The sequence below is a fragment of the Haliotis rubra genome, unplaced genomic scaffold (genome assembly GCF_003918875.1).
Source record: "Haliotis rubra isolate DU_JTF1 unplaced genomic scaffold, ASM391887v1 Scf2172, whole genome shotgun sequence".
In the NCBI taxonomy this organism is placed as follows: domain Eukaryota; kingdom Metazoa; phylum Mollusca; class Gastropoda; order Lepetellida; family Haliotidae; genus Haliotis; species Haliotis rubra.
The window spans coordinates 1-59,198 of NW_025766195.1; the positions used below are offsets into that span (position 1 = coordinate 1).

General features: G+C 39.6%; 3 protein-coding genes and 3 long non-coding RNA genes across 6 annotated transcripts; 1 reads left to right on the forward strand and 5 right to left on the reverse strand.

Moving 5' to 3' along the window:
- Nucleotides 1-5,929: 5,929 nt before the first annotated feature.
- Nucleotides 5,930-10,129, forward strand: LOC124277056 (C3 and PZP-like alpha-2-macroglobulin domain-containing protein 8; the record flags this gene model as incomplete). The annotated part of the gene is made up of 3 exons (XM_046712710.1): nucleotides 5,930-6,027; nucleotides 9,113-9,448; nucleotides 9,879-10,129. Coding segments are annotated over 3 exons (545 nt in total), but the record flags the coding sequence as incomplete, so codon positions are not given.
- LOC124277060 (transcriptional regulator DEF1-like) lies at nucleotides 10,042-22,798 on the reverse strand. Its single transcript, XM_046712711.1, has 7 exons — nucleotides 22,673-22,798; nucleotides 21,890-22,042; nucleotides 18,439-18,543; nucleotides 15,529-15,842; nucleotides 15,082-15,433; nucleotides 11,342-11,394; nucleotides 10,042-10,240 (listed from the first exon to the last, which is right to left on the reverse strand). The coding sequence occupies exons 1-7, from the start codon at nucleotides 22,796-22,798 to the stop codon at nucleotides 10,042-10,044; spliced, it is 1,302 nt and encodes a 433-aa protein (XP_046568667.1).
- A 4,724-nt stretch (nucleotides 22,799-27,522) lies between these two features.
- Nucleotides 27,523-28,457, reverse strand: LOC124277058. The gene is made up of 3 exons (XR_006898734.1): nucleotides 28,349-28,457; nucleotides 27,912-27,996; nucleotides 27,523-27,607 (listed from the first exon to the last, which is right to left on the reverse strand). It is a non-coding gene; the product is annotated as an uncharacterized LOC124277058 (long non-coding RNA).
- A 252-nt stretch (nucleotides 28,458-28,709) lies between these two features.
- On the reverse strand, nucleotides 28,710-29,931 carry LOC124277057. Its single transcript, XR_006898733.1, has 4 exons — nucleotides 29,877-29,931; nucleotides 29,743-29,769; nucleotides 29,109-29,156; nucleotides 28,710-28,758 (listed from the first exon to the last, which is right to left on the reverse strand). It is a non-coding gene; the product is annotated as an uncharacterized LOC124277057 (long non-coding RNA).
- Nucleotides 29,932-30,159: 228 nt separating this feature from the next.
- On the reverse strand, nucleotides 30,160-30,743 carry LOC124277059. Its single transcript, XR_006898735.1, has 3 exons — nucleotides 30,670-30,743; nucleotides 30,525-30,572; nucleotides 30,160-30,189 (listed from the first exon to the last, which is right to left on the reverse strand). It is a non-coding gene; the product is annotated as an uncharacterized LOC124277059 (long non-coding RNA).
- A 268-nt stretch (nucleotides 30,744-31,011) lies between these two features.
- LOC124277061 lies at nucleotides 31,012-33,095 on the reverse strand. Its single transcript, XM_046712712.1, has 3 exons — nucleotides 33,015-33,095; nucleotides 31,452-31,568; nucleotides 31,012-31,266 (listed from the first exon to the last, which is right to left on the reverse strand). Exons 1-3 carry the CDS (start codon nucleotides 33,093-33,095, stop codon nucleotides 31,012-31,014), a joined length of 453 nt encoding a protein of 150 aa, XP_046568668.1.
- Between the last annotated feature and the right edge of the window lie 26,103 nt (nucleotides 33,096-59,198).

The following is a 59,198-nucleotide window of genomic DNA, read 5'->3' on the forward strand; positions in this document are numbered from 1 at the left end:
ATACCGGCTATCAGAAGGTCCCTCTACACACAAATCCAGGAATAAGTTATGAGCATCACCACATTTTCAGAAATAATGTCTTGTTTCTCAATATAGGGTTGGTTGTTTTTCATTGAACCCGGATACGCTGAACACTGTCATGTAGAGCGCCATTGGCAATACATATATCCCGGTATATATTCTCAAGGAATATTGATGTTTAACAGTAATAGTAACCTTTCAAAATCAAGAGTTAACACTCCTAATGTGAAGGTGGGATTTGTACACGTGCCTGCCTCGAACGTTGTTGTTTTTAGTTGTGTTGTTGTTTTGTTGTTGTTTTTTGTTTGCTATTATGTTTAGGACACATGAAAAATAGTGGACTACATGCTCATAATCATGTGAGTAGGAAGAAGAAGCATTATCAGAAATTGAAACGATTATATTTATCACTTTTAGTCACTGCATCCCCATGAAATACTGTTCAAAACGCGTAAACAAAACCCGCCTTTTTAAAGTATTATTTGTATGAGATATTCTGACACATATTCGATTAGACACCCAAGCAGTCATACCAGATGTCTGAATAACCTATGGAGGTGCACTCCACGTGTCGATTCAGCGTAGACGATGATTTTACACGTAGATATAGTATGACCAGAAATTATTGAGAATTTTAGGAATATGTTTAATTGGATTTCTAGTATAAACAACCTTGACCAGCTATCAAGTGCTTGGTTTCATTCAAGAGAGACAACTCCGTTAATCCTTTTTCATTAGTTTGTGGAGAGTTATCCCCTTTGTTTACTTGCTAGCAGACGACATTTTCAGTGATCCTCAGTATGGATGATTTAGAGAAGAGGAAGTTGATTTTAGAGTATTATAACAAGGACATCAGATCAGCTAAAGTGATTTCAAGTAGAACAGGCATCCCTTTGTCCACTGTTTATCGTGTTTTGAAAAATATTGCATATGGATATGGCATTGAGCACCAGGGAGGCGCAGGTAGGTGCAAAACAATGACTGTCGGTGACAGGAGGCGGCTTGGTTAGAAAACGTAAGGCTGGATATGATTGATAGAGGAACTGTGGCTGTCTGTAAGGAGACAATTAGAGCTGAGCTGCATGCAATGGGTTGGCAGAAAAGTGGAGGAATTCCATCACCGATCATAAAACCTGAGACGAATAGTGAACTGGTGGATAGACATTGTAACTGGGACAATGTGATTTTCTCAGATGAAAGTTCTGTGTGGCTGTTTCCTATAACACTGAAATTCTGGACCAAACAAACTGAAAAACCTTTGTATCAGCGCCCAAAGTACAGTCCGAAATTTAACGTGTGGGGTGGCATATCTGTGTTAGGGGCAACGCCCTCTGGTGTACTGGAAGGAAATATGAACAGTGGAGTTGTACACAGATATTCTCGAGGGACATTTAATTCCATCTGCTCACGTGTTCTATGGACATTTTTGATTTTCCAGCAGGACAACGACCCAAAACATCGTTCAAAGCATTCTACAGGCCTGGTTTCTGGACCCAAAATATGACATTATTAGATTGGCCAAGCTATAGCCCTCACCTCAATCCAATAGAAATGTTTGGGGACTTATGAAGGAAAGTGTCAATAAGAGAAAAACCCTGACAAATATTGCTGAAATGCAAGAAGAGGCGGTCAGATATTGGGACAAAGTATGGACCACGACTTTCTAACTTCTTTGATCAGTAGTATGCCCCGCCGCATTGAAGCCTGCATTGCTGCCCATGGTGACTTGACAAAATACTAACTGTTCACCTGTCTTAGAATGTGGAGTTATGTTCTGCTAATATTTACATTTTATACACGTGGTAATGAGTACCAAAAATAATTACAATCTTAAATTTTCAATCATTTCTGGTTGTACTGTATAAGGGTTAAATTACTACATACGAGAGTAGGCATGGTGACAGGTTTAGGGTTACTATATACGAGAGGAGGCATACACGTAGAGGGTTACTTTATTCGAGTAGGCATACACGTAGAGGGTTACTTCCATACGAGTAGGCATACGCGTAGAGCGTCACTTCATACAAGTAGGCATACACGTAGAAGGTTACTTTATTCGAGTAGGCATACACGTAGAGGCTTACTACATACGAGTAGGTATACACGTAGAGGGTTACTTTATTCGGATATGCATACACGTAGAGGGTTACCTTATTCGATGTAGGCATACACGTAGAGCGTTACTTTATTCGAGTGGGCATACTATTAGACATTAGGGTTACTACATAGGATTAGGCATAAGACTAGGAGATAGCTTACTATATACGAGTAGACTTACATTTAAACATAGGGTTACTATATTCGAGTAGGCATTCAAGCAGATATTAGGCTAATGATATAGGAGGAGACATGCAAGTAGAAATTAGTTACTATCTACGAGTAGGCATAAAACGGACATTGGGTTCACTATATAATAGTTTCAGTCCCGGTTCAAAGGGTGACAGTTAGACGAATTATAAGGTATGGCTCAGAGACCTGCTAAAGACATATGTGTTCCGGCAACAATTGAAATTATTCATTTGGGTGTCAAAACAAAAACATTTCAGTCCCTGTACATAGATGTCCAGCAGCCCAGTCCAAATAATGGATCGTGTACACGAGAGAATGACGTCATCCACGTTTCATGTGGTTTCAAATTTCAGTAAACAATGTCAGTTCCTGAACTTGGTTAAAAGTGTCAACACTGATAACAATATATCACGTGGAAATTCAGACTGACGTTAACAACCACTCTTATGGGATATAGAAAGTGTTTTCCATGAAATGCTAAAGGGTTTCGTGTTCCTGTGGGTTATAGCGTTCATTCGTCACATCTCAGATCCGGGATGTCACTGTATATAAGACGCAGTGATGTAACAAGCAAGACAGTCAGCTGTCTCCGGCTTCACTGCGATCTAAAGGAACGACTGACAGGAATGTTCACAGAATCTTGTGTTAAAGAAAAAGTATTACGTTTTAATGAAAATGAATTTCCTGATAACGCCATTTATTAAGGACTCATACTTGGACAACAGATGTATTTGAAGGTAACAAATTTTACCGAGCAGTTATTCACTTGTTTACATGCGCTTTCAACACAGCTGAACGATATGGAGAGTCATAATTGTGCTCCAGTTGTAGGACTGATCACTCTCTACAAACGTAGTATTCATATAATTATTATTAACTGATAGGGTTAACTTGTCAAAGAAATGTATGTGGCCCGGTTAAGATTGCACTTACGAACATCGTTGTACGGATTTTTTTAAACGTGAATCCTGTCCTTATCTTTGTACATTGTAAATGAGCAAATTGCAATTTTTGTGATTTTTGTAGCCACATAACCTGCTCACATGACTTGTTCAGGGATGTGCAGCTGCTTTATAGCGAGTTTATATTGGTGGTCCCTGTGAGTTCGAAAATACGTCATAACTTCAGTTTCTTTGTAATTAATGGTATTATGGTAGCATTTGCAAGTCAGCTTACGTTACCGGGGCCTGGGGAGAGAGTAGACGACGGAGGATATCAGATAACAGAACTTACTTGTGTGGCGAAATTTGATATGGCGAAACCTGAGACACAACATGAAACATTATTGTACCTCATAGAACAAGTTTTATGGATAACAACTTCTTTATTTCGTGAGTGCGACGTTTCGATACAGATTCTTGTACCGTTGTCAAGCAGGAGTGATACATCCACTACAACTCCAACCACCCCCCTAAAGTCAAGACCGGCGTCATCTCTACATTGACCAGAAGAGCCAAAAACATCTGCTCTACAAACCTACAGGAAGAAATTGAACACCTGAGGAAAGTCTTTGTAGAACGCAACCACTACCCACCTGAAATAGTCAACAGAACCATCGAAGCAACGCTTTCACCTCCTGCCAAAAGATCTAAACCAGAATCAGCCCCCATCAAGATATCCATTCCCTACATTGGTAAAACCATCACACCAAATAAGCTGACTCCTGAAACAACAGGCAGGCATAGACACAACCTCCTCCATGCCAACGGAAGAAAACAACCCACCGTCAACAACAACAACCCGAAATGTGTTATTTACAAAATAAACTGTGATTGTGGACAATGCTACATAGGTGAAACATCCCGACCCATCAACACCCGAGTCAAAGAACATCGCACCTCTGTTGCTAATTCCGACACCAAATCAGCTATCTCTGACCACATCAAAGCTAACCCCAATCATCAAATTGAGTGGTCCGACATCACCATTCTCGCCAACAACCAAACGAACTTCACTAAACGCAAGCTCACAGAAGCCATTCACATCAAACGCCACAAGCCCACCATCAACCGTGATCAAGGATACTTCATTCCATCAGCTTATGATCCACTCCTCCACCAAGTCCAATCTATTGTATAAACATAGCACCTATTGTATAAACATCTCATTGTAACTACATCCTCTGGCTTCCAGTCACTATCCTTTGTGTACTCACTGGCTTCATCAGCTTACTGCTTAGCCAATCATGGCATTTTATGTTGTTTTCTTTGTCCATTATGTTCTTTCATTGTTCTATACAGTATATATGCAGCTCCTACACTTCATGTATCACTCCTGCTTGACAACGGTACAAGAATCTGTATCGAAACGTCGCACTCACGAAATGAAGAAGTTGTTATCCATAAAAACTTGTTCTATATTGTACGTCTCAACTTCTAAAATGCCACTCAAACTAGTTATTATTGTACCCTCATTGTTCTGAAGGCATTTTGGTTTTATCACTTGAACTGCTCGCTCAAACGCACTCAGTGCATACTAGGCGTATCACCCGAACACACCTGGTGAAGTGCACGGGAAAAACCAATAGGTTTTGCATATACGTGTATAAGACGGTGGTCAGCGATACACGGCCCATTCGCTCCTTTCTGCCATTCGGTTCCAGTTCGTGTCAGTTCGTGTTTAGACATTTAGACTACGAATGACTTAGATGTTAGATGTGTAGGTTCAGTTGGCTATTCTGGCGTTAGATTGTTGAACTTGCATTAGTATGTTTAAAGGTTAGGCAATTATCGGTAGTTAGCGGGTCATTTCATTTCAAAGTTCATTTAGAATCACTTAAGAGAATCACGTTTAGTTCTTTGTAAATTCCATAGTTTTCTCACTTATAATAGTTATCACGTTTAGTTCCTTGTTTTAGGCCAAAAGGTAAGTTCAAAATTTTAGTTGATTAGGATTCAGTTAATTTGCATAGCTCTGCCCAATCGTTTTATTTTCCACTGCGCAACACTCATCAGGTCACATATGTGTTACAATGTATAATGCATATGGAAATATTTAGATGGAGTATTCTTTCCAACGATTCTTAAAAAAAAACATTTATAACATTACAGAATAGAGCGAGTTTTCTAAGAATACCTATCTTATTCTTATTGAATAATGTATACATTTTATGAAAAATTTGGTCTGGTAGAAAATATGGCTTTAAATATGAAATTTTAACTCTTGCATTTTTAAGTGAGAACAAAAGAAATAAATAATGACATTCATCGTCATAATACGTTTTGACGTAGTTTGTAAAAATTAGTATAAAAGCACTGGTAAAACAATGCACTGTGCCGCCTGACTGTTGCTGGGTTATAGAGTGTCTAATCTCCCCTCGGAACAGGACAAAGTCAAAGGGACTGTATGAGACATTGTACTTTATTGCACTCGTTGTTATGCGACATGAGTATTGTGATGCATCAGGATATGTCAGCGCTTGTAGGTTCCACTCAACCTTCCCAGTGTTATGGAACTGCTCATGGATATTTCATTAACTCGTGACATGCAACACAGTTTATCCAGTGAAAAGCTTAACATATGAGATAGACATGTATCCCATACAGCTGCAATTCCTTTAACTAAAATATTAAAGGATTTTACGTTTCTGATCGATTTTTCTGCACTGCATGTGGTTCAGCCTACGTGGAACTTGAGACGACCACAACCTACAACTACCAGTCCCTTCACCAACAGGGTGTGGAGTTAACGCCTGGAGTCACGTCGTTCAAGTTCAAGGTAAGTCAGGAACTGACGTCATGCTTGCTTATAAGTATTATTTTGGATTCCTGTATAAGAGGAAAGTAGTTCATTCATTGTGACTATGTGAAGACAATATATTGGGGGGAAAAAATTATACTTCCCATCAAAAGTTTAGACTCACTGAAAACACTCACTATATGTTACGCATATATGTATGGTAACATCGAAGATTGATTTCTCCACTAACTTGGGGTAACCAACTGCAAACCTTGTGCAGATGAATTGTACGAGGATCATGCATCAAATTGATGAAAAGCATGTGCAAATATCGTGCATGTGAACAGTTGCGTCTTGGCATAAAGTTTTGTTAAGAATTCGGCAATTTTCACTGATTTTTATCATTTATTGAACTCATGGCAACAATCTTTATTTCAACGGTACAAATTTGTTTTATAATACATCAGTTCATGTGTAAACAGTAACGGTGTGGAATATTTTGGAAGATCTAGCTTAGAACAGTTGCCTGAAATAAGTGGCTATTTCTACACCAGTGAGTCTAAACTTTTCAGGGGAAGTATAGAATCAAAATGGTATTAATTCCGGTTCTCGTAATGATTAGTGTCAAAGTCAGTCCTTGAAAGCCAGAAGATGAAATGTCATGATGGAAACATGCTCTAATGTCTACCAGGTGAGTTTGTCCTATTGCTTGTCATGTTTGTTCAGTCAGGTTACAAAATGTCACACAGGAGGCACAGATGAACGTCAATGTTGCTGATATCGTCAAAGGCGGGATGGGTCATAACGTCACGACCAACCACAACCAAGGTTGTCAACTCATACAGTACTCTTTGATCTCTAAATTAGTTTATGTGTCAAGAGTGTTTGTATCATATTCATGTGGTCACTGAGATGTTTCTTGATTAGGTCTGTATGATTAAACATATCGATAAGGTGATATGTGACAAGACATGTAGTCTTTATTTGGAAATACATTCTTCAATAATTAGTATTTAAGTTCAAATACAATAATATGGTATTATGAATATATTTCTTTTCAGTTAATGAAAGTTATCTAAGTTTGCTGTTCAATTTTGAAGGTAGCATTTCCTTGTGTCTACTGTTGAAATAAGCTGCCATTTATACTTTACTTATTGAATAATTATCAACAAAAGCACAAATGCTTTAATCATAATCATGAGCAATCTTTGTTACTTGGATCATACAATGAACAGTCTATTGTAACACAACCATGTGTTAATCATGCCTGGTTAATGATGGTATATGACCCACGTATCAACTAAAGGATCTACAGCCTGCATATACCTATGAGCATGTGTTCATGAGTCACCATGAGAGGTGGGTGTGTCCTGCCTCACCGGCGACAGAATGTTCATCTGTTCGAAAACTGAGAAGAGTTGACCATTGTGAAATTGAAGTCATAGCTTTTGTCATACAATCATACAGTCATAACATGTCTGACGCATCAGGAAACCAATAGACATCGAATGTGATGATCAACTCAATGGGTTTTCAATAGGTACCCAGATACCTATACTTTTTCTCGGAAAAGAAACCTAAAACGTTCCTATTATCTATAAATAATCAACCAATAGTAAGGTAAAGGCATGTCATGGCGTCACTTGTATTCTCCGGGAATATGACCATAAATAGATCCATGTCACTATGTAATGGTACTTAACGAAGGGTAAGCGATAGAAAGGTCCATAACACGAACGGTAATAGGCATCAAGGTAGGTTTGTTTCGCTATCTTATGACCTACTACAACTTATAATTTGTAATGTCCATAAGATTGTTAAAGCATTGTAAATAATTTGTAAAGAAACCTTCATTGCCGATTAGAGATGTCATATCATAAATGTAAATATGCGTTTTGAAAATAATAACGAATCGGGGTCTGTGTTGCACTCATGTTATTTTATGAATAGGCTAGATGTAAGTGTATTGCGGTTTGGCGTTCTTATTATTTAAAGCAAAGAGAGCAATATTCTTAATAGAACACAGTATTTACAATCTTTCTATACCCGAATAAATGTGCATTTTATGAATGGGATAGATGCAAGTGTATTACAGTTGGGCGTTCTTGTTGTTTAAAGCTAAAACGCAAAGAACAAAATAGAACAAGTCGTTTTGCATATTGTCAAAAGTTATATTTGAAGACGTAAACTGCAAAGAAAATATATTAAAAAAATGTTTAAATTAAAACCGAAACACATTCAGAAAGAAGGTGACACCATATATCACAAATCGAAGAACTACAATAAGCAGGGAGTATGGAGAAATCTGAAGGAAGTACATTAGGTGGGATATATTTAAAATCCATTGTCAGAAGGTTAATTGTTCGCTGTTGTAAAACTAACGATTGTAAATGAAAAGCAGCGAGAGAATGGTAAGGGACAGAAACCTTTCCTCGAAATGATCTGAACATTAGCTTAATCATGAGCTAATGCTCATTTTGGTCACAGGTGTGTTATTGAAATGCCCTCCATATGTATACCAGAAAACTTCACATGGCTGTTTCAACCTTGATCAAACAATTTCTCAGAAACACTTGGTTAAAACACCATGCTTGATTGCACATCAAACTGTGTGAAATATTAACATCAGTACTCTGAAGCTGTTGAAGTTATTCCCTGTGCCATTCAGCTCTGTGGGGAGACTTGTGCCACTCTGTATCTGCATAGATCTAATTAAGAAGCACATGAGGCGGCCTCACTTAGCACCTGGCATTTTACAACTTCATAACACACTTGCTTTCATTTCTGAAAATATGATTGAGTCTTTGCAGATAGATATGGAAGTATCTATGCTCGCCACTTTATGAACATTTGCCCAATGGGAATTCGAAGTTGTAAGCTGGAATCGTTTTCTCCGAGATCCGCCCTTGAGTGTTATTTACGGGCGATGGGGTTCTTCACCACATGGGTACAATGTGTGAAGCCCATTTCTGGTGTCCCCACCCCACCCCACCCCCGATATTGCTGGAATATAGCTAGAAGTGGCGTAAAACCATACTGACTCAATGTTATTTACAGGTGAGAAAATGATGATTACAAATATTGTGCATAGTAATGGTGTTGAAGGTCAGTAGTATTCTCCAAGGTCCGTGCGTCAAACGATGCTCACGTGGCCCTGCTCCAGGAAGATGGAGTAACCAATCGGAACATATACGAGATTGTGATTGGCGGATGGAGAAACACCCAATCAGTGATCAGAACAGGCATGCAGCACGCCAACAGGGTGACAGCTCGCCACCGACCTCTGAGTGCAACTCAGTTCCGTGATTTCTGGATTTCTTGGGATAGCGGTGTGATCTCTGTTGGAACTGGGACGGCTGTTGGAGCTGGGAGGTTCATGTCGTGGAGAGACCCCTCCCCTCACCCGTCAGGTACATCGCTGTATCTACTGGATGGGGGTCAATGGGTGTGTGGAGGTTTGGTAAGTAGTTTGGCGTGACCGTCATAAAGTAAACTAGCAGTCTCTGGGTGAGTGAGTTATGCGTGAAAGCTAACAGTAGTTCTTCACAAGTGGTAGACGCTGATTGTAGGCGCTAACACAATTTTACAAATAGCTAGTATTAACTCCAAGAAGACAAGTGAACTACTCGTAAACTACAAGCAATTTATGTGTGAAGCCCATATCCGGTGTCCCCCCGACGTGATTTTGCTGGAATATTGCTATAAAAGCAGCGTGAACGTAAACTCACTCACTCAAGTACAACTTGTTGTTGAATAAGGGTAGAATTTGTGTTTGACTAAAATCATTTAAAAGTTCCATTACACAACACAGCACTACAAATGTCCTGACCCTATTTTCCCTGCTGCATGGTGCTGCCATTAGGTTTTATGTTGCTATGTTCATGTTACAGAGCCCAACGTTCCACCAGCTTGTCTGGAAACGGGTAACGACTACCACTACCATTCCCTCGAGAATCTCGGTTTTCACCTCAACGGACAAACCTCCTTCACCTTCTGGGTAAAGACCACTAATGACGCTCACATCGCGTTGCTTAGCAACAGAGACAACTACGATCACAGCATGTTCGAAATCGTCATAGGAGGCTGGCGAAACACCCAGTCCGTCATCAGAAACAGGAAGCAAGGACCAAATCTTGCTTCTGTGGACACACGCCACTTTCTGGAAGCAAGGCACCAGCCATTCTGGATAAGCTTCAGCGGTGGTAGTAGGATCGCCGTAGGTTCTGGCAGAGAGGTCGGGAGACGTACCTTCCTGTCGTGGACAAACCAATCAGTAACACAGATCAGATATGTGAGCGTCGCCACTGGATGGGGGTCCACAGGAAAATGGCTTTTCTGTAAGTAAATCTCATGACGTTACTGACAAATTGTTTGTTGTTTCACCTCAGGTTTTAATACAAGCCGTGTGGTCGTCTGGTATTCCACTATTAACTTCTTTGAGTAGCATTTCAAAATATCTGTGATAAACAACGAATGAGAGTTCTATGGATAAACAACTTCTTTATTATAAATATGAGTGACGTTTCTGTGTAGCTACTAACACCGTTAAACATCCAAATGGTGTGAGATCAAGATATATCACCAAGGTGATATTGCTACAATGAAATGACATCCAATTGCTTGATTACGGTTTTAGTAGCTACACTGAAATGTCACTCACAATAAGAAGAAAACAGCTGTATATCCACAGAACTCTCCCTATTGTATTTATTCCATTATTGTTGCTTGCATTCAGTAGTAACGTATGCGTGTGGCTTACACTACAAAGCAAATACCTTTGGTTACCGCTATCTGTCAGTTGCATCTCTCACTCATTGTACAGCTGGAATAGCCACAAGTGACCACATGGTTTTGATATTTCTGTCGGTGTCACCTTTACGTATTTATACAGATAATGAAACTAGAAACATAGAGTTTATAGAAACATGGTGCAAGTTCTAACATATTTCATTCCTGGCAGTATTGTTTTCAATCATCCAAATAGTGTGAGATCAAGATATATATCCAAGGAGGTATTGCTACAATGGAATGACAGATTGCTTGTTGACCATTGTGACGTTATCGGTTACTATGAGATCACAATCAATCCATCTGGAACTCGTCAGCTGTACGTTTTACACTCAAGTCATTGCACATTACCTGTTTGGAAAAGGATGACGTTTGTCATAAAATATCATTACGAGTTTATAGGATTTTAAACCCCTGGGGTTGACCTTCTCGATAATAGTTTAATATTTTGATGTTGTAACCTTTCCTCGTGTCGATTGCATGATGAAAATATACTCTGGTTACTTGGTCTGCAAGGGTCGCTCATGGCAACATTGTGTTTGTTTCAGAGCCAGCCAGTGGATACAAGAAGACAATATGACTTTTCACTATTGTCAGCACCTGAGCACCTGGCCCCACCTGTAGGCATATGCATAAACATGCACTCCAATTCATAGACACATAATACAGTCTTCACAACATGGTGGATAATGATGTTTCTGCTAATTCTGTTTTAAACAGATTTATTCTTTGTCTGAAATAGAAATCCAATAATTCCTAACATTCATCACAATTATTGTATTCCATGTAGTTACATTATCCTCGTTCGTGTTGTTATTACAGTATATAAGTGTATAAGTTGTTTTGTACTGAAATAAACTGACTGCAATGTAGAAAAGCTTGTGTTTTACCAAATAACATTGGTGTGAGGTATACTTTATACCGTAGTCAACATGGCTGCTTTTGTCGGATTATGACCTTGACATTTTTATATCTACCACGGAGTCATGTTAGTTAAACTACATTATCTTACCTCACACATAAATGTTGTTTTTGTTATTTTCATTGTACCCCGCTTACAAGCGAGTAACATTTGCCATGTTACCTTCTGGGAATGTCGAACTGTGGAATTCATTTGGTACTTCGTGTTAGTAATTTTTTATCTCGAATAATTAAGTCACGTGTAATGTACGGAAATTACCGATGTTTTGCGAATGCAAATCGACAGAAAGGAGATAACTTTAAATTTGATTATCTTGTCGTCTTACGGCCATATTAGCTAATTGCTTAACTCTTGTATTCCTTATAATGGTCCGATACCCGTGCTTCAAACAGTTCAAAATTAGCATTGAGGTGTTCGGTAAGATAAATACGTTGTTCACTGGTCCCTCGGGCCCGTGGGGTGATGTAAACTCTATGTTTGTTTATGTTCCTCTCATAGATGGTACATCAACCCATGTCCCCCTCGTGACCAGTGAACAACTTATCCGCCACGCTCTGTGAAATTCATCGACAAGTAAGTTTTCATCTGCGTTTAATTAGATAGAAACAAATTCAAGTTATAAATATGCGCTGAAAGAGCGGAATATTCATTTAACATCTTAGTCCTTCCAAACATGTGGTTCCATGACTTTTGTTAACATGCTTACCGATTTTTGTTCAAGGACGAACAAAGCTTACTGACCTTTTCACATACTCACTACACCGATGTAGAATCAACTCAGCGTTTGTAAAGCACATTTCCATACAGAAACATTCATGAAATCTTCAAATATGAGACACATGCAGATTTTGCACACATAAATTTTCATCGGTAACCGAATGCTTTTCACATATCATCCAATTATGTACTTATGAATTTTGAGAACTAGATGTTTTGTATTTGTAAACACAGATAACTCAACATAAACTGGAGGGAGACCCAGTGAGCTCAGAGATTCAGAGACTGAAGTCAGCATTGGGACAACACTTGTGGGATCATTTACAATTATATATCGCATTCTACAATCATGAGATTCTACTCTACAAACCATTCCCCACTATTTTTCTTGCAAGCAAATTTTGAAATTCAATCCTCGCAAAATGCTTAGATGCTTTACATATGCTTCAGATAACTTTTAATATTGCGAGAATTGAGTTTCAAAACATGTTTGTTAGAGAATACTGTAAAGGAATAGCGGTGTACATAATGGTTGGTGTCGGTAGGCACGTTTCAGTAGTCCGTACGTTTTACTACCGAACGTTTTTGATGAAAACGGAAGTGTTCGGATTAACGCGGCCTGACTGTAGTTTGTACTGGAGGTACTGCCAGGCCCACAATCGGGTTCTCGACTTTAGCCCTTTCTCGCAAGTCGTCCTGGCGCACATTTTAACCTTGCCAATTTCAAATCTGGAGGACATATCTCTAACATTCATTCCCACGATTGCCATGAATGTGCCTTCTTATTGATCTTGAGCATGTAACCTCGATGCACTAATATTCTTCCTCCACGGTGGGGCGGGATGAAATTAAGATCAATCTGTGCGTGAGCCATGATTGCGAATACATTGTTTAGTAAATGTGTCAGTCCTTGTTCACTACCAAAATGTTTACTACTTTCCAGAGTACATTCACTAAATGGTGAACATGTTTATTTAAACTAAAGTGGTGAACTCAAACACAATGTATCCTGTAAGTGGTGAGGTAAATTCACTGAAATGGTGAGACGACCCCATACTGTCAAAACAATACTAAGTGGCGTTAAATATTCCGTGGACACCGGCAAGTCGGCCTGGCACACCTCTGCGTGTCTATTTTGGTCTCGCAGGAAGCCCCAGTGAGAGTAAACCATCTGCATGGTATCTTCCCATTATGACTACTCCCAGTTTGACTACTCATGCACATACACATATAATGGAGCACCCCTACACTTAATCATGTACTGTACCTGTATAGCTGATTACTCCCAGTTTGGCTACTTTTGAAATAAACCTATAAGGGGAGCTCCCAGGACCCACCTATAGTGATTAGAGGCCAAGTGAATCAGGGGATCTTGTGATTATTCATTGTTTGTTTTGATATTTGGAGATAACTCCTCTACTTGGATTGAAACTTATAGTAGAGGTTGTTTGTTTTGAAAATTGGACATAATCACTTCAACTTCCATTCAAAATATTAACTGTAGAACCCTAATGGGTAGAACGCAAAGTTATTCTCAATCATTTTTATATGTCATGGAATTTATTGCCCGATGGAGCTGTTAACGCTATTTCCCTGAATCAACTAAAACCATGATAAACCCAACAGAATCTCTCAATTACTTTGATTTAAACTTAATAATTTAATAATTCTAAGATTTAAATCACAATTAAATACCGCTCGACTGAAACAAGTTGTTCACTGCCTACCGGCTCGGGTAACACTGCTACAAAGAGCCTACCGGCTCGGGTAACACTGCCACAAATAGGCGTACTTCAGACCGTATTACTTCGCCTACCGGCTCGGGTGACACTGCCACAAATAGGCGTACATCAGACCGTATTACCTCGCCTACCGGCTCGGGTGACACTGCCACAAAGAGGCGTACATCAGACCGTATTACCTCGCCTACCGGCTCGGGTGACACTGCTACAAATAGGCGTACATCAGACCGTATAACCTCGCCTACCGGCTCGGGGACACTGCTACAAAGAGGCGTACTTCAGACCGTATAACCTCGCCTGCCGGCTCGGGTGACACTGCTACATACCTTCATGTATGTGTAAGCACTTGGAGATCAGGTCTATGGTGACTTTGTTGGACTCAAGAAAGTCAATGCCTAAGATGAGAGAGTGGTATAGGTTATGGAAGACATGAAAGGTTTGAGGGAGATAGATGTGACCTATGCTGATGTCAAGAGAGATAGAACCTAGCACAGAGTGTTTTTCACCTCCTACACCAATGATTTCAGTGAGGTGAGATGGACCTAAATGAAAGGGTTTGATACCTATCTTGCGTAAGTAACCCATGCTGACACAGCTAACTGAGGCACCTGTGTCAACAAGAGCTAATGTTCTGACTTGTTTCACCTTGACATGAACAGTGTTCTTTGTCAAGGGTGCCACAAGAGATACAAAATCTGACTCTTGCCTGACCCCAGAATGTTGAGAATTAGGCGTGCATAGTTTCTTTTGTGATTACCTACCTTGAGCATAATATGCACGAATGCAAACTTTAGTATGGTGACCAGTTATACCGCAGTAGCTGCATATTGTGTTTCTATGAGGGCAATTGTGAGGGACCGCTGTGGTGGTGGTTGGGACTGCTGCTGTGGTGGCTGGTACTGCTGCTGTGGTGGTGGCTGGTACCTGCTGCCGTGGAGGTGGTGCTGCTGGTGGTGGCTGGTACCGCTGCTGTGGTGGCTGTGCTGCTGGTGGTGGTTGGTACCGCTGCTGTGTGGTGGCTGGTACTCCTGCTGTGGTGGCTGGGTACTGCTGCTGTGGTGGTGGCTGGTACCGCTGCTGTGGTGGTGGCTGGTACTGCCGCTGTGGTGGTACAAGCTGTTGTGCTGCAGGTGGTGGCTGGTACCGCTGCCGTGGTGGCTGGTACTGCTGCTGTGGTGGTGGCTGGTTACCGCTGCTGCCAGGTGGCTGGTACCACTGCTGCCGGTGGTGGCTGGTACTGCCTGCCGTGTGGTGGTACTGCTGCTGCTGGTGGTGGCTGGTACTGCTGCTGTGGTGGTTGGTACTGCTGCTGTGGTGGTGGCTGGTACTGCTGCTGTGGTTTGGTACTGCTGCTGTGGTGGTGGCTGGTACTGCTGCTGTGGTGGCTGGTACTGCCAGGCTGCTGTGGCACCAAGGTGGTGGCTGGTACTGCTGCTGTGGTGGTGGTTGGTGCACCGCTGCTGTGGTGGTACTGCTGCTGTGGTGGTGGCTGGTACTGCTGCCGTGGTAGTTGTGCTGCTGGTGGTGGCTGGTACCGCTGTTGTGGTGGTGTGTGCTGCTGCTGGTGGTGGCTGGCACCGCTGCTGTGGTGGCTGGCACTGCCGCTGTGGTGGTGGCTGGTACTGCTGCTGTGGTGGTTTGTGCTTCTGGCGGTGGTTGGTACCGCTGCTGTGGTAGTTGTGCTGCTGGTGGTGGTTGGTACTGCTGCTGTGGTAGGATGGTGCTGCTGGTGGTGGTTGGTACTGCTGCTGTGGTGGTGGTGTTGCTGGTGGTGGCTGTGCTGCTGCTGCTGTGGTGGTTGTGCTGCTGGTGGTGGTTGGTACTGCTGCTGTGGTGGTGGTGCTGCTGCTGTAGTGGTGTGGTGTTGCTGTGTGGTGGTGGTGGTTGCTGCTGTGGTGTGGTGGTGTTGCTGGTGGTGGTTGAGGACTGCTACTGCTGAATGGTGGTTGTGCTGCTGCTGTGGTGGTGGTGTTGCTGGTGGTGGTTGAGACTGCTTACTGTAGTGAAGTTGTGCTGCTGGTGGTGGTGAGGACTGCTACTGCTGCTGCTGCTGGTGGGTGGTGCTGGTGGTGGTTAGGTACTGCTGTAGTGGTGGTGGTGCTGCTGGTGGTGGTTGCCGTGTACTGCTGCTGTGGTGGTGCCGTGCTGCTGGTGGTGGTTGGGGACCGCTGCTGTGGTGGTGGTGCTGCTGGTGGTGGTTGAGACTGCTGGTGTGGTGGTGGTGCTGCTGGTGGTGGTTGACCGCTTACTGGTGGTGTGGTGCTTGGTGGCTGCTGCTGTGGTGGTGGTTGGTACTGCTGCTGGTGGTGGCTTGGTTGCTGCTGCTGCTGGTGGTGGTGGTGTTGCTGGTGGTGGTGGTTGTGCTGCTGCTGTGGTGGTTGTGTTGCTGGTGGTGGTTGAGACTGCTACTGTAGTGGTTGTGCTGCTGCTGTGGTGGTGGTATTTGCTGGTGGTGGTTGGTTTGACTGCTGCTGTAGTGGTTGTGCTGCTGTGGGTGTCATGGTACTGCTGGTGGTGGTGGTGCTGCTGCTGGTGGTGGTTGGTACTGCTGCTGGTGTGGTGGTGGTGCTGCTGGTGGTGGTTGGTACTGCTGCTGTGGTGGTGGGTGCTGCTGGTGGTGGTTGAGGACTGCTGCTGTGGTGGTGGTGCTGCTGGTGGTGGTTGAGACTGCTGCTGTGGTGGTGGTGCTGCTGGTGGTGGTTGAATGCACTGCTGCTGTGGTGGTTGGTACTGCTGCTGTGGTGGTGGTGGTGGTTACTGCTGCTGTGGTGGTTTGTGCTGCTGGTGGTGGTTGGTACTGCTGCTGTGGTAGTTGTGCTGCTGGTGGTGGTTGGTGCTGCCAGTGCTGTGGAGGGTGTGGTGCTGCTGGTGGTGGTTGGTACTGCTGCTCGGTGGTGGTGAATTGCTGCTGTGGTGGTTAGTACTGCTGCTGTGGTAGTTGTGCTGCTGAGTGGTGGTTGTACATGGTTTGGGTGCTGCTGCTGTGGTAGTTGTGCTGCTGGTGGTGGTGGTTAGTACTGCTGCTGTGGTAGTTGTGCTGCTGGTGGTGGTTGGTACTGCATGCTGTGGTGGTGGGTGTTGCTGGTGGTGGTTTGTGCTGCTGCTGTGGTGGTTTGTGCTGATTGCTGGTGGTGGTTGGTACTGCTGCTGTGGTGGTGGTGCTGCTGCTGTGGTGGTGGTGTTGCTGGTGGTGGTTGTTGCTGCTGCTGTGGTGGTTGTGTTGTGTTGCTGGTGGTGGTTGAGACTGCTACTGTAGTGGATTGTTGTGCTGCTGCTGTGGTGGTGTGGTGTTGCTGGTGGTGGTTGAGACTGCTACTGTAGTGGTTGTGCTGCTGTGGTGGTGGGTACTGCTGCTGTGGTGGTGGTGGTGCTGCTGGTGGTGGTTGGTACTGCTGCTGTGGTGGTGGTGCTGCTGGTGGTGGTTGAAGTACTGCTGCTGTGGTGGTGGGTGCTGCTGGTGGTGGTTGAGACTGCTGCTGTGGTGGTGGTGCTGCTGGTGGTGGTTCGAGGACTGCTGCTGTGGTGGTGGTGCTGCTGGTGGTGGTTGGTACTGCTGCTGTGGAGATGGTGCTGCTGGTGGTGGTTGAGGACTGCTGCTGTGGTGGTGGTGGTGCTGCTGGTGGTGGGTGGTTGGTACCTGCTGCTGTGGTGGTGGTGCTGCTGGTGGTGGTGGTTGGTACTGCTGCTGTGGTGTGGTGGTGCTGCTGGTGGTGGTTGGTACTGCTGCTGTGGAGGTGGTGCTGCTGGTGGTGGTGGTTGGTACTGCTGCTGTGGTGGTGGTGCTGCTGGTGGTGGTTGGTACTGCTGCTGTGGTAGTTGTATTGTGCTGCTGGTGGTGGTTAATTACTGCTGCTGTGGAGGTGGTGCTGCTGGTGGTGGTTGGTACTGCTGCTGTGGTGGTGGGTGGTGCTGCTGGTGGTGGTGGTTGAGACTGCTGCTGTGGAGGTGAATTGCTGGCTGGTGGTGGTTGGTACTGCTGCTGTGGTAGTTGTGCTGCTGTGGTGGTGGTACTGCTGCTGTGGTAGTTGTGCTGCTGGTGGTGGTTTGGTACTACTGCTGTGGAGGTTGTGCTGCTGGTGGTGGTTGGGTACCTGCTGCTGTGGTGGTGGTGCTGCTGGTGGTGGTTGGTACTGCTGCTGTGGTAGTTGTGCTGCTGGTGGTGGTTGAGACTGCTGCTGTGGTGGTTGTGCTGCTGGTGGTGGTTGGTACTGCTGCTGTGGAATTGGTTGTGCTGCTGCTGGTGGTGGTTGAGACTGCTGCTGTGGTGGTGTGATTGCCTACTGAGGTGGTGGTTGGGACTGCTGCTGTAGTAGTTGTGCTGCTGGTGGTGGTTGGTACCTGCTGCTGTGGAGGTGCTGCTGCTGGTGGTGGTTTAAAGGACTGCTGCTGTGGGAGGTGTAAGGTGCTGCTGGTGGTGGTTGAGACTGCTACTGTAGTGGTTGTGCTGCTGCTGTGGAGGTGGTGCTGCTGGTGGTGGTTGAGACTGCTACTGTAGTGGTTGTGCTGCTGTGGTGGTGGTACTGCTGCTGTGGAGGTGGTGCTGCTGGTGGTGGTTGAGACTGCTGCTGTGTGGTGGTGGTGCTGCTGGTGGTGGTTGGAGACTGCTGCTGTGGAGGTGGTGCTGCTGAGTGGTGGTTGGTACTGCTGCTGTGGTGGTGCTGCTGCTGCTGGTGGTCGTTGGTACTGCTGCTGTGGTGGTGGTGGTGCTGGTGGTGGTGGTTGGTACTGCTGCTGTGGAGGTGGTGCTGCTGGTGGTGGTTGGTACTGCTGCGGTGGTGGTGGTGCTGCTGGTGGTGGTTGGTACTGCTGCTGTGGTGGTGGTGCTGCTGGTGGTGGTTGCTGAGACTGCTGCTGTGGTGGTGGTGCTGCTGGTGGTGGTTGAGACTGCTGCTGCTATTGGTGGTGGTGCTGCTGGTGGTGGTGGTTGGTACTGCTGCTGTGGTGGTTGGTACTGCTGCTGTGGTGGTGGTTGGTACTGCTGCTGTGGTGGTGGTGCTGCTGCTGTGGTGGTGGTGTTGCTGGTGGTGGTTGTGCTGCTGCTGTGGTGGTTGTGTGTTGCTGGTGGTGGTTGAGACTGCTACTGTAGTGGATTTGTGCTGCTGCTGTGGTGGTGGTGTTGCTGGTGGTGGTTGAGACTGCTACTGTAGTGGTTGTGCTGCTGTGGTGGTGGTACTGCTGCTGTGGTGGTGGTGCTGCTGGTGGTGGTTGGTACTGCTGCTGTGGTGGTGGTGCTGCTGGTGGTGGTTGGTACTGCTGCTGTGGTGGTGTGGTGCTGCTGGTGGTGGTTGAGACTGCTGCTGTGGTGGTGGTGGTGCTGCTGGTGGTGGTTGAGACTGCTGCTGTGGTGGTGAGTGTCAGTGCTGCTGGTGGTGGTTGGTACTGCTGCTGTGGTGGTTGGTACTGCTGCTGTGGTGGTGGTTGGATACTGCTGCTGTGGTGGTTGTGCTGCTGGTGGTGGTTGGCAACTGCTGCTGTGGTAGTTGTGCTGCTGGTGGTGGTTGGTACTGCTGCTGTGGAGGTGGTGCTGCTGGTGGTGGTTGGTACTGCTGCTGTGGTGGTGGTGCTGCTGTGGTGGTTGTTAATTACTGCTGCTGTGGTAGTTGTGCTGCTGGTGGTGGTTTGGTACTGCTGCTGTGGTAGTTGTGCTGCTGGTGGTGGTTGGTACTGCTGCTGTAGTAGTTGTGCTGCTGGTGGTGGTTGGTACTGCTGCTGTGGTGGTGGTGTTGCTGGTGGTGGTTGTGCTGCTGCTGTGGTGGTTGTGCTGCTGGTGGTGGTTGGTACTGCTGCTGTGGTGGTGGTGCTGCTGCTGTGGTGGTGGTGTTGCTGGTGGTGGTTGTGCTGCTGCTGTGGTGGTTGTGTTGCTGGTGGTGGTTGAGACTGCTACTGTAGTGGTTGTGCTGCTGCTGTGGTGGTGAGGTGTTGCTGGTGGTGGTTGAGACTGCTACTGTAGTGGTTGTGCTGCTGTGGTGGTGGTACTGCTGCTGTGGTGAGGTGGTGCTGCTGGTGGTGGTTGGTACTGCTGCTGTGGTGGTGGTGCTGCTGGTGGTGGTTGGTGTACTGCTGCTGTGGTGGTGGTGGTGCTGCTGGTGGTGGTTGAGACTGCTGCTGGTGGTGGTGGTGCTGCTGGTGGTGGTGGTTGAGACTGCTGCTGTGGTGGTGGTGCTGCTGGTGGTGGTTTGGTACTGCTGCTGTGGAGATGGTGCTGCTGGTGGTGGTTGAGACTGCTGCTGTGGTGGTGTGTGCTGCTGGTGGTGGTGGTTGGTACTGCTGCTGTGGTGTGTGGTGCTGCTGGTGGTGGTTGGTACTGCTGCTGTGGTGGTGGTGCTGCTGGTGGTGGGTTGGTACTGCTGCTGTGGAGGTGGTGCTGCTGGTGGTGGTTGGTTGGGTACTGCTGCTGTGGTGGTGGTGCTGCTGGTGGTGGTTGGTACTGCTGCTGTGGTAGTTGTGCTGCTGGTGGTGGTTGGTACTGCTGCTGTGGAGGTGTGGTGCTGCTGGTGGTGGTTGGTACTGCTGCTGTGGTGGTGGTGCTGCTGCTGGTGGTGGTGGTTGAGGACTGCTGCTGTGGAGGTGGTGCTGCTGGTGGTGGTTGGTACTGCTGCTGTGGTAGTTGTGCTGCTGTGGTGGTGGTACTGCTGCTGTGGTAGTTGTGCTGCTGGTGGTGGTGGTTAGTACTGCTGCTGTGGAGGGGTTGCTGCTGCTGGTGGTGGTTGAGTACTGCTGCTGTGGTGGTGGTGCTGCTGGTGGTGGTTGGTACTGCTGCTGTGGTAGTTGTGCTGCTGGTGGTGGTTGAGACTGCTGCTGTGGTAGTTGTGCTGCTGGTGGTGGTTGGTACTGCCTGCTGTGGAGGTGGTGCTGCTGGTGGTGGTTGAGACTGCTGCTGTGGTGGTGGTGCTGCTGGTGGTGGTTGAGACTGCTGCTGTGGTAGTTGTGCTGCTGGTGGTGGTTAGTACTGCTGCTGTGGAGGTGGTGCTGCTGGTGGTGGTTGAGACTGCTGCTGTGGAGGGTGTTGCTGCTGGTGGTGGTTGGTCTGCTGCTGCTGTGGTGGTGGTGCTGCTGGTGGTGGTTGGGACTGCTGCTGTGGTGGTGGTGCTGCTGGTGGTGGTGGTGCTGCTGGTGGTGGTGGTTGGTACTGCTGCTGTGGTGGTGGTGCTGCTGGTGGTGGTTGGGTACTGCTGCTGTGGTGGTGGTGCTGCTGGTGGTGGTTGAGACTGCTGCTGTGGAGGTGGTGCTGCTGGTGGTGGTTGAGACTGCTACTGTAGTGGTTTGTGCTGCTGCTGTGGAGGTGGTGCTGCTGGTGGTGGTTGAGACTGCTACTGTAGTGGTTGTGCTGCTGCTGTGGAGGTGGGTGCTGCTGGTGGTGGTTGAGACTGCTACTGTAGTGGAAAGGTTGTGCTGCTGTGGTGGTGGTACTGCTGCTGTGGAGGTGGTGCTGCTGGTGGTGGTTGAGACTGCTGCTGTGGTGGTGGTGCTGCTGGTGGTGGTTAAGGACTGCTGCTGTGGAGGTGGTGCTGCTGGTGGTGGTTGAGGTACTGCTGCTGTGGTGGTGCTGCTGCTGGTGGTGGTTGGTATTACTGCTGCTGTGGTGGTGGTGCTGCTGGTGGTGGTTGGTACTGCTGCTGTGGAGGTGGTGCTGCTGGTGGTGGTTTAGGTACTGCTGCTGTGGTGGTGGTGCTGCTGGTGGTGGTTGGTACTGCTGCTGTGGTGGTGGTGCTGCTAGTGGTGTGGTTGGTACTGCTGCTGTGGTTTTGGTGCCGCTGGTGGTGGTTTGTGCTGCTGCTGGTGGTGGTTGGTACAGCTGCTGCTGTGTGTTGGTGGTGGTGTCTGTTGTCTGTGGTCGTGTTCCCAGGGCTCTTGCTGCTGTAGACCAGTTGAAGGAAATTGCTGACTGTACAGCACAGGCCCTGTGTGTTAGTGATCAACATGGCCACCAAGTTTGTTAATTGTTCAACTTGTTGGACCAAGCCGACCTCTGCTGTGCTGGGAGCCTGCGACTGTGCAGCCAGCTGTGCCACAGTGACCAACCTCGTCCAGGGGTTGCTGGCTCCTTCGTGTACACCCACTGCTTAATCTGTAGGAGTAGCCCATTGATTGCAATAGCTACTATCACAGATTGTGGCAATGTGGAGTGTAATAACATGGATGATTGCACCCTGGTGATGTAGTCTTCTATCGTTTCCTGCTCCTTCTGTGCCATGTGTAGAAGACCCACGTCAAAGGAATGCACCGAAAACGTTGTTTGAAGGCTGCCTTCAGTGACTGCATGCCACGCTGAGTGGTTTCAGGCAGGCAGAGAAACCATACCTTTGCAGCGCCGTCCAAGTAGATTGGCAGAATTCTGCAGGGAAATGTAGTTTGAATGTCCATGGAGGATGTTAAAAATTGGCACAATCTGCCCACCAACTTTAAGCATCCTGTTGTCCATTGTATTTTTGAAAGGTGTACTTGGGCCTTTGTTGTTTGATGTTGCTGGAGTGCATTGAGACAATTGGCATGGGACTGTGATGTGGTGTCTGACCTTCTCTCGTACGTTGATAAAGGGGGTGATGGTGTCGTCAGACGTAGTGTTGTGTTGAACTGTGGAGGTGGTGTTGCTAGGACTCCTCGCAGTCTTCTTGTAGTCTTCAGGGTTGGCTCCAGGCATCGAGGATCGAACGTCTCCACCAATTAAGACAGCTTGGCTTGTGTCTGTTACGACGACCTTTAGCGTTTGATGTGCTAAAGGTGCTGTCAGGCCTTGATTTTGGGAATTAGGTACAGGAAGCGAGCCCTTTGAAACAAGAAAGGGAGAGCTGTGAGTTCCTTGGGTTTATTCAAGCAAGTGTCTCTTGCATGACATTCAAAATATATCAATTTATACATAATAATGACATACAATAATAGAAATAATAATCAATGACATCCTCATACAGTTTAAGTCTAAGTCAGGTAGTAAAGGCAATGTGTGGTATAACAGAGTATGTAAGGTAACAGCTTACAGAAACATAATACAAATGATACAACATTTCCTTGAGTAACTACGGTACTGATAATAACATGATCTCACGCATAAATTAACCATCAACAACAATTGCAGAGGACAAAGTACGGAGTGCACCAATTCCTTACAGCATGTAGTGCCTGGTTCATTAACTGCTGTACGGATTAATGACTATTACGGTATTTCGCGCCTAATGTGTTAACTACGGTAAGGGTTTATGACAATCACGGTATGTAGTGCCTATTGCATTGAAAGAATTATTTGGGAAACAACGGTAAATGTATTTCGACGGTGATGTTGCTATAGGCAAAGTGCAATTTCGACATATACGGAATTAAGCCATGACCTAGAATATATGTAATGCTGTAGTGCTACACTTAAACCAAAGGGATGTCGGAAGGTACAATTTTGTGCTTTACAAAACAAAGAAAACAGTAACTTAGTTAAATGAATATGTAATAATGTACTAGGACGGCGCTATTGTCATTGGCTACGCGTATTTCTTAAATTACAGGCTAAACAAATACGGAACGAAGACTGTAATTGCAAACTTCACGGATTTGAATGTATATTTTCTGGTAATATGAAGAGTAGACAATACCATTTTCTACTGATTACGGTAATGTGATTCGCGTATAAACTGTTCTGTACGGTATACAACTGCACGCGGAACGGAACGTTTAATATCATTATTCAAATACTTATCATGTTGGTGAAATATCAAAATACAAATGCTGGCTGTTATACCTTTTATATGAGCGCGTATCTGAGGTAAATCAACACCACTAGCATTTGATCGGCGGACTATCGTAAAATACGGACATACAACTTCGTCCTTGCTGGATATTTAACACGTCACAATTTAATTCTGGACTCACAAAAAGTCCAGAAACTCTCCACTCCTAATGGCCGCTTTCTGACAAAGGATCTGACAAAATTAAATATGCAGTTGTCGCTTGAATATATGCTAAGGATGAAAAATGAAAAAATTTTTTCGAAAACTCAAAATTTAAACTACCTCGCCCATGGGTCGGCCCATGGCCACTGTTCCTTATGGGGGTCATGCGGCGAGAATGTTTAATTTCGCTCAGACTTCATGTTTTGGAGGTTGAAAATGAATGAAAGCATGTTTAGAAGTATCACCACACAAAAATTAACTCATTGTGACTTAATTCGGCTAATTTAGACCGATATTTAAATATCTCGCCCATGGGCGAAAGAAAGTTTGGCCCATGGGCGAGATTTTCTATGTTTGCTCAAAATCATGGTTTTTCAAGTTTGAAGGTTGTAAATGAATGAAAGCATGTTTAGAAGTATCACCACACAAAATTTAACTCATTGTGACTTAATTCGGCTAATTTAGACCGATATTAAAATATCTCGCCCATGGGCGAAAGAAGTTTGGCCCATGGGCGAGATTTTCTATGTTTGCTCAAAATCATGGGTTTTTCAAGTTTGAAGGTTGTAAATGAATGAAAGCATGTTTAGAAGTATCACCACACAAAAATTAACTCATTGTGACTTAATTCGGCTACTTGAGACCGATATTAAAATATCTAGCCCATGGGCGAAAGAAAGTTTGGCCCATGGGCGAGATTTTATCTGTTTGCTCAAAATCATGGGTTTTTCAAGTTTGAAGGTTGTAAATGAATGAAATTATGTTTATAAGTATCACCACACAAAAATTTAACTCATTGTGACTTAATTCGGCTAATTTTAGACCGATATTAAAATATCTCGCCCATGGGCGAAAGAAAGTTTGGCCCATGGGCGAGATTTTCTATGTTTGCTCAAAATCATGGGTTTTTTCAAGTTTGAAGGTTGTAAATGAATGAAATTATGTTTATAAGTATCACCACACAAAATTTAACTCATTGTGACTTAATTCGGCTAATTTAGACCGATATTAAAATATCTCGCCCATGGGCGAGAAAACATTTGGCCCATGGGCGAGATTTTCTACTTTTGCTCAAAATCATGCTTTTTCAAGTTTAAAGGTTGTAAATGAATGAAAGCACGTTTATAAGTATCACCACACAAAATTTAACTCATTGTGACTTAATTCGGCTAATTTAGACCGATATTAAAATATCTCGCCCATGGGCGAAAGAAAGTTTGGCCCATGGGCGAGATTTTCTATGTTTGCTCAAAATCATGCTTTTTCAAGTTTGAAGGTTGTAAATGAATGAATATATGTTTAGAAGTATCACCACACAAAATTTAACTCATTGTGACTTAATTCGGCTAATTTAGACCGATATTAAAATATCTCGCCCATGGGCGAAAGAAAGTTTGGCCCATGGGCGAGATTTTCTATGTTTGCTCAAAATCATGGGTTTTTCAAGTTTGAAGGTTGTAAATGAATGAAAGCATGTTTAGAAGTATCACCACACAAAAATTAACTCATTGTGACTTAATTCGGCTAATTTAGACCGATATTAAAATATCTCGCCCATGGGCGAAAGAAAGTTTGGCCCATGGGCGAGATTTTCTATGTTTGCTCAAAATCATGCTTTTTTCAAGTTTGAAGGTTGAAAATGAATGAAATTACGTTTATAAGTATCACCACACAAAAATTAACTCATTGTGACTTAATTCGGCTAATTTAGACCGATATTAAAATATCTCGCCATGGGCGAAAGAAAGTTTGGCCCATGGGCGAGATTTTCTACGTTTGCTCAAAATCATGGGTTTTTCAAGTTTGAAGGTTGTAAATGAATGAAATTATGTTTATAAGTATCACCACACAAAATTTAACTCATTGTGACTTAATTCGGCTAATTTAGACCGATATTAAAAATATCTCGCCCATGGGCGAAAGAAAGTTTGGCCCATGGGCGAGATTTTATCTGTTTGCTCAAAATCATGGTTTTTCAAGTTTGAAGGTTGAAAATGAATGAAATTATGTTTATAAGTATCACCACACAAAAATTAACTCATTGTGACTTAATTCGGCTAATTTAGACCGATATTAAAATATCTCGCCCATGGGCGAAAGAAAGTTTGGCCCATGGGCGAGATTTTTCTACTTATGCTCAAAATCATGCTTTTTCAAGTTTGAAGGTTGTAAATGAATGAAATTATGTTTATAAGTATCACCACACAAAAATTTAACTCATTGTGACTTAATTCGGCTAATTTAGACCGATATTAAAATATCTCGCCCATGGGCGAGAAAACATTTGGCCCATGGGCGAGATTTTCTACTTTTGCTCAAAATCATGCTTTTCAAGTTTGAAGGTTGAAAATGAATGAAAGCACGTTTATAAGTATCACCACACAAAATTTAACTCATTGTGACTTAATTCGGCTAATTTAGACCGATATTAAAATATCTCGCCCATGGGCGAGAAAACATTTGGCCCATGGGCGAGATTTTCTACTTTTGCTCAAAATCATGCTTTTTTCAAGTTTGAAGGTTGTAAATGAATGAAAGCATGTTTATAAGTATCACCACACAAAATTTAACTCATTGTGACTTAATTCGACTAATTTAGACCGATATTAAAATATCTTGCCCATGGGCGAGAAAACATTTGGCCCATGGGCGAGAGTTTCTACTTTTGCTCAAAATCATGCTTTTTTCAAGTTTAGAAGTTGTAAATGAATGAAAGCACGTGTATGAGTATAATGACACAATTTTCAACTCATTATGACTTAAGTCGGCGAATTTAGAGCGAGATTTTCTATTTTTGCTCAAAATCATGGTTGTTTTCAAGTTTAAAGGTTGTAAATGAGTATCATGACACATATTTTAGCTCATTGTTGCTTACTTCGGCTAATTTAGGGCGATAGAGAAAACATTTCGCCCAGCCAGAAGAAATGTTAGCATATTCTGCATGTAACTATTCGTTATGCACCCACATGCACCCACAAACGCTCTCACGCACGCAAATAATAGTCCTCACTTCATTAAAACAATCATATCCAAAGATAGAAACTATCAGTTTGTGGTGTTACAGTGACATGCGGTCAGCACCATTATCCACCAACATCCATCTCACTATGTAATTTTGCATATAGCGAAGTTTCTTTTGCTTTAAGATGCATCCACTTGGCTAAGCAAATAGCGTCAAGTAAAAAACGTTTTTGAGGGTTAAAATGATTTATTCATGAATGTATATACTTGCAAATACAAAATGTGTTTATGGGCATTTGGCATACTCGAATTTGTGATGCACACACACACACACACACACACACACACATTCATACATACATACATACATATATATTATAATTCACGTTTTTAAGGGAACCCTACGTGTATATCAAGGTAAAAATGTTCATATTTGACACATGATAAAAAGGTTCCAAATAGAAAATGAGATAAAATGCAGAATAGATATCTATGTTTCAATACATATAGACCATATACTGTATACACTGCGGTCCCACATTAGTTTCTTTTTTCTACATATCTTTGGTGAATTTTCTTTTCCAGTCCATCTTCATAACGAAGAAACACCTTGTCTGAAACAATATGACAGAGCTTGTTTGAATGGCATTTAGAAGTTGGTGTGATGATCAACGAGGAGAGTTATGGATATACAACTTCTTTTATGAGCGACGTTTCGGTGTAGCTACTAACACCGTTATCAAGCAAATGACGTCACATCCTCGTTGTTCAATATAACAGAGTAAAAGTATAACCAATGGAAGAGATGTACGTTACTGGACTATGTACGATGCACAATATTATTTACAATGTCGACAAATCTAACAGTAGAAAGATATGTTAATACATTAAGTAAACCTAATGATATAATAGACGTACCCCCATCAACGGCTACAACTGTTGCTGGATACATTGTCCTATACGTTACGTTGTAACGGGCGCTGACCATGTCCCCTTCTGCAAACTGAAGCGCAGATTTGTGAATTATCTTTTTCTGTGGCTAGCAATACGAGTGGGACAAAAATCTGTCTAATGGGAAAAGGAAATGTTTAATACAAGTGCTTTTTTCAACAAGCGTATGACATCAAATTGAACATAATCCATTTTGTTTACTTACAGCTTTTCATCAACTGCATAACTACATAACATAACTATATATAAACATCACTTCTCTTGGTGAAAATCTCAATTCACTGCAACTGTGTTAAAAACTGCATCTAAAAAGACTAGAAGTCTTGTCGGGTCAGTCATGGCTGGTACTACATGTCACATTTGAGAATCATCTTGAAAAATATATTCCTTGATATCATACTAACCTTTGGCTTGATGGGTCTGATGAGGCTCGTCTCTATCCACGAATCATAGTGTTTTGAATAGTTCATCCAATGGACCTTCACACGAGAATTTCCTTCCTGTATAATTTTGACCTTGAACCTGATAATATAATGCAACATAATGAGAAGACATCGAACAGAAGCCCATGTCACGTGTACTGGTATTACTTAGTATCTTACATATCGTCTCAGCAATTATTTTTTAAATGCACCGACCAGAAGAAGCCATGCGTAAATTATAGGGTAACTGTGGGTTCGGAATTGCCTGCACTGTCTTTCATCAATGTAGTAAACTAGCAGCATCAGATTCCGCTGACAGCAGATATATAGCTGGGAGATTCTTACCACATTCCCGTGTCTTCATCTTTGCCCTCCATCAATTTTCCAGTCGTCTGAAACGTAATCAAATACAAATAATGAGCGCAGGTAGAGTTTATATTCATATGGCATTCCTCTGATGATAATGCCTTTTGGATTACTGTTTACGCCGTTTGATAATTAAAACGCTCTGCATGATGTTGTGTTTAAGCCGAGTATGCACCCATTACAAAGTTGGCTTGTTCATTACAATATCATCCACTAATAGTGAAAATGTCATAGCACCAGATTTAAAATTAAGCAATCTGTCTCACACATTACATAATTATAATTTATGATACAGATCAATCGCTCTTTAGTAGCTCACAATGAGCGGGCATGATGTTGTGGGAGTGACAACATGTACAGAGAAGCAAAGACTCACAGCATTTGTTTCTTCCTTCCTTCGGTGTTGTTCGATAAAGCGTTGAACCTTAACGCAACGAAAATTACACAATGCTATTTAGAAATGAAATACACAATGCCATTTTCAGAAATTGGTCAAATGTAACATGTTATATTTGGGATTACTCGAACCCGCACCCTCAGAGTCAGGCACCTCATCGCCAGCACACCGCCTAGTCAGACGCCTAGACCGCTCAGCCACTGCGGCGTCCACAAAAATGGAAGTCGGACAGCTGGTAGTCTAGACTGCGGACTTTGTGTACCCCTCTGATAAGTGTCAATTGGCACGGCTTTGTGTGCCAGCGATTAGGTGCCTGACCCTGAGGGTGTCGGTTCGAATCCCGGATGGGACTCAACCCAAAAAGTACTAGAATCTGTACTTTACTAAGAAAATGTAATCCCAAATATAACATATGTACCATTTAGAAAGTCAAATTAACCTTAAGACCAGGATCTGTAGTTATCCAAATGATTTCATCTTAAGAATGAATTAAATAATTTTCTTTCTGAAAATACTCAACATTAGATCCGCTATTCTTTATTGGTTGATGGCTTTGCTATAGCTTATGACCCCTGTTTTATCCGAGGATACTGTATAATGAGTGTCATAATACCTGCTCGTGCTGTTGTGTCCCCGTTGCCTGTAACGAAATGAATGGAAATAGTTTTATTCAGAAAATATTCAGAAGTCATTAGCTATGGAATATAGGTGGGTACTCATTTTGTGTGGAATACAAGACTCACATACCGTATTCTCGCCCTCGCTTGCTTCATGTCGGAGTTCTGCTTCCAAATCAGTCTCCTGTAAGTACAGATGACTTTCGTTACTCATCGAAGAACCTATGGCACAAGGTTTAGTACTTTAAGTATATGTTATCTTTACAATAACCTTAAACTTCCAAATGCCAATCAAACGTTGAAAATGCCAATATCTTTGCCATGACAACTCCTTTCGTGATCATTAACATATGTAGCAGGTTACACAATGGCGGTACGCGACTATACACGGAAGTCGCTATACATACCACGGGAAAAAAATCCTCGGATTGAAACTCGTAAATCTGCAGATAAAAATATTCATGTAAATAATCTTCACATCAAGAAATGTTAAAACATCTTCGTATACCATGCCACTCATATTTGTATGTGAACTGTATGGTAGTAATAACGTGAAATCTTGGTTGCGTCTTTGAGAAGCCCTTCATTAAAAGTAACCAGTGTCGAGTATGAGTACGAACTTGACGTCAACTAGAATGGTGTACCCGGTAATAAGAAATTTGTTACATTTGACCAGGCACTTTGTAAGTATGTGTTATCTATCATTACAGGAGTGTAATGTTCTATAATGAGATGACTGTGCAGTCTGATAATCTGTGCAGATGTGCATAGTACTCACGTTACTTGTTTCCATTTGTGGCTGGTCATTGCCATGAGAAGCACCAGCCTGAAATAATATTTAACATTGCATATCAAAACAGCATGAAGAACATGTCGAGTATGGCGATAAGAACATTAGTTTCGGAGAATAATATTCTGCCTACCTTCAGTATCTGGATTTCTGTTTCCAAGGACGCAATCCTTTTCTCTTGCCTTTTCAGTTCTTGTTTTAACTTTTCATTCTCCCTTTCAAGGTCAATTCGTCTTGTGTCTGTAATGAAAATCCTTTTTCGGTCATCAAGTTGTGTGTGTGTGTTTGTGCGTGTTCGTGTGCGTCTCTGTCTGTCTGCCCAGTGGATCTATATATAATACCTGGTGTGGAGGCAACATAATGTATCATGTCATCTTGTAATCCCAAATCCATGAATATATGTGGAGCATATATTTCCTCAGCTAATACACTAAACTTCAGTAATTTAAAACTAATTCATACCTTTCCCTTTTCATTATTTTTTTAAAGTCCGGTTAAAGTTCTCTTTTCCGGTCCTTCCATCCCTGAAGTCAATCAATTTCTGGTACAAGGCTTCCTCGTCCCGTGTTCCAGGTATTTCTTTAAACAACGCCCTGTTGACGGCCTTTGCTGTCTGTTTCGGGAGTTGATTATGTCGATACTGTGTCATGATGTTTACCGCGGCATCATAACACCTCTGAGACATCACCGAAACTGCCAGGTGTTCCTTGTAGGCACCCCCAAAGTATGTCTAAAATAGAATAAAACACTGTATCTCATCTGAATGAGCATGTTCGATACGTACGCTCTGATAACTTGTTATTACTATCAATATTTTCAAAAAGGGAAATAAGAAGCCTTCCATTCCCGCAACTAGCTGACATATTAATCAATATATTGATATACTACTGACTGATCCTCTTGACATGTACATACCTTCTCCGATTCCAGGCCCACGGCTGCCATGCATTTCGCTCTCCATTCTTTATGTTTGGAGTCAAGTACTGCTGTAGTGTCAAATTGGGGGTTAGCTGGGTGGAGTCTCCGAAATGTCTACAATTATAAAGATTGTAAAGTGGTCAGTATTCGGATTTGGATTTCCCATTTGTGTTTGTGGGAATAAATGTAAGCACTGAGTTTACAGTGTCATACGATCACAAAAAAGTGTGTTGGAGTGGTCTAATTACCTCCACAACGGCTTGAAGTCGCTGGTGTCCAACCCCTCGCCATGGATGTCAGGTGATTCCTCCAAACCTACTGGTTCAACAGAAACTGCCGTGCTCGTCGCGGATTGTTCTGTTTATTAAACAAGTTGTATTATAATACATGCCACGCTAAACAATTACACACAATTTTACAAAAGTTAACATGCAATGTCACCTGCTTTGACTGTGTAACTACTCACAATAAGCCAAATTAATGTATACTAACATTGAAACCATACTGATTTAGTGGATTAATGGAGGCCATCTGATCCACCGCGCAAACCTGAAATTAACAGGGATTAGGTGTTTTCCTACCGAATGCGTGGTGCATAGAATGATAAGCTTTCAATATACATGTTTCCCCATGTTCACTGTACATGCTTTTATGTGTTTTATGTATATCCAACTCTTTCATTGTATAAACATTCTGTACATTCATTGTATAAACATATCACTCTTTTAAGTCTGTCCATCTCAATCAAAACACATTACTTAATCTCCTTTGATCTCTGAGCATATCAATTTGTAATACAATCTCACTGGCTTCCTGTACATATTATACTGGACAAAATAAGTTAGGATATTTGTGAATGTGAATTTTTAACCATATGTAAAATGAATATATAGATCATTATTCATAATTTCAAAATTTACATATATATCCCTCACTATTTTGCCCAGTATATATATTTTTTCTCGTAATCATATTCTGTCATTCAACTGATGAAGGCAAGAAGCAGCCCAGAAACGTCGTGTTGTAAATATAAAAGAAGATGTAAATCAATACCTACTAAATGCCCATCAAGCATCTCATACTGATTTGCTTAAATTTGTTCGTCTTACCTTTGTAGAAACTGATATTCCCGTTAATCATTAAAACTTCAAAGTCCGAGCGAATGTCGCCGCGTCAGTAGCCACGATTAACTCATCTAGGAAGCTGTCATTTCCCCATGTACTTCGTCACCAAGCAGTTCAGTTTCTTCACATTACCCCTTGATGCACCTGTCTAGCTGAAATTTGCAATGGTAAAACACATAACACTTCGAGGGAAATTAAAGGTTTTATAACCGATTAACGCCCTTATCGAATATTATCCAATATTTTCCTCTATTTATGCATTTTAGAGCTTACGTAGACACGGATTGCATGGCGTACATTTTGTTTAGCATCAAGAATTTCCATTGATGAACATATCTCGAATAAATACGATCAAATACAAGCCTAGTTTCTGATAGAAATTAACTTACTTCAACTGTAACTTTTTAGGGGCACGCAACGGATACAACACCAGAACCTGACATTCCTCTTTTCCACCGAACAATCCAAATGTGAGAACTCTGTGCACCGAAGATCCAAGCTGCCACTGCATCGCCATTCCTTCCAATTTTCGTCAACTGTCGGTCAATGATAAGTGACGGGAACGTCGCCAAGTGTCGTATATATTAATGAGACGTTTTAATAGTTGTAAAAGCATATACGAGACGTTTCAAAGGAAGTTGTTACTTACAAGCCCACTCTTATACCCCTCATCATCGCTGTCAGGGAAATGTTTTATCAATCCATTGTATTCTAATGTACGTCTTGTATATTGAATTGAGTCAGACCCTAATTTGATAACAGATTATTGCTAAAACACACACTTTAACCGAAATGAGGATATGGGTCTCCAATCGGTTGTTTCCTGTTTTTAAACATTTAGAAACGTTTATTCAATGTATGCAAAGTAAGTTGCTTTAAAACGGTTTATCTTGATTTGTATTAAAAATACAAGGTAAGTAGGTTCAAAGTAACCGATTGTGCTCAAAACGGTTTCTATCATTTCATATATACACCATGTACAAATCTTGTATTCATCCTTCTTTTCATTACTGCTCTCATATTTGAATTTGGGACAACTGCACCGATCAGCAAGCTCTTACTTTAGAAAACTACATTTAGATGTCCTTAGAAGAATAGCTGGTGCTGTCCGTAGAACAAGATATGAAATAATATATCGCGAAACTTCGTTGATTGAAAGGCGAAAATACTATAAATTGCTAACACTTTATAAAATGTATCATCGTTTATTACCGGACTATCTGTGGAATCTATTACCCCAATTAGTCGGGGATAATAGTCGTTATCCCTTACGTGATTGAACTAATTTAAAAAGCATATTCCAACAATAAGATATGCCAAATCATTCATTCCAGACACAATCAAACTCTGGAATTCACTGCCTCTCGAGGCTAGACATTTCACGCCCTTTTCAAAGAACAAAATAAATGTAATATTTACTTTGATGTATATTACGGAGGTAGAAATTGACAACTGAACTAAATATAGTAAAACTCAGAAAAAATGCCTTCTTTACATCTACGGATAGGATCTAGAAATGTCTAGACTCTTTTAAGCAAAAGTGTTGAAATGGATATATTTAAATGTAAATGCTAGAACTCTTGTGTGTCCCGGTATGTTCACTTGTTTTCATTGCAGCACTTATCATCATATTGTTAATTGCATCTTTCCTTCAATTTACTTATGAACACATGCTTCATTAATCTATTTACACATGAGTTGTCAATCATTTTTGCTTTCTATTTTGTAACCTTATGGAACAAGTTTTATGGATCACGAGTTTTGAAATTGTTAATAAACACAAAATGCTTGTTGTTTACCAACACAGGGTTGCCGAAAATAAACAATAAACCATATACATCATGCAACGTCATTACTGTTTCAAATGTGCTCATTATGTTAAATGATCTCTGCACAGATAAACTATTTATTGCAGATAAATGTGATAAATAATTTGTTCAAGTTAGTGCTGTTATCATCCACAACATGTTTATTCTTAGTTTTGCTTAATTACTATCTCGGTTTACAATCGTACATTTCTGTGTACCATCTCAGTTTGTTGAGTATTTTAGTGCAAACATGAGGCCCGCGGCGTGGAACGGTCCAGTTACGTAATTTCAGGAAAGCTCGAGCGCCAGCAAAGAAATCGGTCTGTCCCATGTTTGGTCTTGTGTATTGGAGTAAAACGCGAGCCGACGCTTTTGGTAGTATTTTGCTTCATTCCATTGATCACGCTGGGCAATTAAGGACACATAGCTGTGGATATACAGGTGCAGGTGCAGGTATTTAGGCGAAAAGATCTCATGTCTGCGCATTACATGTGCTAAATATCTCACAAATCATTTGTAATATGTCCAGTTGATTGTTTTATTACATGAGATGTCGAACTGACCAATGGGAATTCTGTTTGGGGAAATCACTTTATGAACTTGACTTAATGTCTTCCGATTATATATTGTTATGGGATGGAGAAGGCACCGTAGAGCGCACGTCAAATCTCCGAAATCATCATCATCAAGTAATCAGGAAACGATGTTCAACAACTTGATGAAGAAGTAGCATATATATATGATATCCAGTGATTCCTTCTGACAATCTTCTCATCACTGTTTTGCTAAAAGAAAAACTGTTTCTTCGGATTTGCGAATTTCGCACATGTTGACTTCTATGTACTAGTTCCCTATTTCCTTTATGGAAGAAATCACATTCGAAGCCATGACATATGAAGTTATCGGGCGCCCCTCAAATCACAGGCTTCAGAACTCAACGCTGACTTGGACTGCAAGCGTTGGCAAGCACTGTATAGATACGCTTGCACGCCACAAACGAGCAACGTTGCCCTTTACGTTATTGTTACAATATTCGGAATTCATTTATCGCTTTGCATTATAGATACTTCTCAATACGTATTGCGATACATACGTACGGGAGAAAACCCTTGAATAATGCTATTAAATAGAACGTACAGCTCTCGTCCTCTCACTTCCACGCGACTAGTGTCACAAATGGTTACAGTAATGGGAGAGACCCATTATCTTTTCGAAACAGATAGCCAAAATTGATGTGGCTCTCCCGGCAATAGTTGTGGTTGCGTGAACATGCAATGTGGCTCTCCTGGCTATGGTGTCAAAACATATTTAGTTATTCAAAACATGGTTAACTGTATTTAACAAACATGACATGTTTCCTCATAATTTTATTCAGATCACAAGAGATTTTATTTATAATTTCATAATAAATATAATATACTCATATGTCATATAATATTATCACATCATATTAAAACATCTAAATCTGAAAAACTTAAAAAAATGATAATGGTTTAATTTGTTGCCATGTGTACATTTCTGCATGGAAACTCGCTTCTATGCAGCTCATCATTTTCGGTGTTTCTTTTTTTAACACTTTTCACAATATCAAAGACAATATTGTAACTTACTTTCACTAATTCAAACCAGCAGAACATGTTTCCTTTAAAAGACTGAAATCATAGGAATGATACCCTTTTACAATTTTACAGTCTAAAAACAGTTGCTCTCTTTGTTTTAATAATTGAAAAATTGTGACTTTTAAATGGTTTTATCTCTGTCCCAAGCAGGATATATTTTTTCAACCTTTCTTTTGACATCTAAATCCACTCTGCTTGTTGGTTCATTCTCGTCATGGTGGAAACCAGGGACAATTTAACTCTTCTGAAAAAAGATGCAGTATGAATTCGTGTGAGAATTCGTCTCAGGATTTTGTTGTTGCTGACAAGTTGGTAGTGTTTCTTGGTAAACTAATACCTTCTAACATATTTTGATAGTAATTCATAGATGGTAGGAGGGTAACGTTTCTTTGTGTGGGAACAGTCTATTACCGGTTACTTTCTGGGTAATCCAAGTAATTAATAATCTATTGCAATGTTACTGAAATGTGTATATTCCTGGCAGGGAGTCAGCTTTGAAATGTGTCATTCCCGGTCTGACACAATTATTAACGGGTTAAAAGGTCCACAGGCCTACTTATATCCATTTTGATAAATCCACAAGTATACCAGGAAGCTGAGCTTGCATCCATGGCTACTTACTTTGTATACTTTGTTTTGTTATGTAGTAAGTTGCTTATTGTATTAACTAATTGTTTGATCGGCATTCTAGATGTTGGTGAGACATCAAATGAAACACACAATTTTTATGCCGTTACGACGTTTCGATGTTGATTCTTACATCGTTATCAGGGCTAAAAGTGATGACGATGTAAGAATCTTCATCGAAAACGTCGCTCGACGGAATAAACAAGAAGTTGAATGTTTTCATTATTGTTTTAATCCAAATATAATAAACGAAATTCCGAGTTTCACTGACCACTCAGTAGCGAGATTAGGACTGAATTTCGTTATTTTTACAGCTGTACCAGATTTAGATGACATTTGCTTTGACTATACCCTCTTCCTCAGAAGATTTATTCGACCATCAAGACTTTGAAGAGTTGCTTTGCACAGAATGTAAGTACTGATTTTATTGCTATGCTGAGTTATTGGACACCTGTCAAATCATCTGCGCAAAGTTATATAATTTTCAAAATCCTAAAGGTACTATGCTAATGTACGGTATATTCAGGAATCAAAGTGTCTTATTTGCTGGTCAGTGGGAATGCAATTTCATTATTTTCTTTGCTTGTTCACATTTTTATAAGGTTAGGACTATATAGTATGTTCTCTTTAGGTCCCTTTAGGTAACCCTTTGGTCTGCAAGTGTACTGTATACACCATGTTATACGTTTCCCTTAGGTATTACAGCGCACTGTCAGATGTCAGGAAAGGCCTCGCCACAGCCAGTCCAGATCATCGAAAAGATTTATGCTACGACACAAAACGGTTTTTAGCAGCAAAGCTCTGGCTAACCCGTTTTACCAGAAGGTAACTTTGGCCTCAAGGCAGTGAATATTTGAACGATTGATTGAAGTGCTTGTTGACTTCATCAGATCGATCCTCATTTGGTAGTAAAATATCACAAAAACCCACTCGTCCTGTAATATTTAGTGCATAACATATCTATTCAATTTATATAAATATTGGGATGTTAACATGTCCATTTCTGGTATTTGTTAGGCGGAAATATATATGTTCTCCAAGCGTTAGGCATTTTAGTGTTACGCGATCTGAACTGTAATGGATGTGGTATTCAGCAGTCAAGTACTAGTGGTAACCTTGCAGGTTGTTTTGATTGTGAACGAAGGTGCTAGCTGAACCAGATTAAATGTGATTCGGAATGTGTTAAAGTTTTGTCAATCGTAATGGGGAATAATCGTGATAGGGGAAAGTGTGCTGTCGTGTTACTCTAGTTGCGGTGCTAAAAGTCGACGAAGAACCTGACATATGGCCGTTATTTGTTCACAGATTTGGAGACCCAATGCCACACAGGGTACAAATTCAGCTGCCTTCAACACTCACTAACGAAGAGGGCGATCTGGCAAGAATACCAAGAAGAATTCAGCATGAATGGATCAATTTTATTTGAAATACAAAACAGATTTCTACAAATGTGGTCCGAACACTTTAACCACGTGACAATACCAAAGGTAGTTAATGTTTGTTGATATTTCATTTCAGTGCCACCATGAAAAGGGAAGCTCCTTAAACTGTTTACTAAACATCGCTGACACAGAAAAATGATACAGATTTTATGAACAAAAGATATATAGCTGTAAATATAGGTGAAGTTAAATCTGTATAATATATTTTGATCATATACGTTATCATCCCCGCAGTGTAAAGACTCCCCACACAGTGCAAAGACTGTCTGGACTACCAGAATGCAATGCTATGCAAGCCATCAAAAGAAGAACAGAAAGAGTTGAAAGAGGGATTAAAGGCACACCTCAATTTACAAAGGTATGTTTACAAAGGTATAATATATCGCCTAAACAATGTCGAAGGCGAAGATTAATTTTAGAACTTTAACTCACAGCATAAAATAGGATAGATTCTCTTAATATCTGTGTAATAGTGTAATCTATTCTAATATCAATGACAGCATTCACTCATCAAAATGTTTTCTATTTATATAATTTATACCTTTTTATTGTGAGAAAGTGAATGGGTGGCGCGCGCGCGCGTGTAGGCTCTTGCGCGCGCTTTGTGTGTGTGCGTTTGTGTTTGTGTACATGTTTGGGGTTGCGTGTGTTGTATGTGTGGGTGTGATTTTATTACCAGTGTTTTATACAACTGTGATTCTACATGTGTCTCATAGGCCATTTGGCCGAATGCTGCTTTTAAATCCCTGTAATAATGTAATGACCTTTTAAATGAAATGCGGTATGTGACACTCTATTGTATGATATAAACTATATTTCTTCTTCTGTGTTGAAAGATATCGCTAGTGTGTGTATGCATGTGTGTTGTGTGTCTTTATGTTTGTAAGAAATATGGATTTCAAGGTTATCAATAAGAAGTACTCATTATTCAAAACTGTATTTTAGCCTTTCAAGAGAAAAAAAAAAAAATACTACCGGCACATCTCCAAAGCCCGAGAGAACCCCTGAGAAATATTCTTCTATCATAATTGACAACATGGATCAACAAAAGTCAAGCCTACCAGCATTCCCAAGACAATCCAAGGTAAATGAGGCGTGATATCCTATATTTCCTTCACCATATGATGGTAATAGTTGCATTAAAGAGTCCCACTTTACAAGAAATATAGAAGGTATTGCCATCTTTTTCTTCAAGATGTACAATAACCAATTCCCAAAATATCTTTGTGACCTGATCCCAAACTCTGTCTCCGGAACTAGAAGCTACAAAGAAATACAAAGTACATAAAAGGACATCTGCCTCTTATGCCAAATCCTTTTCACCCGACAAATTTGTGGAAAGCCCTACCAAGTTCCAAAGAGTCATGAAGTCTCACAGAATTTAAAAAAAAATAATTACAAAGACCGAAAATGACCTGAATTATGGCACTCGTTTTTGCCAAATCGTTCACTGCCGCCTCAGGCTCGGATGAAGTGACGACCTAAACGCTGATAAGTAAATCAGGCATTTAATAGACAGTACATGTTGCTCTTGTGGATATGAAAACGTCCTACACTATTTTCTTACTTGCGGTAACTATACTCAGAAAAGACTTAATATGTATTTTTACTCTACAGGTTATAACCTGGATACCATTTTGTACCACAATAACTTCAACTGCCAAAGCTGACAGCAAATAAGCCCTCTCTCAGATCATCAACAGAAATTCCATACCCATCAAATCAAGTTTAACAAATTCGAAATCCTCTCCACCAACAATCAGGACTTTCACAAAAACAAAAAACCTTTGTGACAACTTATTCCCTCTTGTTTATTGGCTTCATTATCATTACAAGTCCCATTTGTTGTTCTTAGTCCCCAACTGGCATCTCCTAATTACGAACCAGTTTGACAAATAGGAAATCCTCTTAACCAAGAATCAGGACTTCACAAAAAGAAATGGTTAAGGAAGCCATCGAAATCCGCCGCCATAAACCTTTGATCAACAAAGACCCAGGGTACTACATACCAATGGTCTATGAAGAACTAATCAAACCATAGACCCTATCAGCTTGTTGTTTATTGGCTTATGCACCCTTGTGTATTGGCTTCATCACCAGCCCCTTAGTCCACAAATGGCCTCTCACAATTGTGTGCCATTTGTTATTTGTTATACGTGATGTTGTTTATGTTAAGATATACTATGTAGGCACATAGACACTATCAAACGATCCTAACAGTAGAAATAGTTTTGTTCAACGTATGTAAGGTTTATGACGCTTTGGATTGGAGCAAAATACTTGATGTGAATTAGATCTTTAAATTCTGTACACTTTCCAATTCAGAATGGATGTTATTAGGTTGAAACATATGCATAACTTTTATGAGCGTTTTGTTTACTATATTCAATTTGACAAACGAAGACGGTATAAAAGCATGTATTGAATACTATCTACAAATCCATATTTCACCCACAGGCTGACGTTGGTCTAACACTGAATGAAACATCATGTGACAGGCGTTCTGGATCATGGTAATGAGAAGTCCTATGCATATGTGTGGAACTCTGCACTGCCTGGAGACTGTAACGTGACCTGTACAGTTCTTCTTACAGTTCTCCAGAGAGGATAGCACAGGTGTGGGAAATATTATGTTTGGTATATATTAGCTAAGAATGATGTACATTTGTATATGAGCATACACATAATTGAATATTCATCAATGCAAACAAATATGTCATCAATCAAAAGTAAACCATTCTGATCATTCTTTACATCATTCAATACGTTACACCATCTGTTCATAATTGAAACGAACAAATCGAGCAATCAACGAAGGGTGATAAATTGAATACCTACACACAAGACAGACCTTGTGTCCAACCTGAACAGCGTTACACATTCTTAAATAATCTTTCATGATTAAGCAAGCCATGGCTTCAGCATTTGATATCATGGTTTCATTCTAGTTATCACTCACATGATGTAAAAATTAAATGACACATTCTTTCCTATAGAGTAAAGGAGGTGGCTTCCAGAAGTGTTGTACATACAAGGGGACAACAGCCCTAAAGACAACAAGAACGTGACAATGCTATATTTCCTCGGGTATCTCGTGCAGCTAAAAAAAATGATCAAGAAGGTAAGACATAATAATTGCAGTGAAGTAATATGTAATAGCTTTAATGAATCTTATTTAACGGATAATGCATTTAAGAGATTCTGTTATTGTTAAAATGAATTATTATTCCTTTAAGGTAAAGCTGAACTTCCTAATGGTTGGTCATACACACGAAGATATAGACCAGATGTTTTCAAAATTCTCCCAAGCCCTCCACCACAAGTCCGCTCCAACTGTTGGCAAGTTGTTGGAAGTTTTGAAAGCTGCATATAGACCTGAGAACTCCCATTCAGAACTGCTACGATCTGTCTGGGATTTCAGAGCCATGTTTTCCGGCTGCGATGCATTGAGAGGACATTCTATTCCCCATATTTTCAAGATATACATGAAAGGCAGCCAGCTTACTTTGGCCTACAAAGACTGGCCTCTACCAGATGAAATGTACCGTGAAATCCCGATGAACTTGACAGGTATGAACCCACATCTGTCTGTTGTAAGGCCACTCTGTACAACCATCGAGGATATTACAAGATCCATGTACAGAGATCTTCCCAAATGGAAAGAATCGGCTCGCCTTAAACCTTCGGAAATAGATGACTGGGGACGCTACCTGCAGTCACTGTCCACAACAGTTGATCCTGAAGTAGATTTTAAGGACTTTGAAAACTTCAATGCTGCTCCAACGGAAGAAAGGAGATTACCAGAAAATTTGTTGGCAGCTCTCCAGAAAAGTCACCGAAAAATATCCAGGAAGTCCCAGGTTCGTGAATACATACTTTTATATGTATAATGCAACATAATCTAGACTCATAGTTTTATTCCTAACATGTATTTTTGTGAGTCATCTTGACATTAAGCTAATGTGATTGCCCTATTGAACACATGAGCTTCATTTGAACAAGTATGATGTGAAAATGATTCGATTCATTTGTTCAGTAGAGAATCAGGGAATAGAATATAGACATAATGCATATTCGGCATATTCCCAGCCACAGCAAAACAAATGTTGCTTCTTTGAATTCTGAACAGTTGCACAAGGATTCAAGAAAAACAACCTCTGCTCCAATTTCGGATTATTAGAAATATTGCTTCCGACTTATATGCAGGATCTTGTTCAAATTCTTCCTGACAGATGTCTATAGTGATTTTGTTCTTGAATGTTTCAGGTGTCTGTCCAAAGGAAGAGGAGGACACAATAGCTGGATTCAAGAATACCTCAACTAAAGAGCCCTTCAAAGCTTTCAACTTCACATGGATCCCTGTGTGCAATAGGTCTGTTGACTGATTTTGTTTGCACATGAAAATACGGTGTATATAGATTTTGGATGTCTTTGGACTTGTTGCATACGTTTTCTTTGTCATGACATTATTCTGTAATATATTCTTGACCATCTAGGAAAGCCACTGAACACCTTATCTAGGTTATCCTATGTGTATTTTTGCCATGTGTTTTTGGGCATGTAAAATTACTGTGTAAAATATATATGCCCCACCAAGTAGCTGACAAGATTGTGTATCATGACTATTAATTTAACATTTGGTAATCACTGTCAAATTCATGTGAAGTGAAAGAGTGTAAAACAACATGCCATTCATGGTGTCGGCAGCCTGTAAACAATTCAACAGTAGGCCCCGTTAATGTAGACATCACAGTTACTGTAAACTTTAATGAGGCAATGGAAACCTTGGTTAACAAGACATGCACATGGATCATCTTGAATTTCGATCTTTCGCAAGATATTTTATGTGTATGAGTTTTTTGTCATGCGAAATTAGCCTGTCATTATATTCTTTTCATCTGGGAAAGCCGTTGAACACCTTAGTTACTAAGATATGTACATGGATAATCTTTTATTTCGAGCTTTTGTAAGGTTATCCTATGTGCATTTTGGGCATGTAAAATTACTGTGTAAAAATATTGATCTTGTGTGTGTGTGTGTGTGTATATATATGCCTTCCCAAGTAGCTGACAAGATTGTGTATCATAACTATTAATTTAACATTTGGTAATCACTGTCAAATTCATGTGAAGTGAAAGAGTGTAAAACAACATGCCATTCATGGTGTCGGCAGCCTGTAAACAATTCAACAGTAGGCCCCGTTAATGTAGACATCACAGTTACTGTAAACTTTAATGAGGCAATGGAAACCTTGGTTAACAAGACATGCACATGGATCATCTTGAATTTCGATCTTTCGCAAGATATTTTATGTGTATGAGTTTTTTTTGTCATGCGAAATTAGCCTGTATTATATTCTTGTCATCTGGGAAAGCCGTTGAACACCTTAGTTACTAAGATATGTACATGGATAATCTTTTATTTCGAGCTTTTTTAAGGTTATCCTATGTGCATTTGGGGCATGTAAAATTACTGTGTAAAAATATTGATCTTTGTGTGTGTGTGTATATATATGCCTTCCCAAGTAGCAAGGATCCTTGCTCAGATTAATGTAGCCACTGTGTTCGATTTTCAAAAGCATTAGGCTTCCGTAAGGACTTGTGCAAATATAACATGGCATATGATTTTAATGACAAGTTTCAATAAATTCTTCATTCATTGAAGAAATAAGTATGACGAATGTTCATTATCAATGATCATGTGCAAGATGTACGTACCACACAGCAATAGCTAACTGAAATTGTCAATAAGAAAACCTCGGCAAATCCCAAATGCTCGTTGGGTTAATAACATAGCCAGATATATTAGGAGTCGGTACTGGTGCCAGTAAAACGAGATATTAATCAATTCAACTGTAGACGCCATTGTTACCATGTGATCCTCTTTTTCTTACAAGCGCAGAAACTGGGGAACACTCGAAGTGCTGGAGAAAAACTCTATAAGAGATAGGATAACATAGGATAAGATAAGATTTTATTATCCTAAGGGAAATTCATATAACATATTTGATTAAGACTAAAATATGAAAAAAGTATATATGACATAAAAGATGAATATGAACGTATGAAAATATGACACTTACTGAACGAAGATACTAATTATAACATATATCACAGTTACTGTAAACTTTAATGAGGCAATGGAAACCTTGGTTAACAAGATATGCACATTGATCATCATTTCGATCTTTTGCAAGATATTTTATGTGTATAAGCTTTCTTTGTCATGCGAAATTCGTTTGTAATATATTCTTGCTCATCTAGGAAAGTCTTAGTTACTAAGATATGTACAGAGGTAATCTTTTATTTCGAGCTTTTGTAACGTTATCCTAAGGTATTTTGTTGGCATGAAAGATTACTGTGTAAATAAAGATGATTGATATTTGTGTGTATATATCTATATTTATACATGTGTTTGTATATAATTGATTGAAGTGATCCTCTGTGATTACAGATTAAACCTATTCACTTACTTTGACCTATTGTGAAAAAGGCACATACTAGTATGTTCTTAGTAGTTCTTGTGAACATACATTGACATCTATATCATTCTAGTTTTTATGCGTGTTCCTAAGTATATAGTTTATCACGATATCGCCTTCCATTTAGTTCTTGTATATTTCAATTCCGGACATGTCAAATGCCCTCAGACATAAAGTGATCTCCAATGTGTGTTTATGTGTTCGTGACACTTGTTTCATTAATAAATCATGATCATCCTCAATGATTTATTATATATTTTTTCCAATGAAAATTCACGGTAAGTACAACATGAAGTAATTCGTTACCATAAAACCTAGACAGAATTTTGGCAAGTGTCATGATAGTTACAGACTCACGTTGATATGTTTTTCACAAGCCACAAATTTGAAAGCCAAATTTTGCTCAGAAGTGCGTGAAACGGTTTTGCCCATAGTCGACTTTTTCGAACATAGGCGTGGTATTTTCTACATCGCTCTAAATTAGCCGAAATAAGTCACATAGTTTCATTCATTTACAACCTTTAAACTTGACAAAACCCATGATTTTGAGCAAAGGTAGAAAATCTTGCCCATGGGCAAAATTTTTGATATATCACTCTATATTAGCTGAATTTAAGTCACAATGGGTTGAAAACTGTGTCACGATACTTATAAACGTGTTTTCATTAATTTGCCTTCTTCGCACTTAAAAACATGAATTTTGAGCAGAATTTTCGCCCATGGGCCAAACTTTCTTTCGCCCATGGGCGAGATATTTTAATATCGGTCTAAAGTAGCCGAATTAAGTCACAATGAGTTAAATTTTGTGTGGTGATACTTCTAAACGTGCTTTCATTTATTTACAACCTTTAAACTTGAAAAAAGCATGATTTTGAGCAAAAGTAGAAAATCTCGCCCATGGGCCAAACTTTCTTTCGCCCATGGGCGAGATATTTTAATATCGGTCTAAATTAGTCGAATTAAGTCACAATGAGTTAAATTTTGTGTGGTGATACTTATAAACATGCTTTCATTCATTTTACAACCTTCAAACTTGAAAAAGCATGATTTTGAGCAAACATAGAAAATCTCGCCCATGGGCCAAACTTTCTTTCGCCCATGGGCGAGATATTTTAATATCGGTCTAAATTAGCCGAATTAAGTCACAATGAGTTAAATTTTGTGTGGTGATACTTATAAACATGCTTTCATTCATTTACAACCTTCAAACTTGAAAAAAGCATGATTTTGAGCAAAAGTAGAAAATCTCGCCCATGGGCCAAACTTTCTTTTCTCGCCCGTGGGCGAGATATTTTAATATCGGTCTAAATTAGCCGAATTAAGTCACAATGAGTTAAATTTTGTGTGGTGATACTTATAAACATAATTTCATTCATTTTCAACCTTCAAACTTGAAAAAAGCATGATTTTAGGCAAACATAGAAAATCTCGCCCATGGGCCAAACTTTATTTCGCCCATGGGCGAGATATTTTAATATCGGTCTAAATTAGTCGAATTAAGTCACAATGAGTTAAAATTTTGTGTGGTGATACTTATAAACATGCTTTCATTCATTTCAACCTTCAAACTTGAAAAAGCATGATTTTGAGCAAAGTAGAAAATCTCGCCCATGGGCCAACTTTCTTTCGCCCATGGGCGAGGTATTTTAATATCGGTCTAAATTAGTCGAATTAAGTCACAATGAGTTAAATTTTTGTGTGGTGATACTTATAAACATGCTTTCATTCATTTACAACCTTCAAACTTGAAAAAGCATGATTTTGAGCAAAAGTAGAAAATCTCGCCCATGGGCCAAACTGTTCTTTCGCCCATGGGCGAGATTTTTAATATCGGTCTAAATTAGCCGGATTAAGTCACAATGAGTTAAATTTTGTGTGGTGATACTTATAAACGTGCTTTCATTCATTTACAACCTTCAAACTTGAAAAACCCATGATTTTGAGCAAAGTATAGAAAATCTCGCCCATGGGCCAAACTTTGTTTCGCCCATGGGCGAGATATTTTAATATCGGTCTAAATTAGCCGAATTAAGTCACAATGAGTTAAATTTTGTGTGGTGATACTTATAAACGTGCTTTCATTCATTTACAACCTTCAAACTTGAAAAAACCATGATTTTGAGCAAAAGTAGAAAATCTCGCCCATGGGCCAAACTTTCTTTCGCCCATGGGCGAGATATTTTAATATCGGTCTAAATTAGTCGAATTAAGTCACAATGAGTTAAATTTTGTGTGGTGATACTTATAAACATGCTTTCATTCATTTTACAACCTTCAAACTTGAAAAACCATGATTTTGAGCAAAAGTAGAAAATCTCGCCCATGGGCCAAACTTTCTTTTCGCCCATGGGCTAGATATATTTTAATATCGGTCTAAATTAGCCGAATTAAGTCACAATGAGTTAAATTTTGTGTGGTGATACTTATAAACATGCTTTCATTCATTTACAACCTTCAAACTTGAAAAAAGCATGATTTTGAGCAAACATAGAAAATCTCGCCCATGGGCCAAACTTTCTTTCGCCCATGGGCGAGATATTTTAATATCGGTCTAAATTAGCCGAATTAAGTCACAATGAGTTAATTTTTGTGTGGTGATACTTATAAACATGCTTTCATTCATTTACAACCTTCAAACTTGAAAAAACCATGATTTTGAGCAAACATAGAAAATCTCGCCCATGGGCCAAACTTTCTTTCGCCCATGGGCGAGATATTTTAATATCGGTCTAAATTAGCCGAATTAAGTCACAATGAGTTAAATTTTGTGTGGTGATACTTATAAACGTGCTTTCATTCATTTACAACCTTCAAACTTGAAAAAACCCATGATTTTGAGCAAACATAGAAAATCTCGCCCATGGGCCAAACTTTCTTTCGCCCATGGGCGAGAAATTTTAATATCGGTCTAAATTAGCCGAATTAAGTCACAATGAGTTAAATTTTGTGTGGTGATACTTCTAAACATAATTTCATTCATTTACAACCTTCAAACTTGAAAAAAAAATGATTTTGAGCAAACATAGAAAATCTCGCCCATGGGCCAAACTTTCTTTCGCCCATGGGCGAGATATTTAAATATCGGTCTAAATTAGCCGAATTAAGTCACAATGAGTTAATTTTTGTGTGGTGATACTTCTAAACATGCTTTCATTCATTTTCAACCTCCAAAACATGAAGTCTGAGCGAAATTAAACATTCTCGCCCATGGGCCGGCCCATGGGCGAACAGTGGCCCATGGGCCGGCCCATGGGCGAGGTAGTTTAAATTTTGAGTTTTCGAAAAAAATTTTTTCATTTTTTCATCCTTAGCATATATTCATGACAACTGCATATTTAATTTTGTCAGATCCTTTGTCAGAAAGCGGCCACAGGGCGGAGAGTTTCTGGACTTTGTGAGTCCAGAATTAAATTGTGACGTGTTATGTAAATGTTATGGCATTTACTAGAATTATGACACTGCCACATATATATACTCATAGCATTCCACTCTGTTAGCCATCTCTCTACCTTGCCACTTTCTTACCTCGTCACTTTCTTACCTTGTCACTTGTATGCTTAGTTAGTTACTTAGTTGCTTAGTTACTTTGTTACTTAGCTTCATACTTAGGATGTTACCTTGTCACTTTATTACCTGGTCACGTTGGTAGCCTGTCACGTTGCTACTCCCTACTTTAATACATATAGGTATAGCATTCACTAGAAGTAACTCTCTGCCATATGTAAATGTTATGGCATTCACTAGAATTATGACACTGCCTCATATATATATAGTTATAGCATTCACTAAAATTATCTCTCTGCCATATATATATAGTTATAGCATTCACTAGAATTATCTCTCTGTCATATGTAAATGTTATGGCATTTACTAGAATTATAACACCGACACGTACATTATTATCTCTCGGCCATATGTAATTCTCTAGAATTATGAAGCTGACACATATATACTTATCTCTGCCATATGTAAATTTTAAGGCATTCACTAGAATTATAACTCAGCCACATATACTTATCTCTCTGCAATATGTAAATGTTATGGGATTCTCCAGAATTACAACACCGTCACATATATACTTATCTCTCTGCCATATGTAAGTGTTATGGCATTCACTAGAATTTTCGAACTGACACATATATGTCATGATAGCATTCACTAGAAGTATCTCTCAGCCATATGTAAATGTTATGGCATTGTCTAGAATTATAACACTGCCACATATATAGTTATCTTCTCTGCCATATGTAAATGTTATGGCATTCACTAGAATTATGAAACTGCCACATATATATATTCATAGCACTCACTAGAAGTATCTCTCTGCCATATGTAAATGTTATGGCAGTCACTAGAATTATAACACAGCAAAATATATACTTATTTCTCTGCCATATGTAAATGTTACGGCATTCACTAGAATTTTGAAACTGACACATATATGTCATTATAGCATTCACTAGAAGTATCTCTCTGCCATATGTAAATGTTATGGCATTGTCTAGAATTATAACACAGCCACATATATAGTTATCTTCTCTGCCATATGTAAATGTTGTGGCATTCAATCAATTATAAGACAGCCACATATATACTTATTTCTCTGCCATATGTAAATGTTACGGCATTCACTAGAATTTTGAAACTGACACATATATGTCATTATAGCATTCACTAGAAGTATCTCTCTGCCATATGTAAATGTTATGGCATTGTCTAGAATTATAACACAGCCACATATATAGTTATCTTCTCTGCCATATGTAAATGTTACGGCATTCACTAGAATTATAACACCGCCACATACATACTTATCTCTCTGCCATATGTAAATGATATGGCATTCAATAGAATTATGACATTGCCACATATATGTACTTATATCATTCACTAAATGTATATCTCTGCCATATGTAAATGATATGGCATTCAATAGAATTATGACATTGCCACATATATGTACTTATATCATTCACTAAAAGTATCTCCCTGCCATATGTAAATGTTATGGTATTTACTAGAATTATGACACTGCCACATATATATACTCATAGCATTCTCTTTGTTAGCTATCTTTTTACCTTGCCACTTTCTTACCTCGTCACTTTCTTACCTTGTCACTTGTATGCTTAGTTAGTTACTTAGTTGCTTAGTTACTTTGTTACTTAGCTTCATACTTAGGATGTTACCTTGTCACTTTATTACCTGGTCACGTTGGTACCCTGTCACGTTGCTACTTCCCTACTTTAATACATATAGGTATAGCATTCACTAGAAGTAACTCTCTGCCATATGTAAATGTTATGGCATTCACTAGAATTATGACACTGCCTCATATATATATAGTTATAGCATTCACTAAAAGTATCTCTCTGCCATATATATATATAGTTATAGCATTCACTAGAATTATCTCTCTGCCATATATATATAGTTATAGCATTCACTAGAATTATCCCTCTGCCATATATATATAGTTATAGCATTCACTAGAATTATCTCTCTGCCATATGTAAATGTTATGGCATTTACTAGAATTATGACACTGCCACATATATATACTTATAGCATTCACTAGAAGTATCTCTCTGCCTTATGTAAATGTTATGGCATTTTACTTATTTACTTTGTGTTACTTAGCTTGTTTCTTAGCTTGTTACCTTGTCACTTTGTTAACTCGTCACTTTCTTACCTTGTCACTTTGTTAACTTCTCACTTGTATGCTTATTTAATATTTAATTTGTTACTTAGCGTGATACCTAGCGTGTTACCTGGTCACTTTGTTACCTCTTCACTTCTTGTTACCTGGTAACTTTCTTACCTCGTCACTCTTTGTTACCTTGTCACTATATGTTACCTTCTCACTTGAATGCCTGGACAGTTACTCAGTTACGTAGTTAGTTGCTTAGTGACATTGTTCCTTAGCTTTCACTTAGCTTGTTAACTTCTCACTTTGTTACCTTGTCACTTTGTTACTTCGCCACTTTGTCACCTCTGTCATCTGTATACTTGCTTAGTTATTTAGTTACTTTGTTACTTAGCTTGCCAGCTTGGCACTTTGTTATCTCGTCACTTTGGTACTTCTCATTTGTATGCTTAGTTAATTATCTTAGTTACTTTTTAGTTAGCTTGTTACCATGTCACTTTGTTAACTCGTCACTTTCTTACCTTGTCACTGTGTTAACTTATCACTTTATGCTTAGTTAGTTACTTAGATACTTAGTTACTTTGTTACTTAACTTGATACTTAGCGTGTTACCTTGTCACTTTGTTACCTCGTCACTCCTTGTTACCTTGTCACTTTCTTACGTCGTCACTCTTTGTTACCTTGTCACTTTGTTACCTTCTCCTTGTATGCTTAGTTAGTTACTCAGTTCCTTAGTTAGTTGCTTAGTTACTTTGTTCCTTAGCTTGTTGCTTAGCATGTTATCTTGGCACTCTGTTAAGTTCTCCTTGTCTGCTTAGTTAATTATTTAGATGCTTAGTTACTTTGTTACTTAGCTTGATACTTAGAGAGTTACCTTAAGACTTTGTTACCTCGTCACTTTGTTACCTTGTCACTTTGTTACTTCGCCACTTTGTCACCTTTGTCAAAGTATACTTGCTAAGTTACTTAGTTACTTTGTTACTTAGCTTGTCAGCTTGGCACTTTGTTACCTCGTCGCTTTGCTACTTCTCATTTGGATGCTTAGTTAGTATCTTAGTTACTTGTTAGTTAGTTGTAACCTTGTCACATAGGTAACTCGTCACTTTCTTACCTTGTCACTCTGTTAACTTCTCCTTGTGTGTTTAGTTAGTTACTTACATACTTAGTTACTTTGTTACCTAGCTTGATACTTAGAGAGAGAGTTACCTTTATCACTTTGTTACCTCGTCACTTTGTTACCTAGTCACTTTGCTACTTCTCATATTTGTATGCTTAGTTAGTATCTTAGTTACTTGTTAGTTAGAATAATAAAACCGGTACATATATATTTATCTCTCTGCCATATGTAAATGTTCACTAGAATCATAACACCGCCACATATGTACTAATCTTTCTGCCATATGTAAATGTTATGGCATTCACTAGAATTATAACACCGCCACATATATACTTATCTCTCTGCCATATGTAAATGTTATGGCATTCAATGGAATTATGACACTGCCACTTATACATAGTTATAGCATTCACTAGATGGATATCTCTGTCATATGTAAATGATATGGCATTCAATAGAATTATGACATTGCCACATATATGTACTTATATCATTCACTAAAAGTATCTCCCTGCCATATGTAAATGTTATGGTATTTACTAGAATTATGACACTGCCACATATATATACTCATAGCATTCTCTTTGTTAGCTATCTTTTTACCTTGCCACTTTCTTACCTCGTCACTTTCTTACCTTGTCACTTGTATGCTTAGTTAGTTACTTAGTTGCTTAGTTACTTTGTTACTTAGCTTCATACTTAGGATGTTACCTTGTCACTTTATTACCTTGTCACGTTGGTACCCTGTCACGTTGCTACTTCCCTACTTTAATACATATAGGTATAGCATTCACTAGAAGTAACTCTCTGCCATATGTAAATGTTATGGCATTCACTAGAATTATGACACTGCCTCATATATATATAGTTATAGCATTCACTAAAAGTATCTCTCTGCCATATATATATAGTTATAGCATTCACTAGAATTATCCCTCTGCCATATATATATAGTTATAGCATTCACTAGAATTATCTCTCTGCCATATGTAAATGTTATGGCATTCACTAGAATATTAACACCGCCACATATATATAGTTGTAGCATTCACTTGAAGTATCTCTCTGCCATATGTTAATGTTATGGCATATACTAGAATTATGACACTGCCACATATATATACTTATAATATCCACTAGAAGTATCTCTCTGCCTTATGTAAATGTTATGGCATTTACTTATTTACTTTGTTACTTAGCTTGTTACCTTGTCACTTTGTTAACTCGTCACTTCTCTTACCTTGTCACTTTGTTAACTTCTCCTTGTATGCTTATTTTCTTACTTAGATACTTATTTAATTTATTACTTAGCTTGATGCTTAGCGTGTTACCTTGTCACTTTGTTTCCTCTTCACTTCTTGTTACCTGGTAACTTTCTTACCTCGTCACTCTTTGTTACCTTGTCACTATGTTACCTTCTCCTTGAATGCCTGCACAGTTACTCAGCTACGTAGTTAGTTGGTTAGTGACATTGTTCCTTAGCTTTTCACTTAGCTTGTTAACTCTCTCACTTTGTTACCTTGTCACTTTGTTACTTCGCCACTTTTCACCTTTGTCACCTGTACACTTGCTTAGTTACTTAGTTACTTTGTTACTTAGCTTGCCAGCTTAGCACTTTGTTACCTCGTCACTTTGGTACTTCTCATTTGCATGCTTAGTTAGTATCTTAGTTACTTTGTTACTTAGCTTGCTACTCAGCGTGTTACCTTGTCACTTTGGTACCTCGTCACTCCTTGTTACCTTGTCACTTTCTTACGTCGTCACTCTTTGTTACCATGTCACTTTGTTGCCTTCTCACTTGTATGCTTAGTTAGTTACCTCAGTTACTTAGGTAGTTGCTAAGTTACTTTGTTCCTTAGCTTTTCACTTCGCTTGTTAACTTCTCACTTTGTTACCTTGTCATTTTTTGTTACCTTCACACATGTATGCTTAGTTAGTTACTCAGTTACTTAGGTAGTTGCTAAGTTACTTTGTTCCTTAGCTTGTTACTTAGCATGCTACCTTGGCACTCTGTTATCTTCTCACTTGTCTGCTTAGTTAATTACTTAGATACTTAGTTTCTTTGTTACTTAGCTTGATACTTAGAGAGTTACCTTATCACTTTGTTACCTCGTCACTTTGTAACCTTGTCACTGTTAACTTCTCACTTGTATGCTTAGTTAGTTACTCAGGTACTTAGTTGCTTTGTTACTAAGCGTGTTACCTTGTCACTTTGTTACCTCGTCACTTTCTTACGTCGTCACTCTTTGTTACCTTGTCACTTTGTTACTTTTCTCAATTGTATGTCTCAATAGTTACTCAGTTACTTAGATTTACTTAGTTAGTTGCTTAGTTACTTTGTTCCTTAGCTTTTCACTTCTGCTTGTTAACTTCTCCTTTTGTTACCTTGTCATTTTGTTACCTTCACACATATATATGCTTAGTTAGTTACTCAGTTACTTAGTTAGTTGCTGTTACTTTGTTCCTTAGCTTGTTACTTAGCATGTTTCCTTGGCACTCTGTTAACTTCTCACTTGTCTGCTTAGTTAATTACTTAGATGCTTATTTACTTTGTTAGCTTGTTATTTACCTTGTCACTTTGTTAACTCGTCACTTTCTTACCTTGTCACTTTGTTAACTTTCTCCTTGTATGCTTATTTTCTTACTTAGATACTTATTTAATTTATTACTTAGCATTTGATACTTAGCGTGTTACCTTGTCACTTTGTTTCCTCTTCACTTCTTGTTACCTGGTAACTTTCTTACCTCGTCACTCTTTTGTTACCTTGTCACTATGTTACCTTCTCACTTGAATGCCTGCACAGTTACTCAGTTACGTAGTTAGTTGCTTTAGTGACATTGTTCCTTAGCTTTCACTTTAGCTTGTTAACTTCTCACTTTGTTACCTTGTCACTTTGTTGCTTCGCCACTTTTTTCACCTTTGTCACCTGTACACTTGCTTAGTTACTTAGTTACTTTGTTGCTTAGCTTGCCAGCTTAGCACTTTGTTAGCCACCCTCGTCACTCTTGGTAATTTCATCGATTTGCATGCTTAGTTAAGTATCTTAGTTACTTTGTTACTCTTAGCTTGATACCTCAGCGTGTTACCTTGTCACTTTGGTACCTCGTCACTCCTTGTTACCTTGTCACTTTCTTACGTCGTCACTCTTTGTTACCATGTCACTTTGTTGCCTCTCACTTGTATGCTTAGTTAGTTACTCAGTTACTTAGGTAGTTGCTAAGTTACTTTGTTCCTTAGCTTTTCACTTCGCTTATTAACTTCTCACTTTGTTACCTTGTCATTTTGTTACCTTCACACATGTATGCTTAGTTAGTTACTCAGTTACTTTAGGTAGTTGCTAAGTTACTTTGTTCCTTAGCTTGTTACTTAGCATGCCACCTTGCACTCTGTTATCTCTCTCACTTGTCTCGCTTAGTTAATTACTTAGATACTTAGTTTCTTTGTTACTTAGCTTTGATACTTAGAGAGTTACCTTATCACTTTGTTACCTCGTCACTTTGTAACCCTTGTCACTGTTAACTTCTCACTTTGTATGCTTAGTTAGTTACTCAGGTACTTAGTTGCTTTTGCCATTACTGCGTGTTATCTTGTCACTTTGTTACCCTGTCACTTTCTTACGTCGTCACTCTTTTGTTACCTTGTCACTTTGTTACTTCTCTCAATTGTATGTCTCAATAGTTACTCAGTTATTTAGGTACTTAGTTAGTTGCTTTAGTTACTTTGTTCCTTAGCTTTCACTTCTGCTTGTTAATCTTCTCACTTTGTTACCCTTGTCATTTTGTTACCTTCACACATATATATGCTTTAGTTAGCCACTCAGTTACTTAGTTAGTTGCTAAGTTACTTTTGTTCCTTAGCTTGTTACTTAGCATGTTTCCCTTGGCACTCTGTTAACTTCTCAATTTTGTCTGCTTAGTTAATTACTTAGATACCTCTTAGTTACTTTGTTACTTTAGCTTGATACTTAGAGAGTTACCTTATCACTTTGTTACCCTCGTCACTTTGTTACCTTGTCACTTTGTTACTTCCGCCACTTTGTCACCTTTGTCAAAGTAATAGCTTGCTTAGTTACTTAGTTACTTTGTTACTCATTAGCTTGTCAGCTTGGCACTTTGTTACCTCGTCACTTTGCTACTTCTCATTTGTAGGCTTAGTTAAAGTATCTTAGTTACTTGTTAGTTAGCTTGTAACCTTGTCACTCTTAGTTAACTCTGTCACTTTCTTACCTGTCACCTGTTAACTCTCACTCTGTGTGTTTAGTTAGTTTCTTAGGATACTTAGTTACTTTGTTACCTAGCTTGATACTTAGAGTTACCTTATCACTTTGTTGTTACCTCTGTCACTTTGTTGCCCATTTAAATCTCTTTGCTACTTCTCATTTGTATGCTTAGTTAGTATCTTAGTTACTTGTTGGATTAGAATAATAAAACTCGGTACATATATACTTATCTCTCTGCCATATGTAAATGTTATGGCATTCACTAGAATTATAACACAGTCACATATATACTTCTTTTCTCTTACCACATGTAAATGTTATGGCATTCACTAGAATTATAACACCGCCACATATATACTTACCTCTCTGCCATATGTAAATGTTATGGCATTCACTAGGAATTTGACACTGACACCGCTATATATTTTTATCTCCAAGACATATGTTAATGTTATGGCATTCCCTAGAATTATGAAACTGCCGAATATGTATACTTATAGCATTCACTAGAAGTATATCTCTGCCATCAGTGTAAATGTCATGGCATTCTCTACAATTATATCTCCACCACATATATTGTTATCGCCTGCCATATGCAAATGTTCTGACATTCACTAGAATTATGAAACTGCCACATGAATATATACTTACCTCTCTGCCATATGTAAATGTTATGGCAGCAGTCAATGATTATTATGAAACTACCATATAGTAAAACCTTATAGCATTCACTAAAAGTATCTCTGCCATATGTAAATGTTATAAAAGGATTAACTAGGAATTCATGAAACTCTGTTTACATATATATACTTATAGCATTCACTAGAAGTATCTCTCTGCTGTATGTAAATGTTATGGCATCTCAATAGAATTATAAACTACCACATAATATAAACTTTATAACATTCACTAGAAGTATCTCTCTGCCATATGTAAATGTTATGATTATCTAGGAATTATGAAACTGTTACATATATATACTTATAGCATCCACTAGAAGTATCTCTGCCTTATGTAAAATGTTATGGCATTCTCAGAATTACAACACCGCCATATATATACTTATCTCTAAGACATATGTAAATGTTATGGAATTCACTAGAATTTTGAAACTGCCAAATATGTATACTTATAGCATCTCACTAGAATTATCTCTCTGCCATATGTAAATATTATGGTATTCTCTAGAATTATAACAAAAGTCACATATATACTTCTCTCTCTGCCATATGCAAAACGTTATGCCATTCACTAGAATTTACAACACCGCCACATATGTACTTTATGTGTCTACCATATGTAAATGTTATGCCATTCACTAGAATTATGAAACTGCTACATATATATATTCCTTATAGCATTCACTAGATGTATCTCTCTGCCATATGTAAATGTTATGGCATTCATTAGAATTATAACAGCAGCCACATATATACTTATCTCTCTGCCATATGTAAACATGCTATGGCTTTTACTAGAATTATGACACTGTCGCATATATATGCGTACAACATTCACTTGAAGCATCTCTCTGCCATATGTAAATGTTATTGCATTTTCTAGAATTATAACATCCGCCACATATGTTGTTATCTCTCTGCCATATGTAAATGTTATGGCATTCACTAGAATATTAACACCGCCACATATATATATAGTTGTAGCATTCACTAGGAAGTATCTTTGAAGTATCTCTCTGCCATATATATATATATATATATATATATAGTTATAGCATTCACTAGAATTATCTCTCTGCCATATGTAAATGATATGGCATTCACTAGAATTATGACACTGCACATATATATATCGTTATTACATTCACTAAAAAATATCTCTGGCCATGTATATATATAGCTATAGCATTCACTAGAATTATCTCTGCCATATATATATATAGTTATAGCATTCACTAAAGTATCTCTCTGCCATATATATATTTATATAGCTAGTTATAGCATTCACTAGAACTATCTCTGACATATGTAAATGATATGGCATTCACCATAATTATGACACTCACACATATATATCGTTATTGCATTCACTAAGAAAATCTCTCTGCCATATATATATATATATAGTTATAGCATTCACTAGAATATATCTCTGCCATATATATATAGCAGAGTTATAGCATTCACTAGAATTATCTCTGTGCCATATGTACGTGTTATGGCATTCACTAGAATTATAACACCGCCCACATATACACTTATCTCTCTGCCATATGTAAATGTTATGGCATTCACTAGAAATTATAACACCGCCACATATACACTTATCTCTGCCAATCATGTAAATGCTATGGCTTTTACTAGAATTATGACACTGTCGCATGTATATAGTGTTAAAACATTCACTTGAAGTATATCTCTGCCATATGTAAATGTTTTTGCATTTCTAGAATTATAACTCCGCCACATATATGTACTTATAGTTGTTATTATCTCTCTGCCATATGTAAATGTTCTGGCATTCACTAGAATATGTACTGCCACATATATATAGTTGTAGCATTCACTTGAAGTATCTCTCTGCCATATGTTAATGTTATAGCATATACTAGAATTATGACACTGCCACATATATATACCTCTATAGTATTCACCACTAGAGGTATCTCTCTGTCTGCCTAATGTAAATGTTATGGCATTCTACTATTTACTTTGTTACTTAGCTTTATTACATCCTTGTCACTTTGTTAACCTCGTCACTCTTCTTACCTTGTCACTTTGTTAACTTCTCACCTCTGTATGCTTATTTTCTTACTTAGATACTCTATTTAATTTATTACTTAGCTTGATACTTAGCGTGTTACCTTGTCACTTTGTTACCTCTTCACTCTCTTGTTACCTGGTAACTTTCTTTACCTCGTCACTCTTTTGTTACCTTGTCACCATGTTACCTTCTCATTTTGGAATGCCTGGACAGTTACCTCAGTTACAGTAGTTAGTTGGTTAGTGACATTGTTCCTTAGCTTTCACTTAGCTTGTTAACTTCTCACTTTGTTACCTTGTCACTTTGTTACTTCGCCACTTTTTTCACCTTGTCACCTGTATACTTGCTTAGTTATTAGTTACTCTGTTACTTAGCTTGTCAGCTTGGCACTTTGTTACCCTCAATACTTTGGTACTCTCATTTGTATGCTTAGTTAGTAACTCTAGTTACTTTGTTACTTAGCTTGCTACTTTAGCGTGTTACCTTGTCACTTTGTTACCCCTCGTCACCCTGTTACCTTGTCACTCTCTTACGTCGTCACCTTTGTTACCATGTCACTTTGTTACCTTCTCACTCTGTATGCTTAGTTAGTTACTCAGTTACTTAGTTGCATAGTTACTTTGTTCCTTTAGCTTGTCACCTAGCATGTTTAGCACTCTGTTTACTTCTCTCTTGTCTGCTTAGTAAATGACTTAGATAATTCTTAGTTACTTTGTTACTTAGCTTGATACTTCTAGAGATTTTACCTTATCACTTTGTTACCTCGTCACTTTGTTACCTTGTCACTGTTAACTCCTCAATTTGTATGCTTAGTTAGTTACTCAGGTACTTAGTTACTTTGTTACATTTAGCGTGTTACCTTGTCACTTTGTTACCTCGTCACCTTTGTTACCTTGTCACTTTCTTACGTCGTCACCTTGTTACCCTTGTCACTT

Excerpts from the sequence above, each read along its gene's own strand:
- LOC124277060 (XM_046712711.1), bottom strand. The coding sequence starts at position 22,798 with ATGCCTGGAGCCAACCCTGAAGACTACAAGAAGACTGCGAGGAGTCCT. Across the intron at positions 18,544-21,889 it reads GCACCAAAACCACAGCAGCA|CAGCAGTCCTTTAAACCACC; the intron begins GTACCAACCACA and ends CACCTCCCACAG. Across the intron at positions 15,434-15,528 it reads TACCAGCCACCACAGCAGCA|CCACCACCAGCAGCAGCAGT; the intron begins GTACCAGCCACC and ends CAGCAGTACCAG.
- LOC124277061 (XM_046712712.1), bottom strand. The coding sequence starts at position 33,095 with ATGGCGATGCAGTGGCAGCTTGGATCTTCGGTGCACAGAGTTCTCACA. Across the intron at positions 31,569-33,014 it reads GTGGAAAAGAGGAATGTCAG|ACATTTCGGAGACTCCACCC; the intron begins GTTCTGGTGTTG and ends TTATAATTGTAG. Across the intron at positions 31,267-31,451 it reads TGGGCCTGGAATCGGAGAAG|ACATACTTTGGGGGTGCCTA; the intron begins GTATGTACATGT and ends ATTCTATTTTAG.